This window comes from Vigna unguiculata, chromosome 10 (assembly GCF_004118075.2).
Source record: "Vigna unguiculata cultivar IT97K-499-35 chromosome 10, ASM411807v1, whole genome shotgun sequence".
NCBI lineage: Eukaryota > Viridiplantae > Streptophyta > Magnoliopsida > Fabales > Fabaceae > Vigna > Vigna unguiculata.
This window is the reverse complement of record NC_040288.1, coordinates 36,677,765-36,749,151: the sequence shown is the minus strand read 5'-3', so window position 1 is coordinate 36,749,151 and position 71,387 is coordinate 36,677,765. Positions and strand designations below refer to the sequence as shown.

At 32.1% G+C, this 71,387-nt stretch overlaps 8 protein-coding genes across 14 annotated transcripts in view; 4 read left to right on the top strand and 4 right to left on the bottom strand.

Annotated features, from left to right (window-relative positions):
* LOC114166276 overlaps nt 1-1,142 on the bottom strand; it is a 1,636-nt gene extending 494 nt beyond the window's left edge. Inside the window, exons 1-3 of the mRNA XM_028050992.1 lie at nt 839-1,142; nt 484-747; nt 1-142 (exon numbers count right to left, since the gene is read on the bottom strand). The exon at nt 1-142 is cut by the window's left edge and continues 18 nt beyond it. Of these exons, the coding sequence (XP_027906793.1) occupies nt 1-142; nt 484-747; nt 839-1,066 (634 nt within the window). The 5' untranslated portion in view covers nt 1,067-1,142. The remainder of the gene's footprint in view (nt 143-483; nt 748-838) is intronic.
* Nucleotides 1,143-9,893: 8,751 nt separating this feature from the next.
* Nucleotides 9,894-11,942, top strand: LOC114166213 (AAA-ATPase At2g46620-like). Its single transcript, XM_028050907.1, has one exon. The coding sequence runs from the start codon at nt 10,170-10,172 to the stop codon at nt 11,616-11,618; it is 1,449 nt and encodes a 482-aa protein (XP_027906708.1). The 5' UTR covers nt 9,894-10,169; the 3' UTR covers nt 11,619-11,942.
* Nucleotides 11,943-29,167: 17,225 nt separating this feature from the next.
* On the bottom strand, nt 29,168-30,956 carry LOC114166104 (ras-related protein RABA3-like). Its single transcript, XM_028050763.1, has 2 exons — nt 30,446-30,956; nt 29,168-29,898 (listed from the first exon to the last, which is right to left on the bottom strand). The coding sequence occupies exons 1-2, from the start codon at nt 30,724-30,726 to the stop codon at nt 29,442-29,444; spliced, it is 738 nt and encodes a 245-aa protein (XP_027906564.1). The 5' UTR covers nt 30,727-30,956; the 3' UTR covers nt 29,168-29,441.
* Nucleotides 30,957-42,410: 11,454 nt separating this feature from the next.
* LOC114166715 (U-box domain-containing protein 44-like) lies at nt 42,411-48,414 on the top strand. Of its 2 annotated transcripts, XM_028051494.1 has the most exons (6): nt 42,422-42,636; nt 42,920-42,999; nt 43,476-44,848; nt 45,454-45,757; nt 46,018-46,505; nt 46,958-48,414. In XM_028051494.1, the coding sequence occupies exons 3-6, from the start codon at nt 43,625-43,627 to the stop codon at nt 47,951-47,953; spliced, it is 3,012 nt and encodes a 1,003-aa protein (XP_027907295.1). In that variant the 5' UTR covers nt 42,422-42,636; nt 42,920-42,999; nt 43,476-43,624; the 3' UTR covers nt 47,954-48,414. The 2 variants fall into 2 exon arrangements, with proteins under 2 accessions (XP_027907294.1, XP_027907295.1); XM_028051493.1 differs by lacking the exon at nt 42,920-42,999 and having other exon boundaries at nt 42,411-42,636.
* Nucleotides 48,415-49,552: 1,138 nt separating this feature from the next.
* LOC114166588 (pentatricopeptide repeat-containing protein At5g08510) lies at nt 49,553-53,797 on the top strand. Of its 2 annotated transcripts, XR_003599963.1 has the most exons (3): nt 49,553-50,637; nt 51,076-51,770; nt 53,677-53,797. XR_003599963.1 is itself a non-coding variant. In XM_028051336.1 (2 exons), exons 1-2 carry the CDS (start codon nt 49,708-49,710, stop codon nt 51,676-51,678), a joined length of 1,533 nt encoding a protein of 510 aa, XP_027907137.1. In that variant the 5' UTR covers nt 49,553-49,707; the 3' UTR covers nt 51,679-51,974. The 2 variants fall into 2 exon arrangements, 1 of the variants encoding a protein (XP_027907137.1); XM_028051336.1 differs by lacking the exon at nt 53,677-53,797 and having other exon boundaries at nt 51,076-51,974.
* LOC114166586 (calcium-transporting ATPase, endoplasmic reticulum-type) lies at nt 52,157-57,917 on the bottom strand. Of its 3 annotated transcripts, none has more exons than XM_028051333.1 (8): nt 57,652-57,917; nt 55,789-57,294; nt 55,569-55,690; nt 54,542-54,820; nt 54,053-54,436; nt 53,561-53,670; nt 53,253-53,481; nt 52,157-52,935 (listed from the first exon to the last, which is right to left on the bottom strand). In XM_028051333.1, exons 2-8 carry the CDS (start codon nt 57,272-57,274, stop codon nt 52,375-52,377), a joined length of 3,171 nt encoding a protein of 1,056 aa, XP_027907134.1. In that variant the 5' UTR covers nt 57,275-57,294; nt 57,652-57,917; the 3' UTR covers nt 52,157-52,374. The 3 variants fall into 3 exon arrangements, with proteins under 3 accessions (XP_027907134.1, XP_027907135.1, XP_027907136.1); XM_028051334.1 differs by having other exon boundaries at nt 57,564-57,908; XM_028051335.1 differs by lacking the exon at nt 57,652-57,917 and adding an exon at nt 57,377-57,537.
* A 6,114-nt stretch (nt 57,918-64,031) lies between these two features.
* Nucleotides 64,032-67,076, top strand: LOC114166850 (serine/arginine-rich splicing factor RS31). Of its 3 annotated transcripts, none has more exons than XM_028051715.1 (6): nt 64,032-64,137; nt 64,325-64,447; nt 65,710-65,822; nt 65,937-66,160; nt 66,235-66,612; nt 66,702-67,076. In XM_028051715.1, the coding sequence occupies exons 2-6, from the start codon at nt 64,342-64,344 to the stop codon at nt 66,730-66,732; spliced, it is 852 nt and encodes a 283-aa protein (XP_027907516.1). In that variant the 5' UTR covers nt 64,032-64,137; nt 64,325-64,341; the 3' UTR covers nt 66,733-67,076. The 3 variants fall into 3 exon arrangements, with proteins under 3 accessions (XP_027907516.1, XP_027907517.1, XP_027907518.1); XM_028051716.1 differs by having other exon boundaries at nt 64,040-64,137; nt 64,339-64,447; XM_028051717.1 differs by lacking the exon at nt 64,032-64,137 and adding an exon at nt 65,157-65,582 and having other exon boundaries at nt 64,264-64,447.
* Nucleotides 67,077-68,617: 1,541 nt separating this feature from the next.
* On the bottom strand, nt 68,618-69,360 carry LOC114166191 (calcium-binding protein KIC). Its single transcript, XM_028050874.1, has one exon. It carries the CDS (start codon nt 69,260-69,262, stop codon nt 68,885-68,887), a length of 378 nt encoding a protein of 125 aa, XP_027906675.1. The 5' UTR covers nt 69,263-69,360; the 3' UTR covers nt 68,618-68,884.
* Nucleotides 69,361-71,387: the final 2,027 nt, after the last annotated feature.

Sequence of the window (71,387 nt, the reverse complement as noted above, 5' to 3'; positions counted from 1 at the left end):
GTGGACCTGGAAATAACTTTCCTGTCCTAATCCACGTGTTCAATCCTCCACCAACAGCTTCAAGCACCCCAAATCCAAGAAGTATGGATCCTGCATTATAGTGCCTATCCCTGTAAGAGCCTTTGATCAGCTCTTTCCTCTCCTGAATTTTAGAAGCCAATGAATTAGGTACTAATAATTCACCAATCTTTCAAGTGTTTGAATCAGATTCAGTTCTTCCATATCAAAACTAAAACAACAAACAGTTACTTCACTTCAATATTTGCAACTCATTTTAAGAACTAGAATCAATTCTGGTAGGTGTCTAGATATATAAGCTCCAATTCCATAACACTCAGTTATAAACACAGAACTATCCCACAAACATAAGAGTTTGTAAAAAATTGAAAAAACTAAATACCAAGTTTCTCTGCTATTGCAATTGTGAAAACTAATGAAAGTAGAAAGATAACAATGGAAACAAAGGCAAGGATATATATATACCTCTGTGAGTTGCTGAATTTTGAGTTCAATTTGTGATGGTGGCACTTCTACTGGTGTACCTTCTGCAGTGACTGGTGTAGGTTTGAGTTGTTTCTTGAGCTCATTGATCTCATTCTGAATAGTCCTCACTCTCCTCCACTGCCACCCCAAATATCCTGCCCACAAGGTATACAAGAACAAAGAAGCCATCACAATTGGGTGTATGAGAGCAAATGTTCTTCCCTCGAATACCCCAAATTCTCCATCAACAGCAAGTGCCACATCCTGTCTCAACAACAATCATGCCACAGAGTGAGACACAACAAAATAACCCTTTTAAGAAGAACAAGTGTGAGTGATCATACATATTCCTTACCTTTTGGTCTAACAAGAAGGAGAGTGTGAGTGATGTGAGGGAAAGAGGGACAGTTTTGAGAACATTGCTGGATTGATCCAATACTTTTTGTAGAATGGGAGGATCTTTTGAAAGATTGAATCTTGAAGAGATTAGAGGAAGTGGATGAAGTTTTGTTGAATGATGATGGTGTGGCTTGTTAGGAACAATTGAAAGTGTTTGGAAAGTGAGTGTGGAGGCCATCAGCATCCCAGGGAGGAAGAGTGTGGCAGGAGACAAAAGAAAGATCTGTGGGGTGAAAAATAAAATGTTGACGAGTGGAACAGTACAAGAAGATAAGGTACATAGATTCTGATATCTGATAGGGAGATCTAGGATTACACTTCTTTGACTAAATTTACACAAGTGCCATGTCACAAAAACTTAAAACACACACATGTAAAGAGACAAGAAGGAGCTAGAGACACTTAGAAACTGGGAAGATCAATTCCACAATCTTCAACACAACATGATGTAAACAGAGAGAGAATAAAAGTTGTAAGAGATGATATCTAATAATGAAATATATATATATACATGACCAAAATTATTAACAAAATAATTATGTGAAACAAAGATCACTTTAACTAGGAAGTACATCATATTAGAGATCCAAAAATGAATAGAAATCTTGAGTAATATATAAAATAAATAAATAAATATGCTGATACTTAATTTTAAGGTTTTATGTTAGATAAGTTTTGTTATATAAATAACTCATATTTAAAGGTGGTTAATATTTTTATTTCGTTTTCAGAAAAAAAAATCAATAGTAATATATATATTTTTTTAATGATTGACTTTGACAGAGACACGTATATCTCGTTATAATAACGTTTAGATTTACGCGTACAAATTGTTTTCTAAATAAAGTTTAAAGGCAAGGAAAGAACCGTCGGTTTTAGTAGACCTAAAAAGAATTAAGTATTTATATAATTTAATCATTTAACTAGGAAACACTAAGATATGTTTGATAAGTTTTTTTTTTAACTAATATTGCTTTTTTTAATTTCCCAAAAAGCATAATTATTTATATAATTTAATAATTTTCGATAAAACACTAAGTCCAGTATAAAGTGACCCGCAGCTTTTGGGCTTTCACTGTTTATTAGGCTTTATGAGCTTGTAGCCAATCAAGGATAGCAAAAAGCCCAGGGGTTTTTCTTTATGCACTCCCAACTTTTTTATAATTTCAATACTACCCTTTTGGTTTGTAGTTACCGACTTTTAGAACTTGATGTTACTGGCTTTCAGAAACCGATGTTACTGATTTTCAGAATCCGGTGTTGTCGATTTTCAGATGCGGGTGTACTAGTTTACAAAATTTTGTTTAGACTTTGTTTAGACTATTTTAATTTTTTTGTTTTTTTTTTGTTCATGGTTGGCGACCCTGAGCCCTTGTTAACAAGCCACAAGTTCTCGAAGAAGTGAAATAGGAGTGCCAAGAAGGACTTCAATATCCTCAAAATCCATATGATACTTCCTTACTTAGTTATTAAGATCACATGTTCATGTTTCTATAATGGGATAATTTTGTCCTATTGTCCACTCAGATATTGTTGGTACTGTGGCACCATTGATTTAGGTTTTAGGGGTATTCCACACGAGTTTACTTGTTGGATCTTATTGGGTACACAATTTTTGCGGACAAGAGTGAAACATACATCAATGTCTCGTATCTATTGTTGTTCAAAGATCTTACAACATGTAGTGGATTGCATGGAGAGTTGTTGCATTGGTTCACATGTACCCGACGTTGCGATGACATCCCAGATGATATACACATACCCAGAAGAACAAAGTCATTAGACAGGCTACGAGTAAGTAACTTTATTTACATAATCATTATAACACTTCCATTAGATAACAGATGATGGTTGTGAAGAAGTGTGAAGAGTAGTTGAGGAGATCGAAATGTTTGTGGCAGATGTTGATCTTTATTAGGGATGACAAGGGGGCAGGACAAGATGAGTTTCGTTATCTCATACTCATCTATAATCTTTATCTTTTTAGATTATAGTATTTCGTCATGGTTGTAGTATGTCACAAAGTTTTTTATTAAACTATAGGATCCAGTGTTACCGGCTTTCAAAATCTGGTGTAACCAGCTTTCAGAAACCGGTGTTATCGACTTTCATTCTTGGGGGTGCTGACTACGAAGATATTTAGTTTATATTTTTTTTTTAAGGACATAATGGTCTTCATAGTCAAACTTAGAGGTGCAAGAAGAAAAATTGGGGTGCAGGAAGAAAAACCCAAACTCAGTACCAACCTGCCATCTACTAAGCCCATAACCGAACAATATAGTAATGCAACACCTTGGAGCTGACTTAAAAAATACTTCTTCCCCTTCCCCTCAAAAATATTAATGGGGTAACATATTTTTCAACACTTTTGCTAACATATTTTCACTTAAGCATCATATGTATGATTACGAGTTATCACTTTATCATCGCTTAAGTGGTATGAGCTGATTAAAAAAATCGCTTAAGTGGTATGCAACCACTTTAACAAAAGTTTTTTTTTTTTAATCTTAATCCAGTTCAATCCAATCTCTCCAAGAATGAATTTGGTTAGGATTGGATTTACCATAAAAATTAAAAAAAAAAATTCAATCTAGCCCAACCTAGTTCGATATTTGTTTAGTGGGTTGGGTATAATAGGATTGTCTAAATCCTCCCAAAACTGGACACTTTTATATAATTTCGTATGGTTATGTTTAAAGTATTTAAAAAAAATTAATTCAATAATACTAATTGTTAAAAAAATTATGAAATCATTAACTTAAGTATTCAAAAGACATGATTGGTTAAATGAGTTGCTAAAATAAGTGTTTAACTTAATTTTAAATTTTATAATATATTACGTATTATTACTTTAAAACATTTTAGGAGCGATAAGGTGACTTAGTCATTGAAAAGAAGAAAAAAGTTGTAGGTTTGATATTCTATTAACAATATGGAAAAATAAAATTAATTTGGTAAGTTTTGAAGAAGATATGAGACAGTTATAAATTTGCTAAAACAACTTTTACTAACATTAGCATTCAAATATATCTAAACTAAAAGCAATTACCAAGTGCGAATATAAATATATAGTACATATGAAAATAAAAACTTAAGTAACAATCACTGATAAAGATGTTTCGATAAAAATGTACAAACACCTTAGGAGATAAAAATAAAAAAGAACATAAAATAAAATAAATTTAATTATAAGTTAATTTATAAAAACATTCTCATGTATCTTTTATCTACCTTGGCTAATGTGTATGAGAAGAGTACATTAACCATTGTATCTATTGCAAGCTCAACCAGTAGTTTTCCAGCACTGAGAAGCATATCTGTTAGAAGCAGATAATAATAAAAATAATAACTTAATTTTCTTATAAATTTCTTCTGAGCATCATCTGCAGCCTTTTGCCCTGAATATAACAGTGACAGAACACTAATGCCTTTTTCTCTATACATTGATTGCTTCATTAATTTCATCAACTTTTCGTGCCCTGTGCCTTCCCTTTTATGTGTTTATATATCTGACTGCATTTCAAAGTTCAACAAAATCCCTCATGTGATCCTCAAACAATATATTTTGAACGTACAATCATGGTAAAATCGTCTGGTTCAATTTCAATCCGGCACTGACGCACGATGTTCAACAACTTCAATAAAAAAAAAACATCATGCTTCATAATCTGTAAGAACCTACATTGTTTATATAAGAGCTATCATAACTATTTTTAAAACTTAAGAATCGATCTCATATACATTTTATTATAGAATTGTTCCAATAAACACAGTTAACAGATTAATGCATGTTTCGTGCATGCAAGGTGGATCAGTACTACAGAAATAGATACTATAATATAAAGAGTGAAAGACAAATATAAGGATCTGGTTTTGAGCTGATGCAAATACAAATAATTGTTGTGCACAGTATATATGCAGCTTTTTTGGTGGCTGCACCGAATCCTTAGTTTCTCTTGCATTTGTCGTATTTACCACTGCTTTCATCATTAATTTGCAGATTCATACGTGTCGGCAATACATAGATAGAAGCTCAAAAGGTTATTATTAATTAAAACAATATATACACAAAAAGCTAGTAAAACCTCAAATTCACGTGTTGTACGGAAGATAATGCATGCAACAATTTACGAAGTGGTGTTTTATCTGTGATGCGAAACAGTTAATTACGACAAAAGCAAAGGATGAAACAGTCCAAAAAGAGATATTGCGATGATGTCTTGAAGCTATGCTTAATTAATCAGTGAAGTGTGGTTGTTTTCTATTCTTACATGTCACAGTCAATGATGATATAGGGATGATCCTCATGGCCTGCTTTATGTCTGAAAATGATGCAGTTTTTGCTCATTTTTTTCAACTTTTTTTTGGATTTTGACCATAAGTTTCTTCCATTATTGGAATTTCAATATCTCTCACCATATGAGAGATTCCTCTGCTTGACTTTTTAATGTTAAAATGAAACATAAAATAATGATATATACCTAGAAAAGTGTTATACTTACATAAGAAGAAGCCTCTGAAGATTGAAGCAGCAATAGTAGTTAGAAAGAAACCCACCACAGCTCATACCAATTGGAGAAGAAGTAATATATTATAGTGTAGTGTAATTGTGTCCACAATTTCTTCAGCTCTTCGTTGTTACAAGGGCTAAATTATGACAAAACAAATCGAGCCATGCATAAAGGTGATGATGTACGACACCAAAAAATAATAAGAAATAAGTGTGAAAACATAAAAATAAAAAAATAGTTCATGAAAATAATTATTATAATATTTTATTGGTGCGGCTTATTTTGACTTCCTTTCTTATTTATCAACATTTATAAAATGGTTGCTAAAATATGACAAATAAAGAAATAACACACATGTTACATGGACACGTTATTTTCATCATTTTATGTACAAATCCTTAAGAAATAATAAGAAACCAAATTTACATGTGACGCTTTTCTAATTATTAATTCAAACATAAAAAAAATATTTTGGTTAAATATGTTTTTGTCTCTTGACTTTTAGTGAAAATTAGAATTAGTCACTCTTCAAAACTCTGAACTAATTTAGTTCTTTTAACAAAATTTTGTTAAGTTAATTTGACGTTTTATACGTATTTTTGAAGTAACATTGAAGCAAAAATGAGTCAAATGATATGAACAACTCAAATATTATCATGAAAAGTGTTTGAAATGTCAAATAAACTTAACAAAATCTTGTTAAAAAATCTAAATATACACATTTCTAAAGTTTGAAGACTAAATTGGTCTAAAGTTTTGAAGAGAGACTAATTCTAATTTTTACTAAAAATTAAGGGAAAAAAGCATGTTTAACCCAAAAATTTTTCACAAAGTACTTACTTATTTTCATAAATACCTTTTCTGTATCTTTTATAGCCACGACGACATACGAGGCATTTTTGGAAATATTTTTTATAGAGATTTCGTATTTCTAATGGTTTGAAAATGAGATCAATAGTTGAACAAGTAAACATACCGTTCATTTACCATAGTATGTTAGTGAGAAAGAGGATAGCAACTAGGGTTATATATATCTTGACTTTTGTTACAACATGAACCACTAAATAATATCGATTTCTTCAATAGCAGTAAGACTTATTCTAACAGTTAATTAATTAGAATTCATTTTGCATAACTAATAGAATTACCAATTATAATTAAAAAAGGTAAAATTAATTAAGTTAAAAAACAAAACTGGTTTTCAGATGAATTAATTCATATAAATTTTAGTATCAATTTTTTCTATAAAAGTTGATTTCAACTATTAAATAAACTAATTTAAATTTATGAAATAAATGTTATTCATTTTTCCTTTTATTATTCTTTATGAATTACTTAATTTCTCTACAATTTTATTTTAACTTCTTTATAAAATTATTTTAATTCATAAAAGAAATGTAACTTTCTTATAAATGTTTGAATGTTTTATTTTACAAACAAGTTAGTAGTCTTTTCATTCAAGAGTATTTAAAGATAGTTCTAATTGAAAATTAGGTTTAGGCCTGCGATAACCATCAAATCCACAATTTTTTGTCAAATAGATAACATTATTAAATTGGAAAGATAGTAGAATGAAAAAAGTAGCTAGTCACGGACTAATTGATGGAATTTGATGTCATGATTAAAGAAACAAATAAAAGATATATAATTAATTAATCTGAAAAGTCATCTTTATTATATAGCAAGTGAAAGTTGATGACGTGAATACAAACGAGAGGAAGCCCTAAAGAAAAATTCAATTCAGTTTGGGAAGGATGTACAGGATTAAATATGTTTTTGGTCTCTCAAGTTTGAGCGAAATTTGGGTTTAGTCTCTCATCAAAACTTTTGACCAATTTAGTCTTTCATATTTCAAAATGCGTGAATTTAGTCCTTTTAACCAAATTTTGTTAAGTTTATATGATATTTCAAGCGCATTTCATGATAGTATTTAAATTATTTATACTGTTTGACACATTTTTGCTTCAATGTTAACTTAAATACTATCATGAAATGCGCTCGAAACGTCAGATAAACTTAACAAAATTTGGTTAAAAGGACTAAATTCACGCATTTTGAAAGATGAAGGACTAAATTGGTCAAAAGTTTTGATGAGGGACTAATTCCAAATTTCGCTGAAACTTGAGGGACCAAAAACATATTTAACCCAAGTTTTAAAAAATACAGTTCAAAATTAAGAGGCATAATTAAAAAAAATCAATTTCCATTATATAATAAAATAAATATTCGAAATTTTATTTTCAAATGCCAATATTATTAATATTGATAAGACTTGCTATTTTTACACTATATTATAATGAGACATTATTTTTTTGGTAAAAATCCAAATTGTTTCTATTTAATAGCTTCTTTTTTCCCTTCTCTTTCAATTTTTTTAGCTAATAAATAGTTCTTTTAAGAGCTCATAAATAGTTTGCACATATAGAAACAAAAACTTGATTTTCCTAAAACAACTTGTCTTTGCCTGTTTAAGAAATAGTTAACTTTATAAAATTTGCTTCAGAAGATCTATTTGTGAGTGAAACCTAGGTGCTAGATGGTTGAAATTGTCAATGTTCAGAGAACTCAACTTGCAATATGGTACCAAAATAAGGAATAAAAAAAGAAAAAACATCTGAATTTTCATAAGGAAATTTTCAAAAAAGAGAAAAAAAAAAGTTTCCATAATTATAATAGGAAAAAGAACATTACAAAGTTGCATTTTAAGATTATAGTTCTCCTCTAAAGTTTCTTTATTCAAATATCTGTTTTCTTCTTCTCTTTCTATAAGATTACATCAGTTTTAACTTTATTTTTTAAAGACTTGTTTCTTAGTTTCCAAACCATACGTTTTATTTATTTATAAAAGACAGTGAAAATAATTTTCACACATCAAAACAAATATTTGATTTTCTAAGAAATAATCATATTCCTCTTTAAGAAATAAGTTTTGATACATTATAATGAAAGTATTGATCAAAGCATACTATTAATTATCAACATTCTAGATACAAAACCATCATGAAGCGTACATATTTTATATTATAAAAAGAATATATATATATATATATATATATATATATATATATATATATATATATATATATATATATATATATATATATATATATATATATATATATATGAACCCTGCTCAACATCATTCTGAATAAAAACAAATTTATAGGAGAAAACAATTTGGAATATTTCGGGTAATATTGATGAAAATATCTTTGAATCGGTCGTATCAAACAAAAATATTTTATGTATAATCCTAACATGTTTTTCTATCGTTTAACTATCACAAATTGAAAAAAAAAAAATTATGGTATTGAGAACTTGTAGGAAGTTAATACAAGATAGCGGTTATAAGTGTTTTAATATGCCTCCCTTCAACTAATAAGTACATATCTATAGTAATTCACAATCATTTGTAACATTTGTAAGAAAAAATAATATATATATATATATATATATATATATATATATTATATATATATATAACAAAGAACTAAATGGGTACATTCTTAATTATTAGGAACCATGATCTTCTAAAAAAGTTACCTTGACGAAAAGCATCCCATTTAAGAATTTGTTCAATTTTGTAATATTTTAAAGCTTTGTTATAATTACAATAGAATAGTCATTCATTATGGGCATAGTTGAAATATGAATAACTGACTAATCATGGTTGACCCCCTGACTAATAATTGTTTTTAATATTTATTTGAATTCATAATTTTATAAGTATTATTTATACTCCCCCTCTGTATCTATCATACATTCTATTTTAAGTTGCGTTCCGAAAAAAAAATTATATATAACTAAAATAAAATAATATTGATGAATTTCATGATTGAATTTCAAAACTTAAAAATATGAGTTATAAATAGGCCCTTAAACTTACTTACTTTATTTATCTATTATTAGTATTATTACCGTGTGTGTAACTTTTTTTTCATCTTCATGCTTTAGGCAAATATATCAGGTGAGGATATACGCGTAATTGAGAAAAAAAAAATGTTAATTATCTTCTTACACAATAAATATAATTAATTATTCAAATTTTTCGTAGATGGTCGATTTAAAATACAAGTAAGTCTTGTATAGAAAACTCTAACTTTTCCGGTAATACATCTTCCTTTGTATATATATATATATATATATATATATATATATATATATATATATATATATATATATATATATATATATATATATATATATATATAAGGTTTGACTGCTTGACTCAATATATTTTCATATACAAAAGAGAACATAATTAATTATAAGTTTAATTAATAATTTATTATGAATAAGTAGCAACGTGGCAGAAGATGATGGGCTAATTAATGAAACAAAATTGAAGTTTTGGTTTCCATGGCAGGCAAATAAAACAAATTATTAGTTTTGAAAAGGAAAACAATTGCGATGGTTCTTCCACCTAATTCCGTGTTGAAAGAAAAAATAATAAACAGATTTCGTGACACAATGTGCTATATATTGAGGTCTGAACCTCCATGTGGAAATCCAAAATTGAGTTAGAGAAGAAGAAGAAGAAGAAGCACGTAGACGTTGAATTGAATAGAATTATAACACGTAGCTGCTGCAAGCAAAGATTAAGGAGGAGCAAGCAATAACAGAGTCTATCCATTCTCCTCAACACCACACAACTCTTTCTTCTCCTTCTCCTTCTTTATCCAAATCTTTACACATTAATTCCTCTACCAAAATGCTAATGTGATTTCGTTTATCTATCCAAAACTTCCTCCTACACTACACACACAAGAGTAACCAATGTGGATTTCGGAATCTCGGATCATTGTCGTCATGAGTGGTTACAACCCCATATTCCTCGTAATCCTCAGTTTGGTCATAGGTTTCGTAATTCGATGGTTGCTGTTCAAGACGGGATTGATACATAGCATAAGAAAAGTATTGAGAAGGGTGCAGGATTGGTTCCACGTCTACCAGTTCCTCAAAGTCCCCGAATTCAACGAAGCCATGCAACGGAATCACTTTCACCGCAAAGTTTCTCTCTATTTGCATTCTCTTCCTTCATTAGAAGACGCTGACTTCACCAATCTCGTTTCCGGTCACGACCAGAACGACATCGTTTTGCGCCTCGACCCAAACCAAACCATCGAGGACCATTTTCTCGGGGCCACACTCTTCTGGTTCGAACAAAAAACCCAACCGGACCGGATTTCATCCTTCGTTCTCAAAATCAGAAAAACCGATAAACGACGAATCCTCCGCCAGTACCTCCGTCATATCAATACCGTCGCCGACGAGATGGAGAGCCAAAGGAAACGCCATTTGCGGTTGTTCATGAACGTCGCGGCCGGCGAAGGCGGCAGGGGAGAAACGCGGTGGAGATCAGTTCCGTTCACTCATCCAGCGACTTTTGAAACGATAGCGATGGAGAAGGATCTCAAGAACAGAATCAAATCTGATATCGAATCGTTTCTCAAAGCGAAGCAATACTACCGTAAACTCGGCCGCGCGTGGAAGCGGAGCTTCCTATTGTACGGTGCCTCCGGCACCGGGAAATCGAGCTTCGTCGCTGCGATGGCGAACTTTCTCCGCTACGACGTGTACGACGTGGACCTCTCGAAGATTCGTTGCGATTCGGATCTTAAGTTTCTCCTAATGGAAACGACGGCGAAGTCGATCGTCGTGATAGAGGATCTCGACCGATTTCTCGAACCGGAAAAGGAATCTGCGGTTACGGTGAGGGGAATCCAGAGCTTCATGGACGGGATTCTGAGCGCGTGTTGCGGTGAGGAGAGGGTGATGGTGTTCACGATGAACAGCAAGCAGTGGGTGGACCCGAACTTGATGCGGCCGGGTCGGGTCGACGTGCACATCCACTTTCCGGTTTGCGATTTCTCTGCATTCAAGACGCTTGCGAGCAGCTACCTCGGCGTGAGGGAGCACAAGCTGTTCGCGCAGGTGGAGGATATTTTCCGGCACGGCGCGAGTCTCAGCCCCGCCGAGATCAGCGAGTTGATGATCGCGAACCGGAACTCGCCGAGTCGGGCCATAAAATCGGTAATCGGGGCGCTCCAATTGGACGGCGATGGGAGAAAGTACGCGGAGATGATTGGACGGCAGATAGGGGTTGATGACGTGGACGTACAGTCCTTTGGTGGGGACGAGTTATCTACGGTTAAAGATTCGCGGAAGTTTTACGGTTTCTTCAGAAAACGGAACGGCAGAAGAACCAACTACCCCAAAATCTAACACCATGGCCCATGATAGATCACGACAATAGATAAAAATTGAAAAAAAAAAACGGAAGAGAAAATTCTCTTTTTTATTTTTTTTCTTTTCAATCAGGGGGAGAAGTTTTTTTAATTAAAAAATAATAATGTATTTATTGGTAGGATACTTCACTGAAAAGTATCCTATTGTTCCCTCTGAAATTATTTCCAATGGGATATTTTTAGTGACATTGTAGAAATTTAAAGGATAGAAGTAGAAACTTAGCCTGCAAAAGAAAACTACTCCATTGTAAAGTTTATTATTATAATTTTAATAAATGGGGAGTCAATTGTACAGATTTCACATTAGAAAAAGTATTACATGTTTTTTTCTTATTTATTATTTCTCATAGAATAATTTGATTTATTATTTTTAACCTGGTTAATGAACAACTTTTAGTATTTTTCAAACAATGAATTGAGTAGTATGATTCAATAATGAAATTGATTTTTTGTTTTAATGAAGTACGTATCGAATACTTTCACAACATACAACATTAAGTATCATCTTATTTATCAAATGTAACAAAATTACATACATCACTTTCATATGCATTTTCCGGTTAGGGTAAGTTGTGTTCATCTTGGTTCTAAGGGAGGAAAATCAATTTTTTTTTTTTTTGTTTTCTCCAAGTTTTTGGTGTGCAAGGGAGTGTTGTCACTCCTATGAATTCTCTGAGTTGTGGTGAACACATTCATGTCTTTGGATTGTTGTTCTAATCCTCTTTTGGTTTTTTGTTGTTTTTAGGTTGAAGGGAGGGTTTCTAAGCGCAAAATCTGTCTTTGAAGCTTTTAACAAGTGTAAATCAGTATATTGAGGTAAGAGAAGTTAGGTTTTCTTTTTAATTTTAAGATGAATTGATTATCTTGGTAGTGAATATGATGTCGTATGTTGAATTTGATGAAAACTTATGTTGAGTTACTTGTTATGTGATTGTGCTTGGTCTTGATTTAGGGAAAAACTTAAATTTGTGTTTTGAGTAATTGGGTATCATCCTAAATCCTCTAAACCATTTGTAATAAAAAACATTAAAGGAAAGGTACCCAATTAATCCATTGTTCGTGTTCATTTTTTTTTTCCCAAATTGTTGTTCTGATACACTCTCGGACACCGTCACAATGTCGTCGGACACCACTGTACTGACTTGGAGTCATCGGACGCCACTTCTGGACATTGGGTTCTAGGAGTTGTAACGTTGGGTGTCAGCCTGTTTATCTTGATCGCTTATGATAATTATAATAAAATTTGTTATTTATGTTTCTTTATGTTATGTGTTCGTTTTTTTCTTTTATAATGATCACTATTTGTGAATATAGGATAAGCAAGTGCAAATGTTTCCATGGATAATAATAAGATTGTCTAATTCTTAATGACTATATTTTCTTGTTAAAATTGTTATTTTGAAGAAGTTTTGTTTAGCTTTAAGTTTATTATTCCAATTCTTTATTTTTTTTAGTTTAACCTTTGTTGAGTTGTTTTGAACTATATTATGGAAAACCGTGATAATAATAATGTTACGTAGTAATAACCTCCATCCTTTTTCTGAACTTCAAATGTGTGATGTTTTCCTTTAATTTGAAATTGTTCGGATAATGGGATGTTACATTTTTGCACAAAAATTTGCAAATATTCCAATTCAAACTAAAAGTAGTCGGTTGAAATCAATGTACATAAATATTTTCTACTTCATTACGACACCAAAATTTCAATCCAAGGAAATATTACCATTAATCCAATTCATTTTAACATCTAATTCAAAACTTAAATTAATGCATAAAATTAAATAGCCCCTATATGAAAGTGACTCGCATTGAAAAAAAAAAAAACTACATTGAGAGTCCAAAAGCTTTCCAATATACTTACTACAAATACTTTGAAGAGTTCAACCTACCTTTACTTCACAATACCATTATACTCTCTTTTTAAGATGATTAGAACAATTAGATATTAGTACTTCCCAATGTCGAAGAAAATAAAAATACTGTAAAAATAAAAATAAAAACTTACCTTAAACACGATTCCAAATGTATTCAATATAACCTTCTTATATGCTATGTTGTTGAAATAAATTATTAGTAATTTTATAAACTTTTTAGAAAGAAAATGCAGAAGATTTAACGAAGAATACAATTTCAATTGAAATAAAAAAATATTATTTAAAAATTGTTATGGTATCGTAGCATGCGGAAGCGCAGGATCGTGACAATTGGAAATTAAAGAGAAGCAAATAAAAGAGCAAGAGAAATAACACACAAGGATTTACGTGGAAAACCTCTTTTGAATGTAAGAGGAAAAACCACGGGACGATAATGAACAAAGTTCCACTATGAAAAGAAGAGTACAAAGCTCTTAAATGGGAACAAGAATCCTCACCAAAAACACTCAAGTGTCTATTACAAAGTGTGTCTCTGTAAATGTTTTTCTATATTTTTTTCAAGTCATGGAGATGTTATTTATAGGCTTCAAAGTTAAACCACTCAATAAGCCATATGAAGAGTCTTCAGAAACTGCACTAGTAAATAGGCCATATGAAGAGTCTTCAAAACTGCACCAGTAAATAGGCCATATGAAGAGTCTTTAAAACTGAAGCAGTAAATAGGCCATATGAAGAGTCTTCAAAACTGAAGCAGTAAATAGGCCATATGAAGAGTCTCTAAAACTTAAGCAGAGTAATGATTAAAAATTAGTGCTTAAGTAACATGTGGTATTAGGAATTGAATGAGAACCACATATTCTAACAATCTCCACCTTGGTTCGAATTCTACAAGTGTTCATCGTCCGATAAAGCCCCAAAGGGCATTCAAGTGCTGTATAGACCAACCAAGTCGAAACAATCTTCAAACTTTGTAATTGGAAGCGGCTTGGTAAGCATGTCTGCTGGATTCTCAGAAGTGTGAATCTTTTCTACCATAATTTCTCCAACAACAACAACATCTCTAATAAAGTGATGTTTTATATTGATGTGTTTGGTCTTGTCGTGATAACGATTATTCTTGGTTAAATAAATAGCACTTTGGCTATCACAAAACACAGTAAGAACTTTCTGTGTTAGACCAAGTTCATTTACCAAACCTCAGAGCCAAATAGCCTCTTTCACTCCCTTTATGGCTGAAATATACTCTGCTTCGGTTGTAGATAATGCAACAATAGATTGAAGTGTTGCTTTCCAACTGATAGCACTATTACAGAGGGTAAAGATCTGAGAGAGATCTTCTTCGATCAAGATCACCAGCATAATCTGAGTCAACATATCCTACAACATTATCAGTTGTAGCCATTTTTTTGTCAAATACCAAGCCAACATGAGAAGTACCTTTTAGATATCGAAAAATCCATTTTACAGCATTCCAGTGTTTCTTGCCGGGATTATGCATATACCGGCTTACCATGCTAACAACATATGCAAGGTCTGGCCTGGTGCATATCATGGCATACATAAGACTGCCAATAGCATTAGCATAAGGAACATGTGACATGTATTTGATAATGTTAATTTTTACCATTATCCAAGCTATATTTCATTAGCAAAATCATCTCTTCCAAAGCTTTTAACCTACTTAATCCTCAAATTTATCTTACTTTTTGTAAATAAATACATTTTGGTTACATTTATCTAAATATACCACTAATCCTCATTTTTGTGACCTTTTTGTAGTAGGGAAGCTTTGTTCCAAAAATCCAAACAAGTGAGTGATCATGAGTAGCAAGAAGAAGGCAAAAAGACACTAAATGTGGAAGAAACAGTAATCGCCTGGCGCCACAAAGACACTGCCAGGCGACACTTTCTTCCAGTGTCAGGCGCCAGGCGCCAGCCAGGCGAAAATGGCCTTTTCAGCAGCTCACCGCCGGGCGGCATTTGGAGACCGTCGGGCGGTACACACAAAATTTCAGCACTGTTTGGTGGCTTGCGCCTGGCGGTGAGAGGCTTCCGCCAGGCGGCGGTTTTCGCTGATGTGTCAAGTTTGCCCTTTTTCTTCTGTTTTCGCGAGGGAAACTGATCTTTGGCATTTTTGGAGGCACGAAGAACACATTTGGAGAGCTTGGAGGAGTGCTAGGGCTCGTGGGAACAGCTCCATCTTCCTCCTTGTATCTCTTTCTCTCCCTTTTCTTCCATTTTTAAGCTTGAGCTCTCCATGGCAATGGAGAGCTAAACCCATTTTTGTTGGGGTTAGATGTAGCCACGAAACTCTTGTGTAAATGCAAATGTTTTGATTTTATATATGACTCTTTCATTAATTGCTAGTCTTCTTATTTCTTCACTTAAAGCTTGCATTGATTTAGCCATCTCTTGGATGATTTTTGGTTCATTGGGTGTGGAAATATCTTTTGAAACCTAGATTTGAAATAAGAAAACTCAATGGAGCTTGTACCTAGGAATGGGGCTTGACCCATTGGTTGCATTAAAACCTTTGTGCATAAAGCAAATTTGCTTATTAAGAGTTTAAGGAATGGACTTTTAATAAGGAAATTTAGGCTCAGTTCATTAAGGAATTAGGGTTTGAGTAATATTGTGGGTTGGCATTAGCATATTAATGAAGAGGATGTTAAATTGTAGTTGCATGAGAGCATAGTTGGTGAATTCTAACCCCGGCAATATCAAGTCATATCATTTCTAATCTTTTCCATTCACTAAGTGCCTTTAACTTCCAAAGTTCAATTTTAATTATTTATGCAAAGTTTAACTTCATACGTTGAAACTCAAAATATGGATTTATTCATTAGTTTAAATTAGTCACTAATTACGCAATTAATTAGTATACACGAGTCTCTTGGGAAACGATATCCCGGTCTTACCGGTTACTACTTGCACGACTTGGTACACTTGCCAAAGGCATAACAGTATTCCATATCTTCCTTTGTATCTGGGCAAAGATCTGAGGATAACTTGAAATGTGCAGCAAGTGGAGTAGAAACAGGTTTACAATCATTCATATTAAACCTATCAAGTACTTTCTCAATATACCTTTGTTGAGATAAAAACAATTTACCAGCTTGACGATCCCTGCGAATCTCCATACCAAGAATTTTCTTTGCTGCACCTAATTCTTTCATTTCAAACTCATTGCTTAGTTGAGTTTTTAATTTCCTGATAGAAAACTTGTCACATGATGCAATTAACATATCATCAACATATAGTAACAAGTATATGAAAGATCCATCTTGGAATGTTTGAAAATAAATACAGTCATCAAATTGACTCCTGCAGTAACTTTGCCCAATCATGAAAGAATCAAACCTCTTGTACCATTGCCTAGGTGCTTGCTTGAGGCCATATAAGGATTTCTTCAAACGACAAACAAAATGCTCCTTTCCAGGAACAATAAATCCCTCTGGTTATTCCATGTAAATTTCTTCTTCCAGCTCTCCATGTAAAAAAGCTGTCTTTACATCTAGTTGCTCCAAATCAAACAAAGCAACAAAAGCAAGTAAAACACGAATAGAAGTATGACGAACAACAGGTGAGAATATCTCATTAAAGTCAATACCTTCCTTTTGATTAAAGCCTTTAACGACTAGTCGTGCTTTGCATCTTGCATTTTCAACCCCGGGAATGCCATCTTTTTTTCTTATAGATCCATTTACACTTTAATGGCCGTTTGTCTTTAGGAAGTTCTGTCAGAGTCCAAGTATTGTTTTTATAAAGACTCTGAATTTCTTCATTCATAGCCCCTAGCCATTGAGAAGACTCAACACAAGAAACAGCTTCAGTGTAGCTGACAGGCTCAACACCATCATTTACCTCTTGTGCAATTGACAATGCATAGGCAGTTAAATAATCATTAGTGTATCTAGTTGGCTTTCTGATTTGTCTTCTTGGTCTGTCCCGAGCAATAGAATAATCATCTCCTTGTTGTTGAATAGGAGAAGTGGTTCTATCATCACATTCATCATCATCATCATGATCATTATTGGATTCATTTGTAGAGGAAGATGGGACATCAATACCAGGAACTTCAGATTTGAATTCAAACTCCACCTTCTCATTAGTACCCTGTATAGTACCTGTATTGGTAGAAGAAGGCACAAAAGACTGTTTTCCAGAAGATAATAATGCATCCTCATTAAAAATTACATCTATGCTAAGAATTAGCTTTTGAGACTTTGACTCAGAGCACCATAAACGATACCCCTTTGATTCAGATGCATAACCTAGAAATATGCACTCAATAGCTCTTGGAGCTAATTTGCCATTATTAATATGTGCATATGCAGGACATCCGAAAATTCTTAAATTAGAATAATCAACAGGATTACCTGACCAAATCTCTTCTAGAACTTTGAAGTCAAGTGCTGAATGTGGAGAACAATTGACCAAGTAGCATGCAGTAGAAACTGCCTCGGTCCAAAGATCATGTCGATCCCATATCCCAGCATTTGAGAGCATACAACGAGCTCTCTCAAGTAGAGTCATGTTCATTCGTTCTGCAACACCATTTTGTTGGGGATTCCTTGGAATGGTTTTGTGTCTAGCAATACCATGATTTGTGCAAAACTCATTAAAGTCACCATTACAAAACTCTAATCCATTATCTGTTCTGAGCTTCTTTACTTTATTCCCAGTCTGGGTTTCAACAAGAGTTTTCCACTTCTTGAATGTGGGGAAAGTCTCATTTTTATGTCGCAAAAAATAAACCCAAACCTTACGGGAAAAGTCATCAATGATAGTCATCATATAACGACATCCTCCATAGGAAGGAACTTTAGAAGGCCCCCAAAGATCAGAGTGAATATAATCAAGAATACCTTTTGTATTGTTAGTTGCTGTAGAGAAACTAACCTTTTTTTGTTTCCCAAAAGCACAATGTTTGCAAAACTCCAACTTACCAATGACATGCTTACCAAGATATCCTTGCTTGCTTAGAAGATGCATGCCTTTTTCACTCATATGGCCTAGGCGCATGTGCCATAATTTAGTGACATCATTTTCAGCCATAGAAGATGATACAACTACTGAACCTGTCACAACAGTCCCTTGCAGGACATATAAGCTTCCAATTCGGTTAGCTTTCAAGAGAACAAGAGAACCTTTTGATACCTTTAGAACTCCACCTTCAGCTGAGTACTTGCACCCGAGAGATTCAAGAGTGCCAAGTGAAATTAAGTTTCGCTTTAATTCGGGTATATAGCGAACATCAAACAAAGTCCTGACGACACCATCATTAGTCTTGATTGAATTGTACCTATTCCTGCAATCTTGCATTGGGCATCATTACCCATCAAGACAACACCACAATCAACAGATTCAAAAGTAGTGAATAAGTCCTTATAGGGACACATATGAAAAGTACATCCAGAATCAAGGATCCACTCTGTTTTACTCCTCTTATTAGAAGAGACAACAGACAAAGTAATGTCACCGTCAGAGTCAGCTTCAATATTGGCAGCTTTAGGGGATTGTGCGGCTTTTCCTTTTTCTTGTTTTTCTTGTTTTTTCTTCAAGATAAAACAATCAGAAATCTCGTGTCCAGGTTTCTTACAATAGCGACAAAATTTGTTGGATTTGCGTCCCCTAGACTTGGATCTGAACTTTTTGTCACTTGTACTCCTTCTTTCTTGAGTTCTACCTCTGACACTTAAACCCTCACCCTTGTCCACAGAATGAACTTCAAGATCAAATTTTTCTTTGGACAATAAATTAGATTTAACATATTCAAAGGATAAGGTATCATTATTTCCATACAACATAATTTCTTTGAAGTGTTTATAGGTAGAAGGTAGAGAGACAACCAACAAAATAGCTTTATCTTCATCATCAATTTTAATATCAATATTTTCCAGATCCAAGAGGATAGAATTAAACTCATTAAGGTGAGATTGAATAGGAGTACCTTCAACCATTCGAATGGTATACAAGCGTTCTTTGAGACGAAGCTTGTTTGCAAGGCTCTTGGTCATGTATAAAGACTCTAACTTTAGCCATAATGCAGCAGTGGTTGTTTCATTTGCTACTTCACGGAGAACCTCCTTTGATAAAGAGAGTTGGATTGATGATAGCACCTTTTCATCCAACTCCTCCCACTGCTCATCAGTCATGGAAGCTGGCTTATTTTCTATTCCATCTAAAGCCTTATTTAATCCACTCTGGGTTAGAACAGCCCTCATTTGGACTCGCCAAATAGAAAAACTAATCTTGCCATCAAACTTCTCAATGTCAAATTTTGCAGACATTTTGGAATTTCCAACTAAGAGCTCTGATACCACTTGTTATGGTATCGTAGCATGCGGAAGCGCAGGATCGTGACAATTGGAAATTAAAGAGAAGCAAATAAAAGAGCAAGAGAAATAACACACAAGGATTTACGTGGAAAACCTCTTTTGAATGTAAGAGGAAAAACCACGGGACGATAATGAACAAAGTTCCACTATGAAAAGAAGAGTACAAAGCTCTTAAATGGAAACAAGAATCCTCACCAAAAACACTCAAGTGTCTATTACAAAGTGTGTCTCTGTAAATGTTTTTCTATATTTTTTTCAAGTCATGGAGATGTTATTTATAGGCTTCAAAGTTGAACCACTCAATAAGCCATATGAAGAGTCTTCAGAAACTGCACTAGTAAATAGGCCATATGAAGAGTCTTCAAAACTGCACCAGTAAATAGGCCATATGAAGAGTCTTAAAAACTGAAGCAGTAAATAGGCCATATGAAGAGTCTCTAAAACTTAAGCAGAGTAATGATTAAAAATTAGTGCTTAAGTAACATGTGGTATTAGGAATTGAATGAGAACCACATATTCTAACAAAAATGTTTATAAGATTTTTCATTTACTTTAAAATTATATCTCTAATATACATAAATTAGATGCTACCCAACATTTGACTTATCACAATTGTATCTATAACAATATATAAAGGAGATTTTCTCTTTTGTGTTCACATTTCAAAATTCCAATTTTACCCTGTAAAATATAATTATTTATTAAATTTTTAAAAATTGACAGTTATTTTTATTTCCTCTTTTGTGTCCATATTTCAAAATTTCAATTTTATCTTTTAAAATATAATTATTTATTAAATTTTTGAAAATTGACCGTTACTTTTACAAATTTTTCATAAAATCGTCTATCTCTGCTTCTTCTTCGGTTTATCAATCGTTATTTTCTTATCTTTTCTGATATATTCCATTTTATTTTATATATTAACTGAATAACATTATAATATCATCACCTACTAATGCATACATAAAAAATATATAAAAAATACATAAACACATAAGCGATAGCGTCGATGTTTACGTAGTAATTATTAACTAAATTGCTCGATCCACCTAAATATAGATATTATATTTGAGCCAACAAAGAGTACAATAGACAGGGAAAAAACTATTAGACATGCATTTAATTTTACTCTAACATACAATACATACAATACAGGCACGAAAAATATTATAATCTTAATTATTGGGGTGCATGATTGACTAGCTTATTATAGAAATATTTTTGTAGTTCATAGATAGGGAAAAAATTCCAAATAATTGCAAGTGAGATTCTCTTTCCTTGTACATGTAATATAATTGAATATGGCACGTGCTAGTGAGCAATGTATAAATTTTAGGTGACAGTAAGGGGGATGCGTTATTACTATTTTAAACTTTTAAATAAAATTATTAAAATCATCAATTTAGTTGCACTTCTATTTTTTTGTTAAAAAAATTGTTGTGAAAATGATGCATGATCCACTAAAGTCCACCCATCATCACTGACATAACTTTAACAAGTATATTAAACGAATATATTAGTAATTTGGCAGAAAATGATTTATTATTCTTGTACAAATTCTTGATTTAAAAAATTTCATATTTAGTTTTTTTTTTCTTCAAAATGTTGTATAGAAACCATGGAAAAGCCAATTTCAGCAATGAGTCACAACATTTATAAGCATTAAAATATTGGGACCAGTTTGTTCCTATTCTGTTCATCATCAAAGGAAAATCCGATGGTGAATCTTTTTTCAAGAAAGAAAATAAGAAAAAAAAAGTGAGGCAAATTTTTAAGTATTCAATTATAGAGAAAATAAACTATTAGAAAATTGTAAAAATTTATCCGATGGTTATGTTAAAGTAGTTGTAACATAAAAATGAGTCAATTTATCTTGTACTCACTATTCACACAAGTTAATAAAAGGAGGATCGACTGATTGATTTACCATGATATCGTCATTATATTTTGAAAAACTATATAAATAAAGGTATTGTGATGAGTTGGAATGAGTTGGACCTGGAGACATGAAAGATATTGGCTTTAAAGGATTGCATCCTGACACTCTAAGGGGTCAGTTAGTATCACTTAGAGCAGGCTAACTCCTGTGGTGAGAGTAGCAGGAGGTCTGAAATCCATTAAGGGCTAACCTTGTGGTGAGGGAAATTGATTCATTGAAACACTTGTAACACATAGCTCGGGGGTGAGCAGATGTATCCACCACAAGTGCAAGCATCCGCTGAATCCGACCATGGTTATATGTATCCGGATGAGTCGAGTCGTGTCATAGTGTATTGCCTGAACAATCATAACATGCTTGGTTGATTTGAGTGTATGGTATTGTGGAATTGTATCTGATTTTATGGATGAAATCTTTTGTGTTCTAGCTTACCCTACTTTCTTTGTTATGTGATCTGCTGTGTGGTACTCTCTTTTGCGATGATCATCAACTTGTTGGTGTGAGCAGATGCGAGGAACACCCGTGGGCAATAGGTGGTGGAGATTTTGCTGCATAGTCCGCGTGGACTGGTTTATATTTCCGTATGAGTTTCTCTAGGGCTACGACCCACATATTTGTTCGTCCTTAGATTTATGTACTTTTGGTTAAACTCTTCATCTAGTTTTCTTTTGGGCATCATGGTGTGCCATGGGTTGTAAGGAGTTGAGTTTAAAACTCCCAGACTGCACTTTACGTTATCTTTCTTGTAACGCTTCCTTTAATTTCGCGTACTTAATTAAATGGGGTGTTACAAATATTAAAAGAATATGAAATTTTATTGATATAAAATGATATTGTAATTAATATAAAATAATATTATGAATGATATAAAATAATAAGTAATTTATTGAAATTGTGTTACATAACAAAACTAATTTCATCAATGATGGTGATAAGATCGTCTCTTAATTACTATAGGTGGTGACATAGAAATAATCAATAAGTATATTATTCAACAAATTTCTAATAAGAACAATAAGAATCTGTCATTATTATATATTAACTATAATTAGGGATGACAACGGGTTGGGTTGGGCACGGATAGTATCTCCCCACAACCCGACTCGAAAAAAAAATCCGTCTGCTATCCGCCGGTTTACCCGTCGGGTATTCGCTTAAAAAATATCTGCGAATATTTTTAAATCCGCGGATACCCGATGTAACACCTCATTTAATTTATAATCATGATTAAAGGAAGTGTCACACAGGATAATACAGAAACATAGTCCTGGAGTTTAAACACTACTCCATACAATAACTAAGGCACACAACTATGCCACAACTAAACCAGATACAATGTTCATCAGTAATCAAAATAGGAAATTAAAAGACAGACTAGTACATAGGCCATAGCCCCAAAAAGAAAGTCCAAAACAGTAGAATTCAGCCCAGATGGCTAAGCAGAGGAATCATCTCTTCCTTGTTGACCTCGAGTACCTCTCACATCTGTTCCCATCAATAAATTGATGATCATCGCAAAAGTAGAAGAACAAGATACAAGGCAATCAAACAAACAAAGGGTAAGCTAGAGTAGAAACAATTTATCAAGTAATCACATGCTATTACACAATCCAAACAGTATTCATTAACCAATCATGTTATGACTTCTCAAGCAATACACTAGACTCAGACTCGACTCATCTGGATTACATATAATCTGGTCAGATTCAGCGGATGTTTGCACTTGTGGTGGATTACCCTGCTCACCCCCGAGCTAAGTGTTACAATTTTTCAATCCCCACACACAAGGTTAGCCCTTAATGAGTTTCAGACCTCTTGCTACTCTCACCACAGGAGTCAGTCTGCTCTAAGTGAGACTAACTGACTCCTTAGAGTGTCAGGATGCAACCTTACCTTGAATCCTTACCAAATTATATAGATGGGACACCATCATGGACTCCCACTAACAGGGGCCATGGAATTACGTCCCGACCATTGAAGCACCACCAGGAAGTCTCACCTAGAGACTCGTGAATTTATGTACTAACAACATACCAATCACATTCCAAACAAACAAATAATATTGATCATGCATTTAACACCTCACGCCATCCTTTGTAACCCATCCTCATTCATATTCCATGTTGATTTCATACCATCCCATTCCTCCCAATTCGGGGATATAGAACTTCACCTCATACCAATACCATGTCGTCAATGTAACATTATTGCTCATACCGAATTCATGACCACATATATAACCAACCATTTCATTGAAATCGCATACCAAGATTTATCCAAGTTCATCATTCACAATCCATGAATCACATCACTCATGCAAATTCATTCATCTCATACTTTATAAATGCATACCAAAACATACATATATTGCAAAATAGTATTCATCCCAAATAAATGAGTGCCAACATTTAAGTACCTGCAATATCATACAATCAAGCACAACACACAACCATAATTCTTACACCAAAATTCCTAAGAAAATTTATTATCACAAAACCAAAATCACTGCAGTAATGCGTGACACATTTCTCAAGTTACAGACATCTAATCGACGATCCAACGGGTCAAACCATAAAATAGCATGTTATGAACCAAATGTCAAAAGTTGAGCTCAATCCAACGGTTAATGAGTCAGGAAAGTCAATTTTACTAAAACTGCGCATATCAGAAAAATACACAATCGCCCAGCGACCAAGTCAACTCGCCCAGATCCAGAATACGAGAAATAACGTCAAATATCACAGTTTCATGAATATTTGAACCCATAACTCATACATATACCAAAAACTAACGTTTTCCCCAATCTTTTCTCATATTTCACAAAATATTAATCGCATAAAATAAAAATAACGTGAAACCCTAACTTCCCTTACCTGGAAAGATCTAGTCCAAGTGACTCGTATACCCAACAGTGAGCACTACAGCTTCGGGGACAACTTAGTGAGCTGGAAAAACAGCGGAACGGAACAGAACAAGGTTATTGAGGTGAGTCCCCAAGAAAATACGAAAATAAAGCGAGAAGAGAACTTCTACGAGCCTAGAAGCAACTTACATGGAGTGGAAGAGCTTGAGCTTGCTTGGAGATGATAGGGAACAAAACCCTAACAGAGCTTTTTGTTGGGAAGCAAGGAGAGCGTGAGAACGAATGTTTTCTGAAAGTGAGTGAAACTAGAGTGTTAGGGCAAATTAGGGTCTTTGTCTCCCTATGGGCCAGCCCTAGGTCCAAATGATTTGGGGCAGCCTTTTTAAATTAGAGCAGAAATAAAAAGAGGGTTTTACACCCGATACTCCCAAATATTTTTAAAAAATATATTTTATAAAAATTTTAATATAAAATTATAAAATTAAAATATAAATTAAATTATAATTATAATTATAATTAAATTTGATATAATAAAATATACTGTTAATTTTAATTTTAATTAAATTTAACTTAATAAAATATAAATTTAATTTTAATTTAATTTTTTGTGGGTAACGGATACCCACGGGTACAAATAGTAGAATACTCGTACCCGATCCGTTTATAAGCGGGTATTAAAATACTCGTTACTCGCTACCCGCGGGTAATAAATACCCGTGGATAGTAACTATCCACCGCAGATTTTATTCACGGATATCCGCGGATATGAGTATTTTTACCATCCCTAACTATAATATCATTTTATATTATTAAGATAATTTTAAATTTTTTTAACGTGTAAAGATAAAAAACAATATAATATAAAGTTAAAAAGTATACTAAATGAAAAAATAAAGTTAACTAAAAATACCTAAATTTATCCATAAAATTAAAATATCATTAAATCTAGCAAAAAGAAACGGATAAAGGTCTATAACAATAAGATAATATCGATATTAATATAAGATAAAATATCTTATATACTAGCCTTTTAATAAAAGAAGAAAAAACATACTTAATTAAGATTCTTTAATTTGTATCAACAATATAAAAAGAATATAAAAAGAATTAAGCCTCTTATATATTTAAATTAATATAGGTTAAATCTAATAATAAAACTTTAAATAATTCATATAAAAGTTATTATATTCAGTTTAAAATTTTTCATGTTTCTCTGAAGAAAATAATAAGTAATTTAATTTTAATTTATAAATAACAATATAACTGGTTTAATATTTTATTTTATATATTTATTTAAATTTTTTTCATAATAAATATAGTTTAACTACATTTTATAAAATGTAATTTTTATTATGAGTTTAGCGTAGTCTTTTATGTTTGTATTCATTTTTTTCATAGTTTTTTGTATAATGACAAATAATTGATGACTTTTCAAACTTAAATGCAAAGTTCATAATCATATCTAATGTAGGAGGTTACTTGGAAACTAATTTTAGTACTTTTTCTAGAATTTCTTATTTAGAAACTTATATAAATATATTCTAATTAAAATTAACTATTAAAAACATTATTGAAATCTGTTTCTTTTGGTTAACTTACAATATAAAATGGATATTAAAGGGGTAAACAATTCTTACCAAACTACTTTCAAATTTATATTGACGCCGTCTTTCAATTAAATTTTGTTGAACTCCTCCATTTAGTGACGAGTACTTGAAGGGGTCAGAAGGTATAACTTCTTCAAAAAAACAATTCTACATTTTAATTTTATATATATTGACTTTCAAAATTTCATTTCAAATTTTTGACTTTTTCGAAATTATTTCAAACTTTTGATTCTTCAAAATTTTCAGTAATATTTGTTTTATAAAAAAAGTGATGTTAATTTAATAAAATACCTTCAAATAATATTTTTTTTATTAATTTAGTGCATGAGAATAAAATTATTAGAAGAAAAATATTTCCTTTAAGATTCATTAAGTAGTTGTATTGTTTTTTTTTTCTATTTTCAAGAGTTATAATATTGTTTTCTTGAAAGAAATAGGTTAAATATGTTTTTAATCTTTCAATTTTTAGTAAAAATTGGAATTAGTCCTTCCTAAAAATTTTAATCAATTTAATCCTTCAACTTTGTAAAAATAACCAAATTTTATTAATATATATATATATATATATATATATATATTGTATTTTACTATCAGTACTTTACTTTTAAAGCTTTTATTCATATAATATATATAAAATGATTAAAATCAAATAATAATATTAAACATTATATTAAAAAATAATATTTACAAATCTGGAATGATATATTTACTTTTTTTATATAGGTTTTAGGTTGTAATTTTGAAATGGTCTTTTAAGAAATAAGAAAGTTGGCAGAAGACATAGTAAAATAATATTTATTGAATTAAAGGGGATTCAGTTGAGGAAGTGTTGGATATTAAGTGGTGTGTCTTTCAGGGTGGATATGAAAAAAGATGTTTCATTAAAACTTGTGAAGATATTTAGGGACATTGAGGTTCAACAACTTACATTATTTTGTCTCTGAAACTGGAAACACAAAGGGCTAAACAAGTAATAAAAAAATTGACCAATCTTTGTTATAATTATGAATGAAGATGGAAAAATATTGAAAACTGTTGAAACCAGAACAATTTTAGGGTTTGGAGATAGAAAATTTTGCTTAGTTAGGGGATTCATTCAATTATGTTGCATTTTTGTCTTCTCAGAATTTATTCCTATTATGTACCGTTAGTTAACAAGTTTTTCTCTATCTTTCAAAAGTCACGACTTTATAGTTATATATATATATATATATATATATATATATATATATATATATATATATATATATATATATATATATATATATATATATATATATTTCTTTTGCTTTTATTTCCTATATATTAATTTTGATATTATAGTGTTAATTGATTGTAAAACAAATATTTTTTACTATATAATAAATAGAGATTTTAGGAGGTTGAAAATATAAATATGTTTCATATGTTTAAGAATTAATAATTATAATATATTAAAACTGTATGTGATATTGAAAAATTGTTACTATTTTTTCTTTACACAATTTTAAACTAATAAAAATTTACAGTGACTAAAATACGTCAAGATAATATGTACACAGTCTTAAACATATTTAAATTAATTATTTTATTTATGTAAGGATAAAAAACAGAGAAAAGAAATGTTTTCTTTTATATCACACAGAATTTTAGTACGTTAGAATTATTAATTATAAACAAAACAAAAAAAAAGTTGGTCATTAGAGATAAAATTTATATTTATAATATATTAAACAATTATTTTCTAATGATTCGATATTATATGATTAACAATTAATATAACTATTTCAATATAAGTATAAAATACTTATATCATATGAAAATAAAGTTTAAAATAAATTTTTGAAAGAAAAAATAAAGATAATATATACAATTTCTTATTTATAGAGAATAATAAATATATCATTAGTTAATTAAATTATATGATTAAAATATATTACGAATTTGATATATTTTTATTAATTTAATTATACTGATTAATGTTTTTTTTAATTTTAGTATTAAACTAATTATAAGCTAACGATAAAAATTGAATAACCAGGGGGAGAAAATATCAAGGGTTTATTAGAAATATCTCGAATCCATATATACAGTAACGGTGAGCCAGATAGTGATATGTGCATGAACGGGCCATTAATTCTCCAAAAAACAAAAATTGAATGGCCCATTACGTTCTTCCCAAAAAAGAAGTGGCTTCTTACTTCACCTTCATGCATTTTTTCAACACCTCAAATTTTTCTAAAATTCCTTAAATAATCATTGACTTTCTCCACATTTTTCTAAAATTCCTTAAATAATCTCAATGATTATTTAGGAAATTTTGGAAAAATTTTGGGAGCCGAAGTAATATTTGGAGGTGGAAAAAGAAGCCCAAAAAAGAATGGCCCATTATATTCTCCAAAAAAGGGGAATGACCACTTATATTCCCAAAAAAAAAAGGGAATGGCCCATTACACGTGCAAGTTCATATAGGTTATTTTCTTTCGTATATTATGGACCTATATTTATATTTAAAAAATAATTTAACCTTAAAAAAAATTATTGGCATAAAATTAAACTCTATAAGTAACAAAACCTTTCATCATGTCTTAAAACTATCAAAAGTACACAATAGTAGTATTTGATGAGGTACTGACATGACTGGTTTTATATTTTGTAAACTTTTAATAGTTACATAAAAGGACTAATCTGAAGTTAGAGGGAAAAATTAAAAGATTAAAATCACTAATTAACCATGAAAGATAAATAAGTGGCAGAGCTATACAACTGAATTTTACATTAAACTTTAAGTAATCGTTAAACAAGTTCGTTAATTTATTAATTTATATATGCAACCTCCAAACACTTTATTTTTCTTATAATTACAGTACACAACTAACCATCTTTTTTGTTAGAGCACATTTTTTCAGAGGGAAGAACATAAAACAAATTTCCATTACAGAAGTTACATCTTAGGTGAATGTTCCAAATAAAAATACAAGATATATATGTTTATATTTGAGACAATATTCCAAATGTCTATCAGTACACTTTTTCAGTACATGTTCCATAACTGTAATGATTCATAATCTTGATGCAGCAGAAGAACTATTACTCTTCAACAATTAGCATGGAAAGCAATAGCTACTGAATCTATATGACTGTTCTTTTTTCCAAACATGAAATCAAATACACTATCTTAAATCTCAGCAGCAATATTAACAAGAGCAAGAAGACAATTTCTTCATCTCACTGATTTCCAATTCAGGAACTGATAGTATATCAACCTTAGTTCCTTTGAAGGAGGCAAAATTGGTGTCACCATTCACCTTCCCACAAGCACATTCCAATGCCTTTTTAGACACTACACCATTGATCTCTTCTAGCAACTTGAGGAATGCACTCTCCACATTGTCACCACTGAGAGCTGAAGTCTCAGAGAAGAAGAGACCCTGCTCCTCAGCAAACTCCACTGCATCTTCAGTTGCCACCATTCTCTGCTCCACAAGATCACCTTTGTTACCAACCAACATTATCACAATGGAGCTATCTGCGTGTGCACGCAGTTCCTCAAGCCACCTCGCAACATGCTCAAACGATTGCCTCTTTGTTATGTCGTACACCAGCATTGCCCCTAATGCACCTCTGTAGTATGCACTTGTTACAGCCCTGTACCTATATCACCATCAAATTTTACAACCTCATTACATATATCAAACAGTTTATCTGCACCAGAATGATCATGTGTTATTGGTATATACATATTCTGCTGATATGCTGTTGAGTATCATCAAACAATTTATTTCGTGTTTTGCTCATGATCTATCATTAGTTCACACAGTTTTCAATTTTGAATTCATAGGATTTAGTGAACTTTTTCAGAGCCAGGCATGGTCTACATTTTACCAAAACCGTTAGCTGTCTATTTAGGACTCCTTATATAGAACCTTAATGAGACTTTTGGAACCTAATCTAGGAAAATGAAATACTTATAAAACAAAAGTCAAGAACATGTGCTTTTGGCCATGTATGTTTCCTAAGTCAAATTGGTATCACGTTGAATAATGAATGCATAGTATAATAACCTTTGAATCAGTATCGTACCATCATTGAAACTCAATGTCTGTGCAGGCATTTGTTGAAATCAAAATGAGCATGGACAAAGAATGAAACAGAAACATGAATGAGTGATATATATATAGTGAGGGAGAATGTGATGAACCTTTCTTGGCCAGCAGTATCCCAGATCTGAGCTTTGATGAGTTTGGCATTAATAGTGACAGTCTTGGTCTGGAATTCAACACCAATGGTGGACTTTGAGTCAAGGCAAAACTCATTCTTTGCAAACCTTGACAGTATTTGAGTCTTTCCAACTGCTGAGTCCCCTATCACCACCACCTTAAACACATAGTCTATTTTCTCCACCACATCATCATAACCCATTTTCCCATTTCCATTCTCTTGCTGCTTCTCAGCCTCAACCCCATTCATTTCCTGGTTCATTTTCTAAGGAAGATCCTGAGAAAAAGAAAGATCAATTTGATCCTTTTTCTTCCCTTGCCAAAACTAGGCCAAAAATCTTAGCTTTATTCTTCCCCAGCAAAACGAATCACACCACTTGAACCAAGTGTAAAATATTGGTCTTTGGGGTGGGTTGAAGCAGGAAAAAGAACAGGGAACTTGTTGAAAAATGATGAAGCGGACAAAACCAATGCAGAATCAGCAGTGGCAGAAAGTATAGGCAAGAAAATGGGGTCCAGTTCCGTGTCTCACTTTTTAATATTATGTGACACTATTATTTGGACTTTATTGTCGTAATGCCTTCTGCTGATGATACATTACGAGATGCTACTTAGCATATGGTTTTGGTCCAAATGGGAAACATAAATATAAATTAATCAAACATTAACTAAAAAGCTATGGTGGTTTGCCTCAGCTTAAGGAAACCTGGAATCATGAATTTTTTGAAAGGTTGCAGTGTCTACTGTTTCAGATTACTTTGATCTTAATTCAAGGCGCAATCCAAGGATTGGTGATTCCTCTTTCCACGATTTTTTTTTCCTTTTCAATTTTCTCTTTTGCTTTCTTCTAATATTTATGATTGATTGATTCGGGTCTCGCAAATATGAGATTTTGATGATTTTGGTTTCTTAAAATAACATGTTTGGTTGCAGTGTTTGTTTTTCCTGTTTAAAACAACACATCAAACGAATGTTATATCAGAAACAAGAATCTGTTGCTCACAAAACTGTGTTTTGCAACGTTTGCCCATAAAGTGAGACGAAAAACCGACACTGTACTGCGTTTGGCTTATGCATAATTTCTCTCACCGACACAGGTTATGTAACAGTAACACCAAGAGTATCTCTAATTAGACATTTTTAGAGTGGTTTTGGTTTTGGATGTTTTCAAACACTTTCTTAATCAATAAATTTTAACTCATTCGTTATTAAAAACTGCGGTGATTGAACTAATGACGAACTTGGGAACAAGAAATATTTTTTGTAAATAGAAGTTTTATTTGAATCTCTCTAAATAGGGTTAATGTTTAAGATTGGAGAGTAATGATCTACAAGAAATTATTTTGACTAATTTATTCCATCTTTGATTATGTTTATTAAAGAAAATATAATATTAAGCAGTAATTAAGCGTAATTCAAAGACAATATCTCTTGTATTCAAACAAATTCATTCGTTATTAAAAACTAATTACATGACAAATTTAAACGGAACTATTAATCATAGACCCGAAAATTGAAGATTCATTGAATTTATGTACGGCATGTACCATTTTGTTGGGAGTGGTAGGTATGGTTTGAGAGAATATGTAGCATGTGTGTATTTAATTTTGGTTTGCTTTATGTCCATATTTTATATTTTAATTTCTAATCTACAAATACTTTTTTTTATATGAATAATTTCTTTGTATATTTTTTTTTGTTAGTTTTAGATTCTTTAACACTATAGAGTTGAGATTGTCACAATAAGTGTATAAAACTGAAAAAAAAAATGTGGTGGAGCTTTTAGTGCTTTCCTTAATGTATTAATCCTTTTTTCCCTTTTGTTTTTCGTGGAAGATGCGTCATTGAAGGTTATTGCAACAAACATTTCAAAGAGGCAGCCAAGAAACTAAATCTCCTAACTAACTTATTTACACCTAGCATAAATATAGATGTTATCTATGTATTTTTGTGAAAATATACGTAATATTATATCAGTAAGTGATGATATTGTAATATTATTAAGTTAGTATTTAAAATAAAATTATATTTACTAAAAATAAAGTGAAATATATAAAAAAATGAGAGAATAACCGTTGATAAATAAAAAAAAAAGCAGAAATAGACGATTTTATAAAAAAGTTTGTAAAAGCAATGGTAAATTTTCAAAAATTTAATAAATAATTATATTTTAAAGAGTAAAATTGGTATTTTAAAATATGGACAAAAAAAAAATCTTTATATATTGTTATAGATATCTTTCTTCTCTGTGATATAATGAAAAGTTAGCTAATTAACATATATAGACCAAATTACATTAAATATAAATGATATTAATTAATGCATAAATAATTTATCTTCTAATAAATCAATTAAATTATATTATTTTGAACTTTTCCTTATTCTCATATATTATACTCTACCAAATAATTCAGTATTGTTTCTTACCTCAAATTGATTCTCTACATTTCTGTCATCAAAATCATACACCTGGACTAGCATAATATTAAAAAAAGAAAAGTACAAATGTTATAGAAGAATGGCCCACAAAGACGAGCCCAAAACGAGGACATGATGATAAAAAAATAAGTAGAAAATCCCAGTAAGGTTCTGTTCTGGTACTATACAGAGCTTGCTTTCTATGTTCATGCTTCTAACTTGTCTCTTGTTTTGATGTTATGATAAGTAATGTTGGTAGAGTTGCATGCATGCATCCTATTATAGTAATGGAACTTGGAACTGTTGTTTGTGGGAAGGAACACATACTCATGTTAATTCTGGTGTGATGCTTCTGAACATCTTTATGTATGTTTTATTTTCATGTTTTTGTTGAAAGGAGTGTCTCCAACACACTCTACTACCTTTTAAGGTAATATTGAAGAAATGATATATAAAATTATTCAAATTAAATCATTAACTAACAATTATAATTTAGAAAAAAATAATAATTAATCGTTATATTAACTGCGTTAGATATCATTTTATTTTTATAAAATAAAATTTTTATTAGTATTTAAATTAACTATTATTATTAACAAAATAATTGTTAATCTAATTTATAATATTAATTATTAAAGTTTTAACTACTTAATATTATTATTAGATTATAAATTACTCTCCGATTAAATATTAATTTAGAATCTAATAATAATAAATAATTAAAGTCTTGATAATCGATGTTAGAAACAAAATTACATTTTTATTTACAAATCAATTATAATTTTTTACTAATAATAAAATTAATTTTAGAGATCATTAACTTCTAATTTATAAAATAATATCTAGTATGGTCAATATAATAACTAATTATTTTGTTTTTAATTTAAAATCTAATCATAGTAAATAATTAATATTATAGATTAATTTAGACTCTAAATTTATAAATCAATTATAATAATTTATTAATAATAAAGACTATTTTAGATATTAATAATTTTTAATTTATTAAATAATATCTGGTCAATATAATATGACGAATTATTTTGTTTCTAAATTTATTGTTATTTAATAATTTTCTTTTTATGTCCATGTTATTTTATAATATGATTCAAATATTTGATATAATTATTATTATAATAAAATCTACATAAAAAACTTCTACAAAAATTATCTATTTTTATTAATAGTTATAATTATATAATTAAAACACTAAATTTTGGTTATCGGAATTACTCATTTTTGTATTACTAATTGTTATATTATATACGATTTTTTTTATTTTAAAGAAATTATAATTATTAAAATAAATATTCTGCAGTTTTTTTTATTGGAAAAAAAATTATGTATATAAGTTGAAGTTTATGAACCATAATTCTTCGTTACTTCAGTGTTTCACTCTAATTCAATTCTATTACCCTCTTGAATGTAAAATACGATACCAAAGAACCCTCGTGCTAGGAGAAGAGATGCAATACCAAACAACATTAATGAAATTATGGGGCATGCCAATGTCTGTGAGAGTGTTTTTAATATGTTAAGGAACAATAAGAAGTCAAAGGGAAGAAAGAAACACCAAATGATTTTTTATTTTTTTTTGTATTAAAAAGTGATTTTTCTAAATTCATTTTGGTGTGAAAATGCGTAGAGAATAGTTAAACCAGATTTATGAAACTTAATTGTTTCAACAAACATGAAGAAGAGTGGGGTAGTCTCATTCATGTTTGGCCATCAATCATAGCTGTGGTTGCACTGTCAAAGATAGTGACGCCAGATACGTTTCTCCCTCCACCATCTATTTTATTTTTAAGTCTTCGTTTTTCGTTTTGTTTATGGGCTTTTTGTGTCCTCCTTCTATACTTGCCTTTTAGCAACAAAATCCTTGGACCATTCAATACATTTTTCTTCCAACATAAATAAAAGTCAGATAATTTCAGTCCCAGAATGAAAGTCAAACTCATAAAATTAACTGATTTAATTTAATGTTCTACAATTCATAGTCCAAGATTATGAATCATCTATATATTTAGTATCTAGACAATGTATTATAGAACAATTAGATGTGTTCTCAATGGGTATGAGGTACTCTAATTGGAGCATAACTTCTCTTAAGTCTTCGATTATTCCTTTCGTTTTTCCTAGTTGTTAGTCTTGGGAGAGAGTGTATCTGCAAAAGATACTTTGATGCTCAAGTTAGTGCTTGTTTAAGACAGTCTTGGATAGATAACTAATAGATACTTGAAAGGTTTAAATATTATTTTGGTCTATGTTTTGGTTCAGTTTGTTCAATTTAGTCCTTTTTTTGTGCGTTCATTTTGGTCCCTGATTTACTAAATTATGTTCAATTTCGTTCTTTTCATTGACGCAGTTTAAATTGATAACGTTAGAGTGTACACGCTGACACTGTTCACATGACGTGACATTATTCACATTATGACTGGTTGTTGTGTTTTGTTCAAACAAGTGCCTATTTTAGTTAAATTTGTTCAATTTAGTCCCTATTTTAGTTAAATTTATTCAATTTAGTCCCATCTTCCATTTCATAACCCTTCACCACTACCACCACTGCCACCACCATCACGACCACCATTGTCGCTTCCATCACCACCACTACCAAACCAAACCCACAATCACCATCACCACATTAAAATAACAACCACCCCCAACACATCCACCACCACCACCACCCCCACCCCACTCACCAATTAGAATAATATTCACCACTTTTTTTATAACATTTTTTGCTCTAACAGTCCAAATGAGGTCATTATTTGACCTGTATCAATCATTAGACATATCAACAACAAATAACCACCTCTTGTCAAGCCAAGTGCCAATGTATAGGTATAGTTTTTAGAAGCATTATTGGTGTTGAATTTGTCATGGTGTATCATATCATTATTACTACACAATTTGTTTTCAGGATTTTACCTAAAGTGCAAGGTTTTGAAACAATGACCTATGATCGCCATTGTGAATGCCATTTCTGCCACCATGTCAAGGTTTTTGGACTGCAATTGCAATTACAACAACAATATTTCTCCACAGTTTTCTACCACAAGAATCGCAAAGAAAACACGCACCCATAGTGGAAAACCTCACTTACAAGTGTGGTTGTATTGGTAGTTGAAGAGTGGTTGTGGTGGTGGTTGTGGATTTAGTTTGGTGGTGATAGTGGTTTTAGTGTGGTGGTGGTTGTGATGGTTAGACGAGACGACAAACAAAAAAAGAATGATTCTGGAAACAGAGTTTAAAGTTGTCACCATAGTTTATTTTGGAAAACAAAGAAAATATCGAAAAGATAAAGCATGGTCTACAAAACTAGATTTTGGGTTCGTGAGTCGATTACACATAGAAAATGTGTTAGCACCATGCAACGTCCATTTTAAGACGATACCTTTGGCTAAATGTGCAAAAAGAGATGTGATTTTCAAAATATTTAATTTTCTAAAAAAAGAGAACATAGTTCGAATAGAAAAAAAAAAGATTCTCTAAGTTATACAGAGAATCAATTGAATTGGGAACCTCATCAATTCAAGTTTTTTAATGACCATAAGAGCTTGACATATCTTTTTTTATCAAAGAGAATTGAGTATGAGACAAAAAGAAGTGGATGGAACCCTTAAAGATTTTAATGTCGAGTTGTTGTATCCCATGACAAGGCAAATGTGGTAGTAGGCACTTTGAGTAGAAAGAAGGTTCAAGTTGTTGTTTTGATAATGGAGGAGTTGGAATTAGTGAAGGAGTTCAGAGATATGAACTTGACAATGAAGTTATGGGAGGATCATTATAACTAATGAGTTATTTATGATGGTTAAGGAAATTCAATCAGATAATCCTAATTGAGATGTACCATAGAGTTGTTAGATACATACTTTATTGATTGTTTCATATAGATAGTGACCAAGCTAGGCACATGATAAGTGCCAAAAATGAGTAATTTTCATATGAAATGAGGGCACTTATATTTTTAATTTGTGTTTATATCATGATTGATTCTCCCTAAATCTAAAAAAGAATGAGCTTCCAAGTTTTTGTTGAAAAGAAGTCACTTGATCTTTGTTTTGTGTAAATTTCAGGTACAATAGAGTAGAAAAAGGAAAGAACTTAAGAGGAGCAAAGGAGAAAGCAAGAAACAGAGAAAATAGGGAAGAAATGTTGTCAAGGTCGCTCAAAACCAAAGCATGCTCGCCTAAGCTAAAGCCATTGCCGCCATTCTCGCCTAAGCGACGTAGGACCTCGCTTAAGCGAGCGATTGTGCAGTGGAGACCCTCTCTTGCCGCCATTCTCGCCCAAGCGAGATCAGATGCTGCCAATCTCGCCTAAGCGAGATCCTTTCTTCAGCTCGAAGTACTCTTGCTCGCCTAAGCGAGATGTTGGCTTCAGCATGTCTCGCCCAAGCGAGAGGCTTTCTTTAGGATGAAGAATGTTGTCTCGCTCAAGCGAGACTCAAGTAGCTTGAGCGAGACCTTCGTGGATATAAATTCTCCGTGCATCAGGAAGTGAAGGCAGCTAGAGATTTTGGGGGAGAAGAACTGATCCTTGTTGCAGAGCTGTGACCACGAGCAAACACAGATCATATTTCTTCTTCTTCTTCTTTAGTTCTTAGGATTATATAGCTGCCATGAGTGGCTAATCTTCTCCTTTGGGATTGAATGTAATCTACTCGAACTTGGATGTAATTTGGTGATATTTATATATAGCATTTCTATTTTACTCAGTATTGGTATTATTGTTCTGCTCTTAATGCTTACTTCTATCTGATCAATAGATGTTTTGATTTTGATTTTTAGACCTAATTGGAAAGTATTTCTGAAAATCTGATTTGAACAATGATATATACTGTGATGCTAGGAATAGATCTCAATATATCAATTGCTTTTAACACTTGACCGTAATGCTGGATAGTTTGTTGAATATGTGAGGAATCAATATTCAGGGAACTAATCTTATCAATTTTATACGCGAGGGATCGGTATAAATGATATTTGAGTGTGCATCAATATTGGTATTTTCAGATGTTATATATTATATTCATCCAGATTCCAGGCAAGGGAGATAGATGAAATTCAATCCTAGTTTCTTTTACTGTATTTTTCTAAACTTTCCCGCTTTTACTGTATTCATTTTATGCAATAGTTAATGTCAAGTCAAATAAAAATCTTTGTACATATACTGATTGAGATAATTATTTATTTTCACTGACTCCGTTCCTCGTGGGTTTGACACTCTTACTAAAAATCATTATACTACAATTGACTTTTGGTATGCTTGCCAAGAGACCAACAAGTATTTTTGACGTCGTTGCCGAGAACGGTGTTCTTTTGAAATTTCTAGTAATCTCATCCAGCTTTGTGTATATTTTTCTTTATTAGATAGCTTATTAAATTCTCCCTTTGTACTAATTCTTGCTTGAGCTGTTTTTTTTTTTGAAAAATATGTCTTAAAAATATTTAACAAGATATTAATTGATTGTTATATTTTTTAAATTGTAAAATTGGTGTATTTCAAATAATGGATCATTTCATTCCATAATTCCATAGTTGATTAAGTTAAATCATTACAATAAAATATCTTATTAATGATTAATTTTAGTGATAGAAAATAAGTAGACATTATAGTAATCAATTTAGATACCAATTTATAAACTAAAAATTATTGGTAACTAAAATAGTTTCTAAACTGATCTCTAAATTGGTTAATATAGTGAATTTGTCTCTAAATTTATTACTAACATTAGTTACCAATGTTTTAACTAAAAAAAATTGGTTTCTAAATTTGTATCTAAATTGGTCACTAACAGGGCAAATTTAGAAACTATTTTTTTTTGTAGCTAAAACATTGGTAACTAATATTAGTTATCAATTTAGAGACCAATTGACTATAGTGACCAGTTTAGAAACTATTTTAGTTATCAATAACTTTTAGTTTATAAATTAATATTTAAATTAGTCAATGACTAATTATTTTTTATCCATAAAAATTTGTCAGTCATAATATATTTTCATGCACTCAACTTTTAAGAAATTGTTCAATATAGAAAATAAAAAGGAAATTGAAATTTTGAAATTTTAAGAAGGTATTTCAAATAAATAAAACAATAGGATTTGAAATTCACTCAAAAAACAAGAAAATTGAAATTCCACAAGTTGTGAAATTCCTCATTGGTCATGATAAAAAAAGATCGAGACCGACTCAACAACCAATCGACCAGGATTGACTTGGTCAAATTTTTTTCGGTGTCGACTTGGCCGAAATTTGGTTCAAGTTGACTTGGTCGAATTCGGCTAGATTTTGGTTGGGTCTGACTCGGCCGAGTTTGACCAAATATTTGGCTAGGGCCAAGACGACCGAATTTGGCTGGAGCCAACTCGATCAAAATTTGGTTGAAATTGAGTACGAACAAATTTTGGTTGGGGCTGACTTGGCTGAAATTTGACATAGTCTGACTTGATCATATTCGGTCAAATTTGGCCGAGTTGATCTCAATCGAAATTCGATCGAGTCGATCTTGTTCGAAATTGAGTTGCATTCGGCCGAATTGACCCTGAATGAAATTCAGCCAAATTTGACAAAATCGTTCTCAAAAAGAATTTGGCCGAATGTTACCAAAGTTGGAATTGCCCGAAATTTGGTTGAATTCCACTAAGTTAGACATATATGAAATTTGGCCAAATTTGGTCGAGTTGACACTGACCAAATTATGGTCAAATTGGGCAAAGTCAACCTTGGCCAAATTCAACCTAATCGGCCTAGCTCAAAATTTTGAACAAATTTGACCTAGTCGACATAGAGAGAAATTTATAAAAATTCGACTAAGACAACCTCGTCTCAAATTCTGCCAAATTTGGTCGAGTTGACCTCGGCCGAAATTTTGTAAAATTTGGTCGAGTCAACAGCAACCGAAATTTGGCCGAGTCAACCCCAACTAAAATTTGACCCGAACAACACTGTCCAAAATTGTCCAAAATTTGGAAAAACTTAGTTGAGTCAACCCCAATCAAAATTTAGTCGATTCGACCTCAACCAAAATTCAATCGAGTCGAATCTGGCTGAAATTAGGTCGAATTCGACTGAGTCCTCCCCATCCAAAATTGGCTAAATGCGACAGAGTTGGCCCTAGCCAAAATTTGGCGAAATTCAATCAAGTCAAATTCATCAAAATTTTGACGAAATTCGACCAAGTTAACCCTGATCAAATTCAATCAAGTCGTTTCCAACCTAAATTTGACCAAATTGGACTGAGTTTATGCCGACAGAAATTTGACTGAATTTCACCAAATTAACATGATTGAAATTTGATTAACTTTAAATATTTTAAGTTTACTAATATATTTTAAAATTTAATTTCAAATTTTAATGTAATAAAATAAATAGTTAAAATAAAAGTTAATCTCATAATATAAATTAAATTATTTTATCCAGAAAAAATTAAAATATTTCAGTTACTACGTCTAAACAAATTATTTAAAAAAAACTTTAATTTTTTAAAATTATTAAAATGCTTGTTTCAAACACAAATAATCTATTTCCTTTAAATTTATATCTAGAAAACTTTTGACCCGTAATTTTGACTGTCACTATGAAAATATTGATCCGTATAAAAAAAATACAATGCACCTGACCATCGTAAAGTTCCGGAAAAGAGAGGCATAATTTAACTCATATTAAGTTTATGAAATAACAGTCATCATTCATATTATGAGCATGAAATATGACAGCAACGAGGACCTTCTTGTTTCATAATCTTTTTTCATCATTCTACAGAAAATAATCTTACAGCAGTAAGATAAAAACACCTGCGTTATATATTTTATCAAATAATAACATTATTTAATTAAAACCAAAAAAATTATAAAAAATTGTACCTTTTTAGATAAAGGACTGCATCATATTTATCTGAGGTGAACACCAGAAGTTCTTACAATCTTTCAGCATCGGTTTTTGTATTATTGCAGACACACGCATACAGATACTACTTCAAAGGCTCATCCATCATAGTCAAAAAGAATTTCTTCGAAAACCCTGTTACAAGGGCCTTCAATTATTATTTTTGGTTTTATATATTTATGCATAGATTACATATTATAATGTAATATAATACAAGGTTAAATTATATTTTTAGTCCCCATTTTAGTAGCAAAATGTGAATTTGATCCCTCAATTAATTTTTATCTCAATCTAGTCCCTATTTTGGAAAATTTGATCCAATCAAGTCCTTTCCGTTAGTGGTGGAGTAACGGTGTTAAATGGGGTGCCACGTGTCAGCTTCTTAATTTTTTGAATTTATTTTATTTTTTTTATTTTTTTTATTTTTTTATTTTTTTTATTTTTTATTAATTTTTTTAAAGTTTTTTAAAAAATTAAAATTTTGCCACGTGTCAAGCGGACATTGTGCCACGTGGCAGTGACAGTGCCACGTGTTACTATTTGGGAGTTGTCATTTTCTCATTCTCAATTTGGTCCCTGTATTTTATTTTTTGTCTCAATTTAGTCCCAATTTTTGTAAAAATTGTGCAATTTTGTCCCTCTCCAAATTGAAACCAAATTTAATTTCTATATAAATATGAACAAATATTTCTATCAAAATTGATATTTCAAGTAAATATTTTTAACAAGATTAAGTTTATTTTAATTTATATTTTACGTTAAACTTTATTTAAAATTGTTTTAAAGTTGTTAATAGAAAATAATGTTAATAAAAAAATTCATAAATTATATTGATATTTTATTACATTATACTTTAATATTGTTTTTTATTTGAATTTATATTTTAAATAATTGCATATTTTTAAAATGTGTAAAATTCAATAATTTCTATACAAATATTTTAGTTAGTATAAAAATAACAATTATATAATTTAAGAAAAATTAACTAGTTTATGTAACAATAAAAAACAAATAAATTTAAAATTTGAAAACAATTTTAAGTAAAATTTAATGTGAAACAAATTTAAAGAAACTTGGTTTTATTGAAAATATATAATAAAAAAATTAATTTGAATAAAAAAATCAAATTTAATAAAAATATTTGTATAACATTTTATAATTTTTGTTTCAATTTGGAGGAGGACGAAATTGCATCATTTTTACAAAAATTGGGACTAAATTGAGACAAAAGATAAAATACAGGGACCAAATTGACACCTCCCAAATAGTGACACGTGGCACTGTCACTGCCACGTGACACGATGTCAGCTTGACACGTGATAAAATTTTAATTTTTTAAAAATTTTTAAAAAAATTAATAAAAAATAAAAAAAAATTCAAAAAAAAAATCAAAAAAAAAAAATTCAAAAAATCCAGAAGCTGACACGTGGCACTCCATTTAACACCGTTACTCCACCACTAACGGAAAGAACTTGATTGGGTCAAATTTCTCAAAATAGAGACCTAAGATAAAAATTAATTAAGGGACCAAATTCAAATTTTGCTACGAAAATAGGGATTAAAAGTATAATTTAACATATAACATAATATAATAATTGCAATGGTAAAACCTTTACTTTTGTGTCTGGTCAAACAATGCCAGGTAAGCTTGGGATGGGTGGAAAAGTCCTCTAGACTTAGACAAGGGAGAGAGGTCTTGTGTGGAGATAGAAGAGAAACACATGGATGGAAACAATACAAATACAACACAACACAACACAACCTCGTTCAGCTTGTAATCTCTGCTTGTGTCATAGGATCTTGTTGCTCAGGGAAGTTTAGTTGCCTTTGCTGAAACCGGGTTGCTCAATTTTCATGGCTCCTTCAGGTATTTGTTGACTTTGACTCTTCCCTTGTTGCTTGTTCAAGAAATCAGAACATATATGTCAATGGGGTCACCCCACTTTTTTAGCTTTCTTGACCTTTCGTTTACCTCAAGTTTTTGGCACAAGATAGATACTTTGTTCACTTGCAGGTACTTAGTGTGAGTCCTTGCTATTTTGAGATTGGTGTAGTTGGCTAACCAAAATGGGTAGTTAGGAAGAGGATACAAAAGGGGGTGGGGGAGCTAGCTTTTTTGAGAGATGAATTTGTCTTTTTCTTTTGGCTAGGGAACTGAGAAAATGTTAATGGAGAAAGATAACTTGGAATGGCAGTATTTGGCATCGCACGAGTACATGGAAGAGAAGAGGTGTCAATAAGTCAAGTCAACTTACCCCTCTTGGATTCTTCAAATTTTATAATGGCATATGCATTTTTCTTTTTCTTTGAATATTGCAAATTGGAAAACATCAATTTCTATTTATGAATGTAGTCAAAGCAATTTAGCTTCTTGATTCATCTGAATTTTCTCTTCTTTTCTTCCTCACAACAAGTTGGGCAAGATGCCAGGTCCAGAATCTGATGTTTGTGGTGAAGAAATGTGACTTATATTATATCAGTTCAAGAGGTTGTTGATATTTGATCCAAGTTTGGTGTGATTTCTTCATTCATAATATACCATCACAAACCAACTAGATACATTACCTAGTCTCTGAAAGATATAGCATCCCTCATGATTATTTGATTGTTTACTTGTTATAAGTTCAGTATTAGTTCAATGTATAAAATATTTGGTAAATGTATCTGATAAGCTCTTCTTTTATAATATATTGATATCAAATTTAGGCCTTTGGAATTGAATTGGAAGGAGTATGGAAGCGTATCCATCAGAAGTTATGGGAAATTTCTGCTACCCTTCCAACAATAGTGACTGTGTTCTTGTTTCATGGGAAGGAAAAGGGTTTTATTTCCTTGCCTAAAAGTTGTTTTGCACGATGATGGTTGTAGATTTTCTATCTTCTGGTTCTACTGGAACTGCCATTTCTCAAACTGTAGAGACCATTGCTGAGTTCATAGTTACTGCTAAAGATGTTCTTGTGAAAAAGGATAGTTTTAATGAACTTGGTGCTTACATGGAAAGAATTAAGCCTATCTTGGAAGAGTTGAAGAAAGGAAAAGTCAGTGATTCTGAGTCATTCAACAAGGCCATTGAGACCATGAACAAAGAAATCAAAGATGCAAAGCTACTAGCTCTAGAGTGCAGCAAGAAGAGCAAGGTTTATCTACTAATGAACTGCAGGTCCATTGCTAAGAAGATAGAGGATCACACAAAACAGCTGAGTTGGGCACTTAGTCTTCTTCCTTTAGCCACAACAGGTCTTTCTTCAGGAATAGTTGAAGATATTGAAAAGCTATGTGACAGCATGCAGAAATCTGGATTTAAAGCAGCTCTAGATGAAGAAGCGATTTTAGAGAAAATTGACTCAGGGATTAGGGAAAACAATGTTGATCGTTCCCATGCAAACAAAATGCTACTTCTCATAGCTGAAGCTGTTGGGATTAGGAATGAGAGGTCAACAATAAAGTTGGAACTTGAAGAGTTTAAGAGTGAAATTGAAAAGGCCAGGGATAGGAAGGAGTTAGCTGAAGCTATGCAAATGGATCAAATCATTGCTTTGTTGGAAAGGGCTGATGCAGCTTCATCACCTAGGGAAAAGGAACTCAGATACTTTGCAAAACGCCAATCTTTGGGTAGTCAAATATTGGAGCCTTTGCAGTCATTTTATTGCCCCATCACCCAAGATGTTATGGTGGATCCTGTTGAAATTTCATCTGGGCAGACATTTGAGAGAAGTGCCATAGAAAAGTGGTTTGCAGAAGGAAATAAATTGTGCCCTTTGACCTTGATTCCCCTGGACACATCAGTTTTGAGACCTAACAAAATGTTGAAAAAATCCATACAAGAGTGGAAGGACAGAAATACAATGATTACAATTGCTACATTGAAAGAAAAAATTCTGTCTGGAAATGATGAGGAAGTGCTGCATGATCTGCAAATTGTTCAGAATTTGTGTGAAGAAAAAGAACAACACAGGGAATGGGTTATTCTGGAGGGTTACATCCTAACTCTCATTCAATCTCTATCAAGAAACCGTGATATAAGAAGACATTCTCTTTCCATTCTTGGCATGCTGGCAAAGGATAGTGAAGAAGCTAAGGTACATTAGTTGGTACTCCCTGCTTCTTCATTTTTAAACAAGCTGCATGGCAAATTTGCTACTTTCGGTATTTGGCTTTCAAAAGATATATATTGATCGATGACAGCAATTGTTTTAAATAAAATAAGCTTATTCTAGACATTTTGGTTAAAAGTGATTCTAGCTTCTCAACAACATGGACCTATAGCTCTGACTTTCCTTGTAAGCTAAATTCTAGAAATTGGTGAGTTACAAGTCTTACATTAGGTAAAAATGAACAAGACGAGTAATATATAAGGAGAAAGACTTATAAATTCATTTCTTTGACAAGTTTGTTTGACTCATTGTTTAGAATCCTTCTTATCCACTACCATAATAATGAGCTTGTGAATTGAAAAAATCATTTTCAACACAATGGTATCTAGAATTTTGACCATGTTGTACTTCCTGGTCCTCTATCTTCTATTAGCTAGCTTTCATCCTTTTACTCTTCTCAACATAATCAATCTTGTGCTTAAAAGATTGATTGTTTATACTTCCTTTATAAATGCCGCTTTACATCATATTGAAATAAACACGACTTCAAAATGGACATTCAGCCATGTTATTGAATTTTCTTTCTGCAGGTAAAAATTTCAACCGCAGATGGTGCAATTGAATCAATTGTTCGGTCTCTTGGACGTAATACAGTGGAAAGGAAGTTAGCAGTAGCGTTGCTGTTTGAATTGTCCAAATATGATTTGGCACTAGAACACATTGGAAAAGTTCAAGGTTGCATACTACTATTGGTGACTATGTCTAGTGGAGATGACAATCAAGCTGCTAGAGATGCGACGGAGCTATTGGAGAATCTGTCATACTCTGATCAGAATGTTATTCAGATGGCAAAAGTAAATTATTTCAAGCATTTATTGCAGCGTCTCTCCACAGGTTTATTCTTTAACCTACAATGGAGTTAGTGTATCAATATTTCATTGCAAATGATTTTTGCCTTCACCTTTTTCTTTTAAAAGATGTGCATATAGTATAAAAGATTGGAATGACTACCTTTTTTATCTGGAACAACTAATAGAGTAAGAAAATGTGTGATGTTTTGTTATTAAGTTTCTAAGAACTGAATAAATTTCAGTTAAGGGCACTGTAATTAATCTGAATGTTGCCATAATCTGTTTCTTGCTCTGTCTGTACAGGACCAGAAGATGTTAAGATGATTATGGCCAAACATTTAGCAGAAATGGACTTAACTGAACATAACAGAGAGGCCTTGTTTGATGGTGGTGTACTGGCTCCTCTTCTTCTCATGTTCTCACACAATGATCTTCAGGTGAAAACAGTTGCTATCAAAGCTCTTAAGAATTTATCCAATTCAAAGAAAAATGGACAGGAAATGATAAGACAGGGAGCAGCACGGCCACTACTTAACCTTCTTTTCAACCAAAGCATATACACTGCAAGTTTGTGGGAAGATCTAGCAACCATAATCGTGCAACTTGCTGCATCAACTATCTCTCAGGACTCTCAAACACCTGTTTTATTACTAGATTCTGATGATGATGTTTTCAATCTCTTCAATTTAGTTAATGTCTCAGAGCCTGTTGTGCAACAGAACATTATCCAAACCTTTTATGCCTTGTGTCAAACGCCCTCGGCTTCGTGTATCAGAACCAAACTGAAAGAGGTATGAATCTTACTGAAGCCGAGTGCACTTACAGCATCTAGAAATGTTTTTTTGTTTAATCACTACACCAGTGTTCTAAATAGGTATCAATTGAATTGTTTTTCATCCGACTTTTCTTCCCATGCTTATGTTATCATTCCTTTGGGATTGTTTGGTTTCAAATGAAGATGTGTTAGGACTAATATTGGAGATCTTACATCAATAATATATTAGCAGATGTAAGATGTAGATCTCATCTTACACGTTAGTTTTAAGAGACTGAGGTAGGTCTAAAATACACATTTTTTATAAGAATGTTATACAAATATTTAATCCCATGCATAAGATGTCCTGTTTGCATAAATACTTCTGCTATGTCATTCCTTCACTTGTTTCTTATCCAAATGTTGAGACTATTTTCCAATTTTTGTTGCATTTACCATAACAGAATTACTCTGCTTATTTATGAACAGTTACCAGCTGTTCCAAAATTGGTTGAACTGTGCGAGAATGAAAACCAAAACCTACGAGCAAGTGCTGTAAAGTTGTTTTCTTGCTTGGTGGAGAATTGTGATGAAGCCATCATACAGGAGAGCGTGAACCAGAGATGCATCAATACACTACTCCGGATCATAAAATCTTCATCTGATGATGAGGAAATACTTTCTGCCATGGGAATTATATGCTATCTTCCAGAAACTGACCTGATAACTCAATGGCTTCTGGATGCTGGAGCACTGGAAATCATTAAAAGTAGTGTCCAAGTTGGGAAAGACAGGGATCATCAGAGGAGAACTTTAGTTGAGAACGCCATTGGTGCCCTTTGTCGTTTTACTGTTCCAACAAACTTGGAATGGCAAAAAAGTGCAGCTGAAACAGGAATCATAACTGTTTTGGTGCAACTGCTTGAAAATGAAACCACATTAACAAAACAACGTGTGGCACAGTGTCTTGCTCAATTTTCTAGAAGCTCATTTGTGCTAAGCAGGCCAATACCAAAGCGCAAAGGACTATGGTGCTTCTCAGCTCGTGCTGATATTGGCTGCATGGTTCATGGTGGAATATGCTCAGTCAAATCATCATTTTGTCTCTTGGAGGCCAATGCAGTGGGACCACTCACAAGAACTCTTGAAGAATCTGATCCTGGAGTTTGTGAGGCTTCTTTGGATGCTCTTTTAACATTGATAGAAGGTGAAAGACTGCAACATGGTAGTAAAGTGCTTGCAGATGCAAATGCCATACCATTGATAATCAAATATCTTGGTTCACACTCCCCTGGCTTGCTAGAGAAATCTCTCAATGCTTTGGAAAGGATTTTTCGGCTGGTCGAATTCAAACAGAAGTATGGAGCCTCAGCTCAAATGCCTCTGGTTGATTTGACTCAGAGGGGTAATGGTAGTGTTAGATCCATGTCAGCTAAAATATTGGCACAGTTGAACGTACTTCATGATCAATCTTCATACTTCTAAAGAATAATGTTGATTAACCATGTGAAATAGCCTTATCTTGATATATCTGTGCCTGACCTCAACTACATGCTTGGACAGGAAATGCAACCTTTGCTTTTTTAACAGACATAACTGGTTTCCTCAGTGCAATACCATGATGTTTCACCTACCATGAGAACCCCACATGGTGTTCTTCATCATTCTTGTAGCCATTTTTCCAAGAAGCTTTGCAAGTGTAAACTTGGCTTGTTCTCATGAAGTGTTCTTTAGCCCTTGAACCAATGTGACATAGGTTCAGTTTGGACTGTTATTGTGTCATGGAAGCAGCACCATATTGAACATGCAGGGATTTATTTGAGGCCTATATTAAACGTCTCAAATAATATAGATTGTACATTTGAAGATTGATTGTTGTTATAGCTTGGTGTAAAAGGAATACAAAAAAAAACTTTCGGGAATAATTGCATTCTTTCTTTACTAATGAACTCTTTCTGATTCTTCTTTCTGATTCTTTGATTGTTGTTGAATTAACTATTACTGTACAAAATATTTGCATTTATGCAACCAAGAATATGTCATCAGCACAGGAGCCGAGAAGTAGCATCAGAGGTTATTTTGTTAGCCTCTCGTTCTAATTTACCTAACTTAATAAACAAGTTTAATTTTCATTGATTAGATTAAGTTTTATGTGGTTGATGATGTGACTTTTATGGTGACTACAATAGTGTTATTCCGTTATCATATCTTATTCTAAGTCATAAACTTCAACTTAAAAAAGTGGCATTTGTTCTTAAGATTCATTTTAATAATTTGTAGTCTACAGAGTATAACTGATTTTTCCTTTTGGATGTTAGAATGAAATTTGTGCTATAATATCACTGCAGCAGGTAAGTTGTGTGATGTTATATTTTGATATAATTACTTTTAAAAGTATTGATATTGAAGGAATTATTTTTGAAAATTTGAAGTTTAAAAAATATATTGAAATTAAATGTTTTAAAAATTAATATAAAATTTTATTTCACTAAAGTCTTAAACCACATTTTTTAAAGCATAAATATAGATATATTTTATAGACCTTTTCACTTAGTAGAAGTTCGCATCAAAGGAGGTATATTAAATTGAGATTTCAAAATATTTTAATTTTTACATTCTTTTTGTAGTATTTAGTAAGACTTTTAAACTTGAAAAAAACTTATGATATTCAATTAAAACTACCAAGAATTTTTTTAGAGAGTAACAAAATAAGGTGGTATTTAATTGAAATTTAAAAAGACTAAAAATAAATAATTTGACTTTCCAAATCATACAAATTTATTATTTTTTAATTTAATTTTTATGAATTTTGTTAGACTTTTTAGTTTTATGGATATAAATATCATTTTCATGAAAAAAAATATGATATTTTTCCACTCTTCTCATTCTGAATAGTAGAGTAGTATAATGTTCTTTTTTAATGTTAGTTTTTTTCCATTAGCTTGGGTGACTTTTCTTCTACCGTCAATTTTCAGGACTATGCTAAAAGTTAAGAAAACAACAAAATAAAAGAGAAAGGGAAAAAAATGAATATTTGACTAGGGAGAATACCATTACATTCTTTTAAACCCTAATTGACTGTTATGGCTAAATCCCATTACCCATAAAAAACTGATCATTCCCAAAATCAATTTTGACCCTTGCTTTTGTAAACCAACGAAAGTGTCTTTAGAAGTGACATTATCTTCAAGTGTACAACATTTGAAGGACTCAAACCAATAAAAAAAATTTGTGATGTTATGAGGCAAGTGAAGCAAATCCATGGTTACACTCTAAGAAATGGCATTGACCAAACCAAAATCCTCATTGAGAAGTTACTTGAAATTCCAAACCTTCACTATGCACACATGGTGTTGCATCATTCCCCAAAGCCAACCCTTTTTCTCTACAATAAGCTCATTCAAGCCTTCTCCTCCCATCCCCAACACCAGCACCAATGCTTCTCCCTTTACTACCAAATGCGCCTTCATGGCTTCGCACCAAACCAACACACTTTCAACTTCCTCTTCTCTGCATGCACTTCCCTCCCTTCCCATTCCCTTGGCCAAATGCTCCATACCCATTTCATCAAATCAGGCTTTGAACCTGATCTCTTTGCAGCCACTTCTTTGCTTGATGTGTATTCCAAAATGGGCATGCTGGGACTGGCCCGCCAATTGTTTGATGAAATGCCTGTGAGAGGGGTGCCCACATGGAATGCTATGATGTATGGGTATGCCAAATTTGGTGATATGGAGGGAGCATTGGAGTTGTTTGGATTGATGCCTATAAGGAATTTGGTGTCATGGACCACCATGATATCTGGTTACTCGCGAAACAAACGGTTTGGTGAGGCTTTGGGGATGTTCCTGAAGATGGAGAAGGAGAAAGGCATAGTGCCCAATGAAGTAACCTTGGCAAGCATTTTGCCAGCTTGTTCAAATCTTGGAGCATTGGAGATTGGACAGAGGGTTGAAGCATACGCAAGGAAGAATGGGTTCTTTAAGAATTTATATGTGAGCAATGCTGTATTGGAGATGTATGCAAAATGTGGTAAGATTGATGTTGCTTGGCGGGTGTTCAATGAGATTGGCAGGTTCAGAAACTTGTGCTCTTGGAATTCAATGATCATGGGTTTGGCTGTCCATGGACAATGTTGCAAGGCCTTTGAGCTTTATGATCAAATGCTGGTAAGCAGTTTGGTCGGTTTTCTTCTTTATTTCCTTCACAGATATCATTAATAGTAAACCATTTTAAGGCACCGTGTGTTTGGAACTGTGTCTGTGCCTTACCTTAACATGCAATGACGTGAAAGATGCAACTGGTAATGTTGCACTTACTGTAAAAGCCAGTATAAATTTGTTTTTCTAATGCAAAAAAAAAAAAAAAAAAAAAAAAAATTTGTTTCAATTCAAAATAAACTGTGGACTCGGAATCATTTTTTAACGCGGAACCAAACATTTGAACATTTACTTAAATTCAATCAATTCGTATTTCAATGTAATACTGAAATTATTTTATGTGAATCCACGTACGCACACAGTTCCAAACACTCATGCAGTGGTTTTCAGCCTTGAGAAGTTGTAAATGATGCTAATTATGTGTGTCTGTGTCACTGATGATGCCAGGGGGAAGGAACTTCACCTGATGATGTGACATTTGTGGGGCTCCTCTTGGCATGCACTCATGGAGGCATGGTTGAAAAAGGCAGACATATCTTCAAGTCAATGACCACAGCCTTCCACATTATTCCCAAACTAGAGCACTATGGATGCATGGTTGATCTCCTAGGCCGTGCCGGGCAATTGAGAGAAGCCTATGAGGTAATACAAAGCATGCCCATGAAACCAGACTCAGTGATATGGGGGGCTTTGTTGGGAGCTTGTAGCTTCCATGGTAATGTTGAACTGGCTGAGGTTGCAGCTGAGTCTCTATTTGTACTTGAGCCTTGGAATCCTGGGAACTATGTTATTCTTTCCAACATATATGCATCAACTGGCCAATGGGATGGAGTTGCAAAACTCAGGAAAGTGATGAAGGGAAGCCAAATTACAAAGTCAGCAGGACATAGTTTCATTGAAGAGGGAGGTCAACTGCATAAGTTCATTGTGGAAGATAGATCACATCCTAAAAGCAACGAAATTCTTGCCTTGCTTGATGGAGTTTATGAAATGATAAAGCTTAATAGAAGTGCATTTGAATATCATTTGGATCTTGATTTGAGCAACTAATCATAAAGAGTTCGATTCATAGTGGATATCGCAAAGGTGCAACCCTGAAATTTTCTTCCATTCACATTTCGGCCAACCAAACGTCTTTACATGTAAGCAAATTTTAATACTAACAAGCAAATGGGTAAAAAAAAGTGTAGACTGTAAATTATTTTTTAAATTATAATAATTGATTATTTTAGTATTCTGAAAAACAGATTTCAATCATTGAAATTAGCACCCATATATCATTTTAGTTCCTAATGTTAACGATCCATCAATTTAATCCCCGACTTGTAATGTTACCAATAGTTGTGACCATCATTAGGTATATGCTAACGTACAAAAATATGCATTTTTCTGAAAGCATCACTTGCAGGAATTGTGCTAAAAAGGCTAAAACTTTTTAGTGTATTACTTGTAGTGTGGAACACCAAAACATAGATAGAACTTTCTTTTTTATTTTTTTCTTTTGACTCAGCATTTAGATTTTTCTCAAAGGAAAAAAGTAAAAGAGCAATTGAAGAAAATGTTTATACAATATATTTACTGCAATGATCATAAATGGTGACAAATTTCTTGCCAGAAACTAATGAAGCTGTAATTTCCCTAAAGTCAGAAAAATAAAAGTATCAAAGAATTTGGATTAACACTTCATTTATCATCCAATCTTCATCTGGTCTTATTGCTTTCTATAGTGGTCATGTACCCAAGACTTCATGCCTTTTTCTCTTTTGTCAGCCTCCTTTGACTCCTCGCCACTAACTTCAGAATCTCGTCAATAAGAATAACAGGTGCTGATATCAAAAGGACCATAAACCACTCATTAAAACTAAGAGGAATAACTCCAAACACTTCTGCAAGGAATGGGATGTAGAGTATGAGGCAATGTAGTCCTAATGATATTGACATGGCTACCAAAAGCCAAGGGTTCCTCCAAGGTGGTAGTTTCCTCAAGCTATTATCTTCTGAGAGGGCATTCAAAGAGTTAAACATCTCAATTGCCACCAAGACTGAGAGAGAGAGAGTCATGGCCTTTACTTTGCCAACTGAGAAATAGTCACAAGGATTTGAAAAGGTGATCAAGCGACCCCCTCCAACATTAAATGGAGTAACAGTGAAATTAGACCATGAGGGACACTCCCCCCAATTTCGAAGTTGGGAGAATTCTATAATTGTGTGACCATCACTCACAAGATTGATTCCAAGAAAAGATGCTTGAGTGTACCACAAAACAAAAATGCCAACTGTTGCTAGTCCCACATAGGAACCAATTACCTGAAATGAGCATTAGTTTGGTTACAGTGTGACAAACGCATAGTTTAAATTAAATTAAAATTTGTTATGCATGAACATATTTTAGATGTAATTCTTTAGATGAATTTGGTATTATTCTTTAAATAGAATTAAAGTTTTACCTCAATAATATGTATTGTAAACGTTTGTATTGAAGGTCAAAAACTTAAATTCTGATCTAAGATCAACACGCAAAAGTATTTAAGGAATCGCATCTAAGCGTTGGCAAAATGAGAATAGACTTTAGCATTAATATGCAAAGTTGTTTGTTAAATTGAAGAGACTTGAGCAAAATTTACCAGATAACGGAAAAGAACCCAAGAACTTATTAATGCATCATCACTTCTGCGAGGTGGCTTCTGCATGATATCAACATCAGCAGGGTTAAAACCAAGAGCTGTTGCAGGTGGACCATCAGTAACCAAATTCACCCATAGAAGTTGCACTGGTATCATGCATTCTGGGATTCCCAATGCAGCTGTCAAGAATATGGATATTACTTCCCCAACATTGGATGATATCATGTACCTGAAGAAGATTGAACAAATATGAATAACTACTGTAGATAAATCAAATTTAAGATGATATACATAGAGAAATGGCATACCTTATAAATGACTTCATGTTGTTATAAATAGAGCGACCCTCAGCTACAGCTGAAACTATGGTACTAAAATTGTCATCTGCAAGCACCATATCTGATGCTTCTTTTGCAACCTGCAGGGTTTAGTAGGCAAGGTAATCAGGATGCTAAAAGTCCAAGAAGACACATCTCAGATCTCAACTTGTTTGTATCAATATACGGTTCACACTTCATGCTGATGTTTTTAAAGAATAGAATTTGGTAAGACCTTAGATACTGTGTTTTTGTCCAATTAGAACTAGAATTTCACCTCCATAATCTATGTTCACATTTAATACAAATAACTACAGAATTGTATCCAAGTTTTATCCATATCAATATAGATTTCAACTAATTATGACAATACTCACACAAATTCAATGTCACACCAGAAAAAATAAAGAAAGAAACGGAGGGCTATCAGATGACATTGACATAAAATAAAGTTGCACTCCACTAAAGCAAAAGTTATATTACCTCTGTCCCAGTTATGCCCATGGCAATTCCTATGTCGGCTAGCTTAAGTGCAGGTGCATCATTCACACCATCTCCTGTCATTGCAACGATCTCCCCCATTTCCTTCAGCAGTCTAACAATTTCTTGCTTGTGTCTAGGTTCAGCTCGGGAGAAAACCTTGCCTCCAGGACTCAACAATATTTTAACTTGTTCTGAATGAGGAAGAGTGATGAATTCCTTACCGGTCAAACTTTGCCCTTTGAGATCCTCATCTTCAGAGAACAATTTGATTTCTCTACAAATAGCCTCTGCTGTTGACTTATTATCTCCAGTTATTACCATAACTCTAATGCCAGCTTCCTTACAATCTTCAATTGCATTGTGAACTTCCTCACGAGGAGGATCCTGAATGATCAAGACAATTATTGTGAACTAAATGGATGTCCTCAAAAAGTTGCATTACAAAAGAGTGATGATTGATTCATAGCTAAGTGTATGACACAAACTTACTCTTAAGCCAACAATGCCAACAAAAACTAGATCACTTTCAATGGATGAATAGTTAGTTGGATCAAGCAACTTCTTGTGAGCAGGATGAGTGTCAGCATAATAGTCTGAAAATTCTCCTAATTCATCTTTGTATGAAAAACCCAAGCAACGTAATCCCTTCGAACTCATCTCCTGAAGTCTTTGAAGAAGGAGTTCCCTACATTGATTATCTATTGGAACCAGAGATCCATCAGCAAGTTGCACGTGTGAACTGCGCTCCAGTAAACTCTCAACAGCACCCTGTGATTCAACAACTTAAGAACTCAAAAAGCAGCAGTAGATGAAACCAGACATTAAAAGAAAAGGTCACAGTTTGTGAATAGAGAATAGCAAAACAACCATCAATTTACACAAGGAGACAATTTACCATTAGCTTAGATAAAGATAATCTTTCTACTTATTGAAACATACCCCACAAGTTAAGAATTGGTGAGACAAAATCAAAAAGGCTTAATGTCAGTGAAAACTGAAAATGTGGATTCGAGAATTGAAAATATAAGAAAGAAACGTAAAGATAGCATACTAGCATCACGCAAAGAAAGTAATAATCATTAAAAAATGTATTACACAAGAGACAAGAAAGATCCTGTCAAAATTTGAATCATAAGAATTCAAAAATCAGGCTCAGCATCACACCCTTTTGCCCCTTTTTGCCCAACTTGGAAATATAGTAAAATCAAGTTAACCTTGCCATTTCTACCTGTATTAGTAAATTTCACTATTCATTTCTACTTACTTTAGTACATTTCCCTGAATGCGAAGTAGAAAACATGCTAAAATCCTGAAAGGTCATATTTTAATATCATTTAAATATGCAGCATAGTGTCATTTTTGTTTTCAAATGATAATAAAAGGTTTGTCCAGTTATAAATACGTATTTTCAGAATGCAACTTCCTGTGCATAGTGATAAGCTTCAGGTCAAACAACTGTTGATCATTTCTTTTTTGATAAAAGCCAAAGTGGTGATAAAGCATCAGATGAAGCCACCTTGACAAGAAGCCGATTTTGACCATTTGGTTCACGAACAATAACACTCATTGACTTCCGAATGCGATCAAACTCCAACGTAGCTACCCTTTTGGATCTTTTATTCCACCACTCACAACATCCTGCACAACAAAAATTAAAGAATACTTTGTCACACTCCTGCCACTACAGCACTTCGACAATTTATTCACCTTTCATAAAGTTGAGTCCATTTGCTAACCTAACTTCACCACAGTGTTCACATCCATCAAGTTGTTTGCAGCAAGTTGTGCATTATCACGAGTTTTGCTCCTTGACTTCAAATCTGCAACTCCCATCTTTTCAACCAACACTTTGAGAGCAGCTTCAGTAGGCAAACCTGTGGCTCTAAAAAGACGACCATCGAAGTAAATCCCAGCATCATTACAAACAGCACATATTTCAGCCATGACTTGCAAATTAGCATCCATGTTGTAGCATCCCCAATCAACAATTCCCCCATCTTTGGGATCATAAGTTGTGCCTTCAACACTAATGAGTCGAGAAGCAGTGGTTTTCCCTCCCAAAGTAAAGAACTGTGTCACAGCCATCTGATTTGTTGTCAAAGTGCCTGTTTTGTCTGAACATATCACTGTAGTACATCCCAAAGTTTCCACACTTGGAAGCTTTCTCACAATTGCATTCTTTTGAGCCATTTTCCGTGTACCCAGTGCTAAACAAGTTGTGATAACTGCAGGAAGGCCTTCAGGGATTGCAGCAACTGCAAGAGCAACAGCAATTTTGAAATAGTAGGTACACTTTTGGAATGAAAATCTTACGTTTGAGGGCCATCCATCCACAACATCCCATGAAATGAAATTCTTGTAGTTGATAGCCCAAACAATGAGACAAACTAGACCAATTGCAGTGGTGAGCCTGTTACCAAACTCATCCAGCTTCTTCTTCAAAGGGGTGTCACTTTCCTCTTGAGAAGCCTCGTGTATCTGCTTCTGTATCTTTCCAATTTCAGTTTCCATTCCTGTGGTGATAACGATACATACACAACCTCCATTGACAACAGTGGTGCCTGCAAATACCATGTTTTCTTTAGCCTGCAACTCACAGTCTTCCAAGAAAACAGGACTTGTCCCCTTGAGAACTGGCATTGCTTCTCCAGTTAAAGAACTTTGTTCAACCCTCAATGTTGAGGTTTTCAAAGCCGCAACTCTCATATCAGCGGGAACCTTGTCTCCAACATGCAACTCCACAATATCACCAGGAAGAAGTTCTCTAGCAGGCAAATCAGGCACAAAATAGCCATCCCTTAACACTTTCCCAGACTCGCATTGCAACTCTTTGAGGGCTTCAAGAGCCTTCTCAGCATTGTTCTCTTGCCAAACTCCAACAATGGCATTAAGGACCAAAATCAAAATGATCACAAGTGGCTCCACATATGCATCAAATCCAAACTTCCCAGAGTCAGTTCCGTGAAAATAAGCCAAGAGAAATGATACGAACGCTGCAGCCAGAAGTATCTTCACCAGCATGTCATCAAATTGTTCCAAGACCAGTTCCCACAAGGGCTTCCCTTTCTCCTTTGCTAACTCATTCCAACCATACTTCTCGCGCCGCTTCTGAACCTCATGAGTACTCAGACCTTTGTCCAGCTTCACTCCATACTCTTTCAAACACTGTTCAACAGACCATGACCATGCAGGGAATGGTTTTTCCTCCATTGGAACCTTCATGAGCTTGTCCAAATTCACCTCTGAAAATATACATTAAAAATGTAACAAAACGAAACCGTATCCTACATCATGTTAAAATATTCACACACAATAAAGTACAACCTAAATAGATGGTAAACACTGCAACACAATCTCGACCATGTCAATTTGGAAGGAAAAAAATGAAAGAAAAAGCACTTCCTGTTTTTCAGGAAGTAAAATGACAAAGTTCTTGCAGAAGACACATTATGAGGGCATTATGGTACACGAAAAACATTATGAGAGCATCAAATCAAGACAAATTGCATACCTTATCTCTCTCACACACAGAGCATAAAGTGCATGGTGAAGCAAGATGTTTGGTTAAGTAACATAGATAAAAAAAGCAAATTTTGTACCATTAGAAGAAGCAGACAACGTTGAATTGTCTTAGCTTGGAAACCAAGCAAAGCTAAGGCCTGGAATTTTCCAAAGATGCTGGGTGATGAAAACAGAAGTTGTGAAGACTGAGGACTAGCAACTGGTCAATTAGTCTTGTCTTTGAACACACCTTTAGATAAATTGTCTTGTGTTGTGATGCAGTGGGGTTAGGAAACTCCCATCTCTGAAAGAGAATTTTAGAATCTGATGCCTCAAAAATTCTTCTTCTTTCCAATATAATTTATAACCAGTGCTCAAGTCCAGTCAGTTACTTTAGAATTTTCTAAAGGGGTGTGTGAGTTGGAATGAACTGCACACCCCCACTTTCTGCTTTTGACTTTGATTAACAGTATTTATTAATTGTAAATAAAAACAGCATTTATTAACCGCAACGTTCCACATTTTGAAATTTCTTTCTCTCTGTGTTTGATTCCATACAATAATAAGAACACTCTGCTTTAAAAAACATTATTTGCTATTATAATTATACTTGGATGCATATTTTCTGTAACACTCATACCAGCGAACAGCTCTGTTGCTTACTGATTCGTCAAAGATATCATAAATGAGAATATTGATTGAAAATGAAGACAATATTAATAGTTAAAGATCAGAGAACATAACTATCATTAAAAAATTGAAAAGAACAATAATGTCTAAGGTGAGAGAAGGTTGGTGAACAAACGCGGTGTCTGCAGGTAGTGGGAAACCCAACAACAACCACACAACACCATTACCTTTCTCAAATGTATACGTTGTTTTTACCCTGTTTTATTTTGAGATTCACTCTTCAAATTTATAATATTTGCTGGTTCAGCTTGTAGATGAGAACATTATAATAAAGGGGGAAATATTCACTGAAATCATTAGGGAGATTTTTTTAACAGAAATTAACTAAGTCTTGATTTATTATAAAAATAACAAATGTTAAAATAATTAGAAAGTTATTTACAAGAAGTGTGAAATGTGTACTCAGTGTAAGGGTACAAATACAAAATTAAAAAACAGAGTTAGGATTAAACCTATATACATATAACTTTTTATATAAATTTTCTTACCAAAATTTCTTGAGCAGTACTTAGGTAGAATATGAGACTCTCAAGAACTACGATGTTGTCGTCTAGTAAAAAAACTCCAAGGAAATAAAGAGATTCAATTGCAAAACATTCTTTGACTCAAGTCGTCATGGATGAATAATCTTCGTATGATGTTATATTTATAGATTTTCTATACTAAATATAAACATGTATATCTATATATTAAATAAATTTTGTTACTTAAAAATAATCGGATATTACATCTTAAAGATATTATATCATAATATATTAAAAAATATAATAAAAACTAATTATAAGTTTTATATTATATTATGATATATTGAAAATATAATAAAATCTAATAATAAGTTATATATATATAAAAGATATTATTCGTAAATATTTTAGAAACATTTGTATTCAGAATTACTATTCTAAAATTTAACTGTATTGAACTATTAATCTAAATCAATGTAAAATTTTAGGTTTGTAACGTTGAAAACCTTAATCATAGTAAGTTTAAGATAGCTTGAAACGTGAAAAAAGATGAAAAGCTCTTTTAGATGCAATTATATTATTTGTTATACTTTAAAGACACGAGTGCTAGGGTGTTAGGCTAAGTGTTAATGTCATAATGATAACAAGTTGGAACTGTAATTATAATCAGTAACAGCTTTATACGACATAGGTTTTGATAGAATAATGTATGCAAATACCAAACAAAACAACCGTTCATTTGCATGTTATCATTCTCATTCAAAATTTGTACCACACATTGTACCTAAAACAAACTGAACCAACATAATAATAATAATATAATAATAATAATAGTCTCTTCTTTTTCTTTACTTTCTCTTCTTTTTAACATTCTTTTTTTAGTTTTTTCCACTAAGTGTGATTTGGTCATACCAAACCTATTTGTAACATATAAGACTTTGTGAGTGTGGAAGCTTCCATGTAATTTCCTCTTTCTTTTTCAATTTCCATGATGTCTTTCGTGTTTCGTGCTTTGCATTTTACAAACATCACCAAACTACACTTGTCTCTGTCAACTTCTATTCTTGACGTTTGAAACTAAAATAAGTTTCATTGACTTTTATCACCACAAGAAAAATGCATATATGAGCTCCAATGTCTTCTTCCAATAAAACCAATACTTTGTTTATTTCAGAAGGTAGAAAAAGATGAATTTAAGGAGAAAAATAGGATTGTGTTTTTAGTCTCTATGAAATTAAAATTTGTCTTTATTTTAAATTTAAATATATTTTATTCTTCAAACTTAAAAAGTAAATCAATATAATTATTTTAATCTAATTTATTATTTTTTTATTAACATATTAAAAATATTTTAGATTAATATTTAAGTTGTTTACATGTTTTTGATATATTTTATTTCAAATATTATTGTGAAATATTGTTTAATACGTCTAAAAAAATTAATATCGTTTGCCTAAAAATAACTAAATTCATTTGGATAAAATTTCGTATTGCAGAGATTAAAGTAAATTTAAGGTTATTTGTATCAAAATAATGGAAAGTGTAAAAAATAAAATAAGAAGTTTAAAATATTTGATTGGTATATTAATATATTTAAACACTAAATTATAAAATAAAATTTTAAAAATAACTTAATATAAAATATATTAAAATAAATTATCAAATTTTAAATAAAATAACTTTATTTTATTTATTGTTTTAATATTTTAATATTAATTATTTAATTATTTTAACCAATTATACGATGATTTTGAATTTCACGACTTTCTTTGTATAGAGTTTTACATTCGCACGCGTTAAGTTTCCTAGAAAAAACACACCGTAAAATAAGTTATTGTGATAAAGTAGGTTTTTGTGAAAAAGAAAAAAAAAACAAATTAAATAGAAGAGTAAAGTGTTGGTTGTGACTACAATGATAATGATAAATTAAATAGATTTATTAGCATTAAATTGGACAAATTTTATTCTTATGGTATATGTGAATATATGATGGTTAAAATAAGAGAAAAGAAAATATCAATAAGAATATATATATATATATATATATATATATATATATATATATATATATATATATATATATATATATATATATCAGTTAATCGGTTGAAGAGAAAAATATGAAAAAATAAATAAAAAGTTGATTTCCTAAAATAAAAAAATTAATTTTTTTTATTCACTGTTTACTTTTTGTCTCTCCTTTATTTCCTTTCACCCTACCAAACAACGATTAGTCTTTAATCAATATTCTAAATTTCAAAATTGTTTGACTAAGTATTGAAAAGCCCAAGATTTATATTATATATACACCAATGATTTATAGTTGCGGATAAATACGTGGATGCATAGCAATTGATGAATCATTGAAGAATATGTGTCTCAACTAATCATAGAATAATATATTTTGCAATAATCTTTTATTCTTAAATAATCTTGTTAGAAGTCGAATAGTTCAGTTATGATTTGGTTATAAGATAATTACTTGTATTTATATTTATATTATGAGATAATTAATGTAATTTACAATATTTTTCTCTTAATAATTGCCTTAGTGATATTATTATGAAACCAAAAGCTATAAATAATAATTCTTTCTAACTAAAAATATAAGTAAACAACTTCACCAAACAATTAATGTACAATACAAAACAATAGCTAAAAATAAGTAAAATATTTGTCCTTGTTTAAAAATAATTCAAATGTATCTTAGCAACTCAAAATTATTGTCTCGTATCATAATATTTAAGTTATAATTGTTAAATATCAAGTTGATAGGTGAAAAATATTTTTTTTTAATCGTAAATCAAACTTAACGGTCAGAAATTAATATCCACTATAAAAAAAAACTATTTATCATTAATTCGGATATAAATCTAAATTTTCGTACTACTTACGTACAAGCTCTAAATATGTTTTTACATAACTTTATCTGAGGCAGATCAAATAAAAACCATCATAACTAATAAATTTCTCCTTGTGAGTATATATAAAGATCTCCCTCGAGTTAGTACTAGTTTACTTTTATAATAAATTATCATATGCAAATTTAATATTTATTTTTAATACAAATATATTTAAAAGTTATTACTACTCTCGTCAAGGTATATGCTTTGTCCTCTTCTTATTTACTTTAAGTTGAATTTTTATTCTTTAAAACATACTACTTAATTTTAATTTGATTCGATATTTCGTCTCAAAATTATTGTTTTTCATCATAATATATAAGTTATCTTTTATCTTTTTTTCATAAATTTGATTTTGTAAAATACTTATCTCTTTTATTTAATTTTTTTTATTTTTATAATAAATTTCAATAGTTTTAAAGAACTAAAAATAAATAAAAATAATCTCATATCACAATATAAATAATTTACCATAAATATACAATATAATCTATATATTAAAAATATTTATTAATTGTAATTTATAATTATAATGTAATTTATATATCTGAAAAAAGAAGGTGAATAGTAAAGGAAATGAGTGTGGGTGGAGGAAAAAGAAGGTGAAGAATAAGAAAGACGGTGCGTTGGTGAAAGCAGAAGTTGAAGAGTAAGGGAAAGGGTGCACTTATAGAAGAAGGTGAAATATGGAGAAAAAGATGAGGACAAATAAGTCATTTCACAACTCAATAGGGGTTGTAATTGAGACTGTTCAATGGGTTAAACGAATTTTACAATTTTACAAAGAACTTCAAGATATTATAGTTATCATTGGGTCAGACGAATTATCTAAAGAAAATTGTTTATCCATAGCAAGAGTATAAAATAATGGAGTGTTTTTTATCACAACATTTTTTTTAGTAGAAGTTTTGACAGATTTTACTAAAAAAATATGTTGGTCTAGTAGGAACAATTAGAAAGTTTAATTTTAGTATTTATGTAGTAAATGGTCTTTTTGAAAAACCTTTTATTTGACATTATAGCTATCATTGGTTTAAACGAATTATCTAAAGAAAATTGCTTAACCATAGCAAGAATACAAAAAATGGAGTGTTTTTTATCGCAACCCTTTTTTAGTAGAAGTTTTGACAGATTTTGCTGAAAAATATGTTGGTCTAGTAGGAACAATCAGAGAGTTTAATTTTAGTATTTATGGAGTAGTACATGATATTTTTGAATGAGCCTTTTATTTGATAGGTAATATTGATGAAGCTAATACGAAGGCTACGAACTTAAAAACAGAGAGCAATTTGAAGAAATGACTTTAAGTCTTTGTGTATTGACCCCAGTCAAATTGTTTGGGATTCAGAAGTGAAGGAACTCATTTTATCTACTAATAGAGAACAAATTGAAGTATTACCTAATCATGCACCCATTGCCTCAACTGTTCATGTAAGTATTTTGAGAATATGTCTTAAAGACTAATGGTTAACAATGACTCTGATGGGGTTTGCTAGAACAAACAATCATCAGATAATTTTTGTTTCATGTTCTCATGTTATAATTGAATAACCTTATTTTATTATTCTCAAAGAAGATTATTTGTTGTTTTCTTTTACTAAACATATGTATATCCAATCTTCTAATAAAAACAAGAAAATTTTCACAATCAATCCTTTTGTCCCATTTTTTAGTGATCAGAAAAATCATTTTCAATTAAGTTTGAATTTTTTTGGTTTGGAATCAAAACTCTTCTACTACATTTTTATTTACTTTATTGTGTTTTTTTTTTCTTTCATCATTCCTTAATTCCTACTTGGTCCTATAAGATCTTACCCATTTTATCATTAAGTGAAAAGTAAAAAAAAAATCAGACCAAATTTTGAATTAAAAATATAATGTGAAATTTTATATGTTTGATTCAATAGATTACTCTTTCTTGTGTATCAAGATGGATCAATAAACAAAATTATTTTTTAATTATAAAACTACTTACAAAATAAATAAAAAATATTTACAACAAAATTATAAAATTTATTATATTTAATTTTATAATTACAATGATAAAAATAGCAATAATTTTATTATCATAAAAAAATGAACTCAGATGAACGCATATATTTTCACTTGTGATAAATAAAACATATTAAATAACTTAAAATTATCTTATTCATGGTAATTTTGATGTTGAAAAACAAAACTTAAAATATATTAAACTTGTGTGGAACATAACTTTAAAATCACATAATAATCAATATAATAGTTATATCATGACCGAAGGATTAATAAAAAATATAAAATCCATCAAATATTTATTTAGAGGTAAAAAATGGAATCGTTAAATATTAGTGAACTAAAATTATATTTTGGCCAAGAATAAACATCACAAAAAACAAAACAAAACAAAACTGAGATTAGGGTTTTTCGTTTTGGGCTCATTAGGAAATTGGATTAAACCCAACTCAGCAGGCTACCCTACTATATTTAAAGTTATCACTCCAGTCTTCTGTACACCAAAAAATTTCGAAAGCCTTTATTTTTCTGTCAGGTACGCTCTCTCCTTCTTTCACGCATTAGGGTTTTTGGTAAAGAAATTTTCTGCGATTTCTCTCAAACTTTTGAAACGCCCAAGTGGGGTTAGTGATATAGGGGTTTTAGGGCATTGTGGGTTTTACACCCTTCTTGGTTATGTCTTGTTTGTTGGATTAATTTATTGACAATTTTAATTCTGAAAGTGATTTGTGCGAAGAGGATGAGACCGATTTTTGCTGGGAACTTGGAGTACGATACTCGTCAATCGGAGCTTGAACGATTGTTTTCAAAGTATGGAAGAATTGACCGCGTGGACATGAAATCTGGTAAAACATTCATGGTTGTATCTTCACACGAGTAATCAAACTATTTTTAATTTGGATTTTGTCTGATTCATTTTTTTTCATTAGTTTCTCTTGTGTTGTAAATGGTGATGATAAAGTACAATTTTGTTTTTATTGACTTTATTGTGTTGATCAACTTTTTGTGAGCAAACCCTATCCTGTTGTCCAACAGATTTCGTGTTACCTATGTGCTGTGTCATTTAGTGTAAATAGCTAGAGTTTTTTAAGACAATTAGGTGTCATTAATTTTGTGAAGTTAGTGTATGAGTGAAAGAGAGGGTGTGGCTCGTGGGCAACACACTGAGCTTGTGGGGAAAGACAATGGTTTCGATTCCCCACAGAACACGTTCTTGAACACATTCTTGAAGAGGGGCGAGAAACTTTAAGGGTGGCTAAACCCCCAGTCTGAGTAGTGATCTTATAGGCAGTCCAAAGAGTGTGGCTTGTGGGGTTTACCTTGGGCTTCCATGAGGAGCCAAAGGACTTATTTACGGCCATTAAAGAAAATTAACAAAATAAGACGTTCATCTAAATGGGGCGGCCGTGTTTTGGAATTTGGATGTGAGCATATGGCTGCTTTTGTGGCTTGAATGTGTGGTTCCTATGGCCTGATAGGAAATAAATGGAAGCCACAATTGCAATGCCTTTGGAAAGAAAATCCTCTGGTTTTTAAGTGTTTGTTTTGGCGCAGGAACTTCTACTAAGGGGAAACATGCTGAGCTTCTGTCTTGGCTTGCCAACCTCTGCAAATTTTTTTTGGAAGAAAACCTTCTTGCTTGCCTGCTCTCCTTCTACCCACTGATCTGCATTTTCTCATCTGATCATTCGTCACTCACCTCACCATCTCCCAACATTGACATTTCCACCAGAATGTTCTTAGTGGGATCATCAATCAATTTATTAAGCAATGCATAGCTTATCTGAAAATAGGGGATCAATGAAATTCTGTCAAGTCATGCCATTCTATTTCTGAAATCACTTGTGCTGTCTGAATGGAGAAGCATGCTTAGCAGTCTCAGATCTGAATTTTGGATTTAACCTTTATTTGCAATCATGATTTTGTTCCTCATTCAACGCCTCTACAGCTTCATGTGCATCAGCCCTCACTTATATTCAGGTGTTGTATTCCTTTGTTCCTGACAGGGAAAATGATTTCCTGGTTTGGCTGATGTACTTCTGGTGAGGGATAACATGCTGATGTCTTTAATAATCATTTATGCCTCTAATACTAGTTTTTGTTGCAGGTTTTGCTTTTGTCTATTATGAGGACGAGCGAGATGCGGAAGAAGCAATTCGTGCACTTGACAATGTTCCATTTGGTCATGAAAAGAGGAGGCTATCTGTGGAGTGGGCTAGGGTATGATAATGTTTTCGTGACTATATTTTGGTTTCATTTATTGATGAGAGGACTAGAATAATAGTATCATACCAGATTTTAATGGAAGTGTTTTCCTTTTATTTCCATTGGCAGGGTGAACGAGGACGCCATCGTGATGGATCAAAGGCAAACCAGAGGCCAACAAAAACCCTGTTTGTGATTAACTTTGATCCAATCCGAACTAGAGTTCGGGATATAGAAAAACACTTTGAACCATATGGAAATGTTCTTCATGTCCGGATTCGCCGGAACTTTGCTTTTGTGCAGTTTGAAACTCAAGAAGATGCCACTAAAGCTTTAGAGTGTACAAATATGAGGTAAGTAATGGAATTATATTGTCCTATAGTATATAACTACAAATATTAATTTTTGGGTTTCATTACACTTGCAGTAAGATCTTGGACAGGGTGGTATCTGTGGAGTATGCTTTGAGGGATGATGGTGAGAGGGGTGACAATTATGATAGTCCTAGAAGAGGAGGAGGTGGTTATGATAGATCACCCAGTCCAGTTTATCACAGGCGACCAAGCCCTGACTATGGCCGTCCACGCAGTCCTGTCTATGATAGGTATAACGGTGGTGGACCTGACAGGCGGAGGAGTCCTGATTATGGCAGACACAGAAGTCCTGATTATGGCAGGCGTAGGAGTCCTGATTATGGCAGGCGCAGGAGTCCTGATTATGGAAAACCAAGGAGTCCTGATTATGTGAAGCCGAGGAGTCCTGATTTTGGGAAGCCAAGGAGTCCTGAATTTGGTAGATATCGCAGGTATTGTATTCTTATCAGTAAATTTAAACCTTTCATGCACCTCTTTTTTTTATTACTCTTTCAGCTTATTTATTCTGCTTTATCTGCAGCCGTTCTCCGGTGCGAAGGTCTAGAACGTAAGGGAAGCCCAGTTTTAGAGTAAGAAGAAAGGCTACAATGGCACTGTCACTTTCTAGTTGTTAGAATAGCAAGTGGTACATTATGTAGTAAAGGGTACTTCTGAGTTTAATGTGGTTTGCGTCTTTACTTAGCAATTAGTGCCAATGGTTCCATAGGGACCTAATATGAGACCCTGTTTAGTGTGGGATTATTGATGCATATTTTTTCAATGACATCGTGCTTTGCTACAGCTGAATTCTCTTTTCGTAGCCTAGTATTGACACTATTGTGAATGAGTGCGCTCTTGCAGAATTTGTAATCAACTGTGCTCCAAAAGAAATGTTATTTGTTAAACTGCTTGTGCACTGATTCTACGGTGATATGCATTATTTTAAATACCCTCTTTTTGCAAAAGAAACCTCATGTTTGTTTTTATCTAGTACTCCTATATACTAACTGACTCTGAAAAAGAAAAAAAAAATTCTTGGTAAAAGTAGCTGTCTGAATTGCCTAAGTAGTATTACTAGAAACCTTAGGTATATTACTTTAGGTTTTTATGAAAATTTAGGCAAGTAATTTGGTGGTTTGTATGAAAATTTAGGTAAGGTTGGGAAAGAATGTTAGGTAAACAGGGTGAATATTTTCAGCTATTGGCTTTTTTCTAGTCATTTTCAATTTGAGGGTAGAATAGTAATGACCTTTATTATTCGCGTCTTGTTTGAATCCTTCAGATAAGATTTTAACGGTGAGGGGGGAAGCGCATGTGCATCCCTAACCTTGCATGTTTCTGCAATGAATAAATTCTAAAAGCTAAGTCTATCAAAAAAATGTTTATATTATTTAAGTGCTATTCGATTTGATAACCTTTTTCCTTTAAATACTATTGAGCTTTTATTTTGTTTTTATATATTTTTTAAGAATGAAAACATATATATTAAAAGTTAAAGATAATCACTTTATACTCGTGAAAACGTAAAGGCAATGTTTTATATGGCAGGCGCGTTTGAAGTTTTTTATTTGCATAATGTGTTACTATTAAACTTTTAGCGGAAAGCATCAATAATTAGCCGTCGGCATTCGGCAAGTGTTAGAGCAATATAACAAAAGTTTTTAATTCGGTCAAAGTTTCTCAAATTTCAACTCCTAAATAGTAGGAGAGTGGCTCTTGTTTTATCTATTTAATAGAGTCTTTAAATAATTTAAATTTTATTAATCCATTCACTAGAATTTTAATTTATTTTTAAGTAAATGAAATGTATACAGAGCTTTTTTTAATTTTAAAATAACTAAATAAAGTAGGTTTTTAATATTTTGTCTTCTTACTAGGGTTGTGATACACTAAAAATCACGTCCTTTCTTTCTAATGATGTTCTGAAGGAAGTTCGTAAGTAAATTTTACTTCTAGAAAGTGAGGGGAACAAATATTTGAAAACAAAAGCACATTTATGTTTATTGATTAAAATTTCTAACGGATGAAATTGCAACCAATTTCAAAAGTTATTATACATGTATTTGATTTTTATCGTGACTTCAATAATTAATTAAAGGCAAATTTTACAATAATGATAACAATAGTAATAACCACATAAATTGTCTTTGATGTTAATAACGAAACCAACTAACCAAACCATCTTTGAAAGAAACTAAAATTGATTTAAAGAAACTAAGAAAAACCATCCACCATTATTTTATCCTTTCATACATAACCACTGAATGTGATGATGAATCAGAATAGTCCTTTTCTCATCTCAATTTACTGAATCTGTGGCTCTAACTTAATGCCACTCCCTCCTTTAACACTCTCATGTCTGCATCTTCGACATCATTTTTTCAAAACTCATTGACTTTTCCTCTTTCAACACTCGCTCAATCATTTCACCAATAACTATATTGTCTTCCCAAGATGAAACCATCAAATGACACTAATACCTTTCTTGAGATAAATTTATCTATGAACACTTACAAGATAACAGAAGAAAAAAAAGTTCAAAATTTATCTGATATTGGCTATCATTGGATGACCATAGAAACTCATTTCATTAATAATGAACACCCCTTCAATACAGAGAAGAGTTTCATCAGTTGCATCACAGATCAAAACAGATAAGATTCTGATACATGATGTAACTCAGAATTGATGACAGAACGAACAACAACAACAAGAAGAACATATCTAGGACTTGGTGAGTTCTTGATGAATTGCCTTTTCCAGCCATGCCTCAGCATGTTCCATGATTCCAGGGCTGAGCCTTACCATGAGAATGCAAAACTCAGTTTGATTAAGCTTTCCATCTCCATCAAGATCACCCTGTCTAACCATCGCATCTGCATCCTCCATACTCATGCCTTCCATGCCAAGAAGAGCTGAATTTGTCAAAAGACTCTGACTTGTTATCAAACCTGTTTCTGGGTCTGACAGAAGCTTGAAACCCCCACACAGTTCTGAAACAAAGGACTCCACATCAAGCTTCTCTGCCATCAATGGCAGCAAGTCCTCAAACTCTGTCTCTGTCTCTGTCTCCATGCTGCTGCTTTGCTTCATGCTTTCCATTTTCTTCTTCTTTTTCTTCTTCTCAACGTTCCAAAGGAGAAAGCGACTTTCCAACACTTTATATTATATAACAATCAAGACTCAATGAGAATTCGTTAGGACAAGTCCTCTTTTATAGACATGTAAAAGTTCTTCCTTTTCCAACAACTCCTTCCTAACAAAAATAAATCATAAGCTTCATTCACACTTGGATTTTTCAATTTCTAAAAAGAGTTACTAAAACTCGTTTATTTGTTGCGTAATTTATTTACTTTTATTTTAGTTATACTTACTATTGAGAAATGTAACTAATCATTTTTTACCCATAAATTTTAATCTAAGAGAATTGAAAAATCATTGAAATTGTAATTTCATTTCCTTTTTAGTTTGTACCACCAAATTTGGAAGTGGATTTTTTATTGGCTTTACACAGTTTTTACTATAGGAATCAAGAACTAATATGAGACTTACTATTTATTTTGGTAGTTATTTTGACTAAGACTCTTCTTACTAATTGCTTTCTTATTTCTTTATGTGTAACTCTCTTTTATTAAGAAATAAGATGTTATATTTGAATCGTCCATAGAAATTGAAAAAGAAATAAGATGTTGCATTTTGATCGTCCACACTTGCAACCATCCCATGATGCATACTTTTCTTTGTTATTCTCACCAATTTCATGTATAGTATACACATGGAGGATAAGTCATAAACATAAGATAAATCTTTTTATTAATATGAAGAAATGGACTTTTAAGTTTAACTCAATCTTATAAAATCAAATTGTAAGGTGACATTTATACCACTTACATATTATAAATTATTTTTAGTCAATACATTAATAATGGTGGTCTGATAATAGATATAATACAACATATCTGACAAAGACAAAATTTTGTTAGAATAAGATTCAGACAACTTCGATACTTGTTAAGAAGTGAACTTTAAATATAATTTAATCTTACAAAATCAATTTATAATATGAAACTATAATCTCGTCTTATCTCTAGTCAATGCACGACTTATAACTATCAAGAAGAGCAATGATGTCTAGAAAAGAAAACGAAGTTGAGATGATAAGGTTCACTAGGAGAGACAAATTAGTGGCTGGAAGAATATTTAAGTAGGATCGAAGAGTTGGGAATTGTACCAAGTCAAGAAGTTGAGGAATCTAGAGAAGACGGTTTTTGTGTGTGATTGAGAAGTAGATATGTATTCATTCATTCATTCATGTGCACGGTATTGATTATAATTTGATTTTTGATTTTGATGATGAGTTTAATATACATTGGAAGGTTTCTAGGAAGGTGCCTTTGGTGGGAACAAAAGGATATTCTTGTTCAGACGTAATCTCGAGTTGCAGGAACTGTTCCAGAGTTTAGCTTCCATGAAGCTTCCTCTTCCATTTCTATTTTTTCTTCTCTTCCATCAAATTTTCCTATTCTGTCGTCTTCTCAATCAATCATATATATGACAAGTGCCATAATAATTTATTTGTTGTGAAATCCCAACCTTTCCACATGGGGCATGTAATTCTCAATCGCAAGATTTTTATTTTTATTTTCTCAAATCATAGCACAACATCTAGTTTTACTTTTTTTATTTTTTATTTTAGGGTTTGAACCAATGCCCTCTTCACGTGTTTCACAACTCTACCAATCATAGTTCATCATTGTTTAGTGACAATTTTTTATGTGCGCAAACTAATAAGCAGCTTTTGATAATTAAGTTTTGTTGATTTGAAGTGTGAAAGATGAAAAAAAGTTGGATTTTAAAGAAGTAAAAAGAGAAGTAGGTTTCACGAAATTGTGTTGTGATTGATGAGTGAGTGGGATAAAGACGATGCTCTATTTCCACATAACAAAACAAGAAAGTTAGAAATGTTTTGTTATTTTGGTTTAAATATTGTTCAAGTTGTTGTAGGGTACTTGGAATGATTGACGAAGACGCAAGTATCGAATACGATCGATCATGCAGAATGAAGTACTATTGAACTATTGAATTTAGGCATGAGAATAATGCTTCTGATTTTTGTGCCAACTTGCATAATGTGTTAGAAGATAGAGTTCAAATAAAAATAAATTAAAGGTGTGTAAAAGAAGTTGTATAAATTAATTTGACTTATGAAAGATTGTGTTTTTACTTT

Excerpts from the sequence above, each read along its gene's own strand:
- LOC114166213 (XM_028050907.1), top strand. The coding sequence starts at position 10,170 with ATGTGGATTTCGGAATCTCGGATCATTGTCGTCATGAGTGGTTACAAC.
- LOC114166104 (XM_028050763.1), bottom strand. The coding sequence starts at position 30,726 with ATGAACCAGGAAATGAATGGGGTTGAGGCTGAGAAGCAGCAAGAGAAT. Across the intron at positions 29,899-30,445 it reads GATACTGCTGGCCAAGAAAG|GTACAGGGCTGTAACAAGTG; the intron begins GTTCATCACATT and ends ATGGTGATATAG.
- LOC114166715 (XM_028051493.1), top strand. The coding sequence starts at position 43,625 with ATGATGGTTGTAGATTTTCTATCTTCTGGTTCTACTGGAACTGCCATT. Across the intron at positions 45,758-46,017 it reads ATTGCAGCGTCTCTCCACAG|GACCAGAAGATGTTAAGATG; the intron begins GTTTATTCTTTA and ends CTGTCTGTACAG. Across the intron at positions 46,506-46,957 it reads TCAGAACCAAACTGAAAGAG|TTACCAGCTGTTCCAAAATT; the intron begins GTATGAATCTTA and ends ATTTATGAACAG.
- LOC114166588 (XM_028051336.1), top strand. The coding sequence starts at position 49,708 with ATGAGGCAAGTGAAGCAAATCCATGGTTACACTCTAAGAAATGGCATT. Across the intron at positions 50,638-51,075 it reads AGCTTTATGATCAAATGCTG|GGGGAAGGAACTTCACCTGA; the intron begins GTAAGCAGTTTG and ends TGATGATGCCAG.
- LOC114166586 (XM_028051333.1), bottom strand. The coding sequence starts at position 57,274 with ATGAAGGTTCCAATGGAGGAAAAACCATTCCCTGCATGGTCATGGTCT. Across the intron at positions 54,821-55,568 it reads AAAATCGGCTTCTTGTCAAG|GGTGCTGTTGAGAGTTTACT; the intron begins GTGGCTTCATCT and ends GTTGAATCACAG. Across the intron at positions 53,482-53,560 it reads AACATGAAGTCATTTATAAG|GTACATGATATCATCCAATG; the intron begins GTATGCCATTTC and ends AATCTTCTTCAG.
- LOC114166850 (XM_028051715.1), top strand. The coding sequence starts at position 64,342 with ATGAGACCGATTTTTGCTGGGAACTTGGAGTACGATACTCGTCAATCG. Across the intron at positions 65,823-65,936 it reads TATCTGTGGAGTGGGCTAGG|GGTGAACGAGGACGCCATCG; the intron begins GTATGATAATGT and ends TTCCATTGGCAG. Across the intron at positions 66,613-66,701 it reads GAATTTGGTAGATATCGCAG|CCGTTCTCCGGTGCGAAGGT; the intron begins GTATTGTATTCT and ends CTTTATCTGCAG.
- LOC114166191 (XM_028050874.1), bottom strand. The coding sequence starts at position 69,262 with ATGGAAAGCATGAAGCAAAGCAGCAGCATGGAGACAGAGACAGAGACA.